This window comes from Larimichthys crocea, chromosome X, assembly GCF_000972845.2.
Source record: "Larimichthys crocea isolate SSNF chromosome X, L_crocea_2.0, whole genome shotgun sequence".
NCBI lineage: Eukaryota > Metazoa > Chordata > Actinopteri > Sciaenidae > Larimichthys > Larimichthys crocea.
The window spans coordinates 17,995,406-18,057,309 of NC_040020.1; the positions used below are offsets into that span (position 1 = coordinate 17,995,406).

The 61,904-nt window shown below is 41.8% G+C and overlaps 3 protein-coding genes and 1 long non-coding RNA gene across 13 annotated transcripts in view; 3 read left to right on the forward strand and 1 right to left on the reverse strand.

The window, feature by feature from the left end:
• LOC104938572 (xenotropic and polytropic retrovirus receptor 1 homolog) overlaps nucleotides 1-9,081 on the forward strand; it is a 35,848-nt gene extending 26,767 nt beyond the window's left edge. The window contains exons 3-16 of the mRNA XM_019266751.2: nucleotides 293-394; nucleotides 517-740; nucleotides 1,050-1,199; nucleotides 1,335-1,418; nucleotides 2,431-2,512; nucleotides 2,885-2,974; nucleotides 3,170-3,267; nucleotides 3,466-3,645; nucleotides 4,568-4,733; nucleotides 4,843-5,037; nucleotides 5,315-5,481; nucleotides 5,581-5,720; nucleotides 6,077-6,298; nucleotides 7,446-9,081. Coding sequence (XP_019122296.1) covers nucleotides 293-394; nucleotides 517-740; nucleotides 1,050-1,199; nucleotides 1,335-1,418; nucleotides 2,431-2,512; nucleotides 2,885-2,974; nucleotides 3,170-3,267; nucleotides 3,466-3,645; nucleotides 4,568-4,733; nucleotides 4,843-5,037; nucleotides 5,315-5,481; nucleotides 5,581-5,720; nucleotides 6,077-6,298; nucleotides 7,446-7,500 — 1,955 coding nt within the window. The 3' untranslated portion in view covers nucleotides 7,501-9,081. The remainder of the gene's footprint in view (nucleotides 1-292; nucleotides 395-516; nucleotides 741-1,049; nucleotides 1,200-1,334; nucleotides 1,419-2,430; nucleotides 2,513-2,884; nucleotides 2,975-3,169; nucleotides 3,268-3,465; nucleotides 3,646-4,567; nucleotides 4,734-4,842; nucleotides 5,038-5,314; nucleotides 5,482-5,580; nucleotides 5,721-6,076; nucleotides 6,299-7,445) is intronic.
• Nucleotides 9,082-13,065: 3,984 nt separating this feature from the next.
• On the reverse strand, nucleotides 13,066-15,985 carry LOC109140290 (uncharacterized). Its single transcript, XR_002042438.2, has 2 exons — nucleotides 14,879-15,985; nucleotides 13,066-14,779 (listed from the first exon to the last, which is right to left on the reverse strand). It is a non-coding gene; the product is annotated as an uncharacterized LOC109140290 (long non-coding RNA).
• A 2,336-nt stretch (nucleotides 15,986-18,321) lies between these two features.
• On the forward strand, nucleotides 18,322-24,790 carry ttpa (tocopherol (alpha) transfer protein). Its single transcript, XM_027283690.1, has 5 exons — nucleotides 18,322-18,657; nucleotides 20,751-20,904; nucleotides 22,341-22,534; nucleotides 22,916-23,026; nucleotides 23,152-24,790. Exons 1-5 carry the CDS (start codon nucleotides 18,478-18,480, stop codon nucleotides 23,353-23,355), a joined length of 843 nt encoding a protein of 280 aa, XP_027139491.1. The 5' UTR covers nucleotides 18,322-18,477; the 3' UTR covers nucleotides 23,356-24,790.
• Nucleotides 24,791-31,566: 6,776 nt separating this feature from the next.
• Nucleotides 31,567-60,243, forward strand: asph (aspartate beta-hydroxylase). Of its 10 annotated transcripts, none has more exons than XM_027282587.1 (15): nucleotides 31,567-31,745; nucleotides 40,465-40,626; nucleotides 41,285-41,329; nucleotides 42,342-42,410; nucleotides 47,918-47,962; nucleotides 48,651-48,749; nucleotides 49,394-49,435; nucleotides 51,638-51,730; nucleotides 53,335-53,418; nucleotides 53,836-53,918; nucleotides 54,114-54,200; nucleotides 54,941-55,859; nucleotides 56,850-56,891; nucleotides 57,012-57,062; nucleotides 57,700-60,243. In XM_027282587.1, the coding sequence occupies exons 1-15, from the start codon at nucleotides 31,706-31,708 to the stop codon at nucleotides 57,705-57,707; spliced, it is 1,869 nt and encodes a 622-aa protein (XP_027138388.1). In that variant the 5' UTR covers nucleotides 31,567-31,705; the 3' UTR covers nucleotides 57,708-60,243. The 10 variants fall into 10 exon arrangements, with proteins under 10 accessions (XP_027138388.1, XP_027138390.1, XP_027138387.1 ...); XM_027282589.1 differs by lacking the exon at nucleotides 31,567-31,745 and adding an exon at nucleotides 35,151-35,307; XM_027282586.1 differs by lacking the exon at nucleotides 31,567-31,745 and adding an exon at nucleotides 38,814-39,080.
• The last annotated feature ends 1,661 nt before the right edge of the window (nucleotides 60,244-61,904 follow it).

The window sequence follows — 61,904 nt, forward strand, 5'->3', positions numbered from 1 at the left end:
TTGGTACAAAACAACAGAACTCTGTTTTGGAAGCTGTTGCCCTGCTGCTCCCCCTGCTGGTCAGAGCAGGACATTACAGGGCTCTGCTGCAGAAATTGGGAGATTGTACTTTCACATCCTCATTTCTTCATCCCCGCTCGTCCTTGTTCTCTCTTCACCTTCCCTTTCTGCCTTTCTGTCCATCCTCCTTCTACATTCAGGCCTATTCATGTGGTTTAATCAGTGCTATTAGACAAATGGTCTCCACTGTGTTATTGTGAGTTAACTAATCTATCAATCATTTTTCTTGCAGTCACAGATGAAGATACAGTTAAGAGGTACTATGCCAAGTTTGAGGAGAAATTCTTCCAGACTTGTGAAAAAGAACTGGCCAAGATCAACACCTTCTACTCTGGTATGACGACAGCTAATACCACTGCTACATGCACACGCAGTCATATAAATGAGAGAATCAGTCATCTAGAAGTAGCCAGGCTTTCCATCTTTAAAATCATCTTCATGTCCCCCCCCCCCCAGAAAAGCTGGCTGAGGCTCAGCGGCGATTCGCCACGCTGCAGAACGAGCTGCAGTCATCTTTGGACGCCCAGAGGGAGAGCTGGGCTAACGGGCGGGGCCTGAGGAGGAGGAAGACGGTGTTCGCCCTGTCGCAGCAGGAGCGATGCAAGCACAGAAACATAAAGGACCTGCAGCTGGCCTTCTCAGAGTTCTACCTCAGCCTCATACTGCTGCAGAACTATCAGGTGCACACTCACAAACTTCATCTCAACTTTAGACGTGCAAACAAGCACATTGATTGATTGATTGATTGATTGATTGATTGATTGATTGATTGATTCAGTTTACCAGTTATACAGTTATACTGTCATCTTAGCATTTAAGTTCCAGAAGTATAATATTCCTCAGCTGCAGCAGGATGTGGAACCCAGCTGTACCACATGCAGAGCCTTTGGTCCTGTTTCACATCATCAGCTCAGTTTGATCAGCTGCTTTTGACACGTTTGATTGTTCTCTCATGAAATGCCTTCCCCTCTCCCTCTCTGTGTCTGTAGAACCTGAACTTCACAGGCTTCAGGAAGATCCTGAAGAAGCATGACAAGATTTTGGAGACGTCCAGAGGGGCCGACTGGAGGGTGGCCCATGTTGAAGTGGCTCCATTTTACACATGCAAGAAAATAACACAGCTCATCTCTGAGACTGAGGTGCACACACCTATAGATATTCATGACAACATGCTTCATATATGTTTTATAAGCATTGCCCTTATTAAACTCTGATCAGACATCAGTATTATCAGCTAGAAGGAAAGCATATCTCAAACCTCTCTCTTCTTTCAGGCGTTGGTCACAACAGAGTTGGAGGGTGGTGACAGGCAGAGGGCCATGAAGAGGCTCAGGGTGCCTCCACTGGGAGCTGCACAGGTCAGACACACACACACACACACACACACACACACACACACACACACATAGATTGTGTCTTTGCCTCTAATTTACAGCTACAGAAGCATGTGCATCAGTTTATTAGGTTACAATAAGATAATAGTGAAGCAACAATTTTACCTTTTTTTTACTTTTTTATTTTTATTTAGTTTTATTTCCTAACTCTTGGTTCTGAAAAACACAGAGGGATACTTTTTTTTTTTTTTTTTTTGGTATTATCTACATGAACTGTGTGGGGAGACCGAAGCACTTGGAGAAAACCCACACAGACATGGAGAGGGACATTCTAGATGGATGGAGAAGTCCACTCTGATGTTACAGGGTGTCCGCGGGGTATTAAAAAGTATTAAAAGGCAGTAAATGTCTGAGTGCAAGGTATTTTTAATTTTTTTTAAGGAATAGCACGTGATTTGTTGTAAATTTGTTCGGTAAAAGTTCAGCAGAATTTCTTACATAGACTGTACAGTAGAACGGTTTTCCATAGCACACAGCAGTAGCAGGAGTAGAATTTTCAGGCGTTTCAACTCCATGTCTCTCTCAGACACCTGTTATTTCAACAAATTGGTGTCATGCTCTGTTTTCTGATGCTCATATATCAGATGATCCTGCTCCGATTTCTTGCTGGCTCTGTCCTTTTCCATCCTCTCAAGTTTTTCCTTAAGGGTGACAATCCTTTGTTTTTCTGTGTTGATATCCATGTCATACTTTTCCTTCATCTACTTGGCGGAGAAGCTGTTTCTTGAGTTCTTTCTCTCGACCAAGTTTCTTGTTTAAACGCTCAACCTGTCCACAGAGTCCTGTTATTAGCGCTCTCTGATTCCAATTTTTGAGCGAGGTCATTGTCCCATAGCTCCTGTTTAGAGATGTCATCTTTTGTCTTTTGGAGTTCGGTTTTCAAGTCTTTAATCCTGTTGGCACAGATCTTTTTTACCATCCCAAGTTTTTTCTCAAGATTGGCAGTCATTTCTTGTTTTGCTCTGTCTGTCTGCAGCCTGCTCCTGCGTGGACCACCTTTAGAGTCGGCCTTTACTGTGGAGTGTTCCTCGTCTTAATAGTCACTGTGGTCATTACAGGTAACACGTGCACACACACATACGATCTCATGTAAGATATTAAGGTCTTTAACTAATCATTCAGTGGCTCATTTTTTGCTTTCCTGGAATATGACGGGTCAGTGTGTCCAGGACACAAATCTAAATTTGACTCTGTGCTGTTGTTTAGTTTCAGGAAGATTTTTCACAGTGTGTGTCATGTCTTTAACATGGTATCACTAAAGTATTACTACACTAGTGTCTTTCCTGTAATGTTTGCAAAAGCATAATGCATGTCCTGGTGTAAAATGCACTCATAGAAAACAAGTGGTTTTCGCTGAATCATCTGGGGTTAGTGTTTGTTCTGTCCATACATCATGTACTGTTTTTCCACCTCTCTTTCTCTCTCTCTAGGAGCTGTGGTGATCCGCAGTGATAATGTTTGGCCTATGGTCAGGATCTACAGAGGAGGCTTCCTGTTAATAGAATTCCTCTTCCTGTTAGGTACAGACACACACACACACGCACACACACACATGCACATGCTACAATGCTATGTTTGGAGGCAGGCTTTCATTCATTCACTCCAGGATAAGGAAGATAAGAAAACAAGCTTAGCTGTACCCCAATAATTGTAAAAATGATCCACTGCGATGTAACTGTCTGTCTGTCTGTCAACTTGTTATTTTTATCTTCCAGGCATCAACACCTACGGCTGGAGACAAGCAGGAGTTAACCATGTGCTCATATTTGAACTCAACCCCAGAAACAACCTGTCCCACCAGCATCTGTTTGAGGTCTGAGAGTGTACACACACACACACACACACACACACACACACACACACACACATACACACACATACACACACACACACAAACACATAACCCTCAGGTGGAAATGTGACTTTGCAGTTTCTGTCAGTTACCTTTTTTCTAGCTACTAAATATTCTGGATATTCATGGGTGTGTGTGTCTGTGTTTGTGTGTGTGCAGATTGCAGGTCTGTTGGGGGTGCTGTGGTGTGTCAGCCTGCTGTCCTGCCTCTTCAGTCACAGCATCCTGGTGCCGATGCAGGCCAACCCTCTGGCTCTCTACGGCCTCTTCCTCCTCTTCCTCATCAACCCGTTCAAGACCTGCTACTACAAGTCACGCTTCTGGCTGCTCAAACTCTTGGTATCATGACTCAGTCTTAACATTTGTTTTTCTAAAAAGTTTCTGTCATTACTGTACAGTATCTTTGTTGCAATTTATTATGGTTTTTGTATTTCACTGGAAAGAAAAAGTTCACAAGAGTATTTTGGCTGAGCAGCAAGCAGTCCAACCAGAAGAATGAGTACTAAACATGCATGGCGCAGCTAAGTTAAAGGTCCAGTGTGTCAGATTTAGACAACTCTATTTACAAAATATCATATGCAGAAATAAAATAAGAAGTTTTTGTTACTATAGAATGAACTTTTAATATCTCAGGACACAGCGGGTCCATGGAGTCCGCCATGCTGAACCGTCATGTTTCTACATAACATATACATAATCATAATAGATGAGGGAAAATCTCTGAATTATAGCATTTAGATATGTGTGTGTGTCATGTTCAACTACAGGTGCAGTGAAGCTGCTGCTCTGCACTGTGCCTTACTCAAAGACATTCATTTTCTAACCTGGTCCTCCATCCTCTCTGAGTTTTTACTCAAGCCTTGTTAGTGAAACAGAGATGCACATACTGAAGTTTTTGTTCAGTCATATATTCACATGCTACGAATGCTGGGATGCCATTGAATGAGGAATGATGTTGAGACCAGTGTATTTGTTGTCAGCTTCATTTCTTAGAACTGTAGGCTCTGGAACTCTTGGCGCATTTGGTGTGACAGCTCGGTTAAAGCATTCAGGCACAATCATTGCAGAACTGAAAAGTGTGATTTGAAATGTGTTGAGTCCGTCAAAGCACCCAAAGTAAACACCAAGTAATAATGGACTCTTAGAAATGAATGATTGAATGGAAAACAGTGATGTAATCCATCTGAACATGTGAATTAAAGCTTCTAAAGAGAAGCTGCTACTGACTCTGACATCATCCTCTCTGTCTCATCTTTCACAGTTTCGAGTGGTGACGGCTCCGTTTCATCACGTTGGCTTCGCAGACTTCTGGCTGGCCGACCAGTTGAACTCTTTGGTTGTGGTTCTCATGGATCTGGAGTACATGATCTGCTTCTACAGTTTTGAACTGGACTGGAAAAAACACGATGGACTTATCAGCAGCTCAGGTGAGAATCAAACAGCTAAATGCGTCTTTAGATAACCACCACTGATCCAACGATGATAGACACACCGCACCTTATCGTGACCGCACTCTGCACTCATCATCCTCTGCAGGTACAGACGTGTGTAATTCCTACTCGTATGGTGTTCGTGCGGTGATCCAGTGTCTTCCTGCTTGGTTCCGATTCGTCCAGTGTCTGCGACGTTACCGTGACACCAAACGGGCCTTCCCTCACCTGGTTAACGCTGGGAAATACTCCACTTCCTTCTTTGTTGTTACCTTTTCAGCCCTATACAACACACACAAAGGTACGTAGACTTTTATTGGTATATTGATAACAGAGTGTCGCAGGCCTTTATTAGAGACAGGCCTTTATATTTGTCTATACAGTAATTTAGTAAGATGTCTCCCTGTCTTTAAATCATTTTGGGATGGTCTGGCATATAATCTGATTCTCTACACAGGTGACAGAGTTATGAGAAAACAAATAGGCAAACATGTCGACGTCAACGTTTAAAGATATCACTCTGATGCTATATCAGCTGTGTAACCTCACACTCGACTCTCTGTCTTCTTCCTCTTCAGTCGAATCCCACGCTGATGCCCAGATCTTCTTCTACTTGTACATTAGCTGTTTAATAGTCAGCTCGTGTTACACACTGGTCTGGGATCTGAAGATGGACTGGGGCCTGTTTGATCGCAACGCAGGAGAGAATACCTTCCTGAGAGAGGAGATAGTCTACCCACACAAGGTATTTGTTCATGCAGGGAGTAACCTTCGTGTGATGAAGCAGAATAACCAATGACCATGAGATGACGGTGTGTTCTTCCTGTTCGGTCTCTCCCTTCAGGCTTATTACTACAGTGCCATAGTGGAGGATGTGCTGTTGCGTTTTGCGTGGACTTTAACTGTGTCCCTCACCACTGTCTCTGGGATTTCTAACATCTCCGACATACTGTCGACTATACTGGCCCCAATGGAGGTCTTTAGGTACACGTAACCTTTTGTCTCTTTTATCATCAGTTTATCATCACAGTGTTAATTATCAGATACGAATGTTGAAATTTAGTTAGCTGCTAAACACAGCTGTAGGCCTGGATCAGGTAGGGACAAAATTAAAAATCAAATAAATAAAAGAAAAATGTGAATCTGCTCAAATCTTCTACTTCCTGTTTTCTCATGACCTCAGCACGCAGAGCAGGTGCAGCACTAGAAAAATAAACGTAAAATAAGAACATACCAGGATTTTGTCTGTCAATAATTCTTCCACTGATGGAAGTGTGAAAACGTGAAGTACAGTGTGTAAGTCAAACTGGCCGCTGACAGTCAGCCTTTGTCCTTCCCAGACGCTTCGTGTGGAACTTCTTCCGACTGGAGAACGAACACCTGAATAACTGTGGTGAGTTCAGGGCCGTCAGAGATATAAGCGTGGCTCCGCTCAATGCCGACGACCAGACGCTGCTGGAGCAGATGATGGACCAGGAGGACGGAGTCAGGAACCGACAGGGAAAGAAGAGCTGGAAGAGGAGCTACAGCATGAGTCTACGCAGGCCACGACTGGCTTCACAGTGAGTTTTAACAATGACAGATGTGACATGATGTGTGAACAGATGAAGAGGGTGTGTTACCCCAAACTGGGCAAATCTACCAGGCAGGGACGGTCTAACAAAAGTAGGGTTGGGTAATAAAACCTAATGCCATGCCAAGTAGGGATGCACCGATCCGCTAAATTCACCTCAGATACCGATACTGATATCTGAGGTTTAATATTGGCCAATACGGATCCGATACCGAATGCGAAAACAGCGCTGAATTACGGTAACAAACAGTACGTCTCATTGTGTGGGATCATTTTTTTGTGCAAGGCAACATCAGACTTGATGTAAACATTATTCCTTTTTTTCAAAAAACAAATAAACAGATATAAATGTACTGAATTACTTATTTATTTAATAACTGTGCACCAGTACAACAATCTTAAAAAAAAAAACAATAGCTTTACAAGATTAATAGACAATCAAAATAAACAGTCAGTTCTTTGTAAAAATGATTTTAACATCCAACACAAAAAATTTTCACCTCTTCCCTTCACCTCCTTCAAAGTTAGCTGCATAATGCAGCCTTTGTTTTGTTTACTTGGTTCAATGAACTCTGCGTGCTCTCTGCTGTGACATTTCTGTAGGTGTTTGTGATTAGGTTGGTTGTGTTATAACTTGAAGTTTTACCACCGCCCCTCGGAACATTTACTGTGCAGGTATTGCAAGTAGCTGTCAAGTTTGTTGGCTGAGGTAGTGTGAAAAGTTCCAAATAGCCGATTCTTTCGCTCGCTCCATTTTGAAAACAATGTGGGCTTCCGCATGGTGTGTTGCTTGCGTATGACGTCACTCACAGTGCACCGCATAGAATTAGACTGAATAGATTGGCAGATATGGATCGGCCCATTGTCACCGATACCCAATCTAGAATTTTCTTCAATATCGGGACCAATACTGATACCAATATCGGATTGGTGCATCTCTAATGCCAAGCCATAGTAGGTGGTTGAGTCTGAGACACACGCCCCCGCACACACACACACACACACACACACACACACACACACTGTGGTTTTAATAATGATAATGATTCCCAAACCATCAACATACTGACCTGTGCTTGAGTTCCACACAGTGTGAGTCAACACTGTAAACACTTTGTTCCTTTTCCCCACTTCAGGTCTAAGACCCGTGACACCAAGGTTTTGATAGAGGACACCGATGATGACTCCTGACATCAGGCCACGCCCCTCGCCTGGGTCCAGAATCTATTCAAAGGAGGTAACTCCACCTCCTAACCGAGGAATTACCCAGCGAGTCGGGCGTTGAACTCTCTGAGGACCACTTTGAAATGCCTACGTAATCTTTTATCTGACGCATGAGCCTCTGCAAGGGTTCAGAACTTCTTTCAAGGGAGGAACTTTCACCTCTTGAACAAACAACCCAGCAACATGGCCATCGAACTCCTACTCCTACCTTCAATAATAAGCAGGGTGGGCTTATCACCTGAACTCTACCTTACCCAAGCAGTGGGTGAAAAAGCTTTCCTGTCATCCACAGCCACCCACAGGTGGACTCTTTAACTACACCCACTCGTCAGTCATTGCTTGGGCTCTCCTCAAAGCCTCAGCCTAGCATGAACAACGCAGCTAAATGGAACGCAAGCCGATCACCCTGACAGGAAGTGTCCTCACTCCCTCTCGGTGCCACACAGCTCCCGCACAGGGAGAGGCTGACAACTCCAAGCCTACTGCTGTTGAGGACGAAAGGGTTTTCTCCCTGCCTTTAGCTGTTAGTCTCCACCAACACTCCCAACATGCAGGAAATGCTTAGAGGATAAATTATGTACCATTCACACCTCAAGACATCACAAGTCAACCTGTAATTTGGACCTCAGAATGAACCTAAAGCCCCTTTTTGTCCAATAAGAGAATAAAAGGGTTGAAATGTGTCCTCCTCCTCCCCCCCTTTGGCAACTTTTCAGGCCTCGTAACCATCTCTCTGACTCTTGGCGTTTACACCGGCCAACAGACTATGGTGACGAAGAACATTTGGTAACGCCATTCAGTCACTGGCTTGACTCCCTTGCTATTAAGCTTGCCCCTTCAAATCATCACAGAGCTGCCTACCTGCACCTTACACGCTTTAGAAACACACACACACAGAAACACACACTTTGTAGGAAGGAAGAGTGAATTGGAGTGGAATGCCTGTTGTGTGTACACACACACACACACACACACTGATTTAATATGTTTTATTGTTCATGGATGTGCAACACTTGACCATTAATCTTTTTGAGACCCTGGGAAGAAAACACGCATACATAGACTAGCGTTTATTTGTAACTGTGGTTGTAAATATGAGACGGACCAAAGTAGGATGTGGTATGAACATATTTAGAAAATATCAAATTCTCCTTTTAAAAAAAAAAAAAAAAAGTGCAGAGTTCGGACTGTGTGGAACAGCAGCTGGAATGACTGTTCAGCCATGGAGCTGAGAAGGAAATGTAACTTTTGTTTCCAGAAGAAGATGAAGATCATCTTAATCATCCTGCCCTAATTCCCGGTCACCCCACGTGGGAAAAACTATCTATCCTCCATTTGGAAATGGGTTTGCTGAATGTATGCAGCTTATTTATGTATGTATGAGTGGGAGAGATGCCTAAATATCACCTGCTAACCCAGATTCTTGGAAACTTTAAGTCCCAGGAAATGTTTTTATTTTGTTGGCTGAAATCTTGATAGAAAAAATGAAGACTGTCACTTTTGTCTGTTAAACTGGTTGATGATGATGATGATGATGATGATGATGATGATGATAATGATAAAAAGGGGGGAGGTCACCTGTCTGTCACATAGTGGTCCAAACTGTCACAGTCGATGAGAGGGTGTGGGTTAACTTAAATCTGAATGAAGTGGCTCTTCCAGCTGGTTTGGTGTTGAAGGATCCATGTGGGAGACAGTCTGATGCTGTGTTTACACTCATGAGATGCATGCTGGTGTAACTCAGGTTCCATAAACACTCCAGTTTAATACTCTTCAGTTTTAATATATTTTTATGTTCAGTATGTGGTTGTGCTGTTAAACACATTTTGCGAGTCAACCGTGAATTGTCAAAAAGCACCTTGGGACGTTATTACCTCATTGGCAGAGAGGTCAGGACTTCATTCATTTCATTTCCCCTTCTTCCTGCTTAATGTAGGAAGGTATGATATTTAGGACATTAACACATTTATTTTACAAGCTCGGGTGACACAACAGTGAACACATCTGGTTGGTACTGATGTCATTCAGTACCACTATAGTTCCGATAAGCTACGTTATTGACAACACGCTGCAGAGTCAAATTTATTCTGTGGAAATGTACATGAACATATAAGCTTATTTTAACTGGCCTTTAGGTGTTTATTCTGTCCACACCTCTGTCATTATTTGCTTTTTATGAGAGTTCACAGTAAACTTCAGTAAACTGTCAATTTTAGGAACACAGTCAGTTACAGGTTACACACGATCACCACCACATCATCTGCATAAAGAGAGAGACACCGTGTCCATCTGTGCTACCAAATCATTAGACTACAACATGAATCCACCTTCTGTTGGATGGTGCAGACAGGTAGTTGTGATTACACTGGAAAAAAAAAAAGTATGTTCCTAATAGAGTGGAAATATTACTTTTGTTGCTTTTTTCACATTCCCAAAGTGGTCGACACACAGTGTGTCTTTGGTCAGACATCAGCTCATGTTGTGATCTTAAATGAACTGTTGTGGTTGAGGAGGTCCTGTTTAGGTTTTACTTCTTTCTACTCACTGCTTTCATTAATCAGCTCGTTAACACAAACCATGCTGCTTTCAGTGTAATCAGTCTGTAATGAGTGTTAGAGTGACTGATTTAACTGAAGTCAGTTACCAGTGAGCAATAAGTCTCTCAAGGATTATGTGCACTTTAAAGGCAAATTTTATTTATTTTTTATTTCTGTCATTGTAAAAGCAGTTTGCGTGGCTCAGACTTGAAGAGGGTACAAAACGTTCTAGTTTTCACCAATCGCTTTTAGAGGTTTTTTCTCTGGAGCTTGTAGTACAACAGCTATTTGAGGACTAAGATGTGTAGTATTTCAATTTGTGGGGCCTGTTTGCTATTCAGCTGTTTGTCAACAACATGCCAGTCGAAAGAACAAATAATTTGTTGAAGATATTTAATCGTACACACTTTTGTTTGAACTGGATCTCTGTGAGCTGAATAAATTGAACTCTCAGTTTCAGTTAATTTAAGAATTCTACCATGTCCACTATTGTCTCTTACTGCACGCGAACATTCCAATATACGTTTTTCTTATTGATAGTTGTGTTGGATTTTTGCTGTTTAGTAACAGCAGAGACAGATAAATATGTTCCATCACGATGTAGAACGTTGCAGGACATTAGTAATAATACACGTCTCAAGAATAAGAAGAAGCAATATTTGATTGGAAATGCAAGCATGTCTCCCACTGCTTGCTTTTTTACTGTGGTACTGTAGAAGAAATCATTTTGTTTGGCGATTACAGGCCAGTTCCACTGCTGTGCAAGTATATTATACAACATTAAACATGTTGAAGTCTTACATCTTAGATCATCTGTGCTGGATGCAGATGTCTCCAAACATTCAAACACAGCAGTCACTGAGTTTTGCACAACGTTGAGACTTTGTTACTATAATTCTTTTGGCACTTTGATATCTTCATAATCTTTATTAATCATTCCTGAAAGCCTCTGGTATCCATGTAGTTGCCTACAGTTTAGCCCGTTTGGTCTCTCTCTCCCCTCTGCACACATCATCGGTATCCCAGTTCAACCCAGCAGCTTTAAGACTTGGTCCCAGTATTCAAAACATTTTATTAGAATAGAATTAACCTGGTTAGAGAATTAGCCTGTGGGGTTGAAATATTAAAACATTTTTCTTATTAAGTTCCACTTTGGTGAACAAACCTTTTCAACAGTTCTGACCTTTGAGGGGACAGAGAGTCCAAAATGGGGGAAGCTATTGTAGTTTATTCTCTCTTGAACCAAATATTTTGCAGCTAATTTCACTGTGCCACTCTCTAGTGTCACGGTGGAGTTGGCTAATATATATTGAAGACAATCAGACTTTAGGCTGTGCAGGAAGTAGCTCAAAGTTTATAAAAACTTTTGTGGCCATCCATGATGAAGCTCTAAATGGAAATAAACTTGACTTAGAAAATGTTTGTCTTAAACAATATTGAAAAACCTGAAAACATCCAACAAGACCTTTTTAGTTTTTAGTTAGTTGAAGTGTTGATGAAACGGACTGTGTGCAACATTCCAAGAACTTTCCTGACTTGTGTTATTAAGGAGTTTAAATTTGGTTGAGTGAGTATGATTTTAGAGGTGTACTGGTGAGTGGCTCTCTCGGTTTTGACAGTAAATTGAGGCACTTCTGAGTTTTCTACTTTGCCTTTTGTTGCCCGGCTGGAGCTCAGTGTTCGTCTCACACACTCAGCTGGAAATAGGGTTGCCCTTTTGTCGGTGTGTACAGTATGTCTCTTAATCAAAAAACATTTCTACACAAGCTTTGAATTGAGGGTGTTGCTTTCACCACTCTGTCCGTGCAGCAGACACAATCATTCCATCCAAAGAGAACAGTTTAGTTTTCAGAGTTTAAATGCAGTGCATTTGTTAAGGACTTATTTTTAATTCCTCAGGTTTCATGTTGAGACGCACTCTAGTTACGTTACTTTAGAAGAAATTTGATTATTATGAAGCCATTCCTGTGGTTCTAAACAGCATATTCCATCTTGACAGGAGAGTTAGAGGTGTGATCTGATAGGATTTGTACTCAGGACATTGCGAGCACATTTGCACCTAATCCGTGAGCAGCACAGATGGAAGCTTCCCAACTTCCTGATACCCCCCGTTATTTTTGAGTTGACAGCCCTTATTTTATGAATGTACCATTTGAAACCTCGCTCCATGAATGTACTTTTCTTACATGGATACACCAGAGATCTGCCAAGCTTTGCAAAGGAACCTCTAGAAAGTGAGAACATTTCAGTTATTGTTTAATTTTTATAATGTTGATCTGTTGAAAGCCAAATAGGATGATGCTCCCTCAAACTTTGTGTTCCTTCAACACCTCAGCCAAGCCGAATGTTGTTGCATGCTTAATTTGTTACGATTCTGAATTCAACATCTTAATGTTTCAGCTGCAAGCAGGCTGACCGGGCTCTGATTAATTTGGACCATGTTGTTTTAGGGTTTGAAGTAGCACGTTGTTTTTTCTTTCTACATTCCAGACAGCTCCCAGTACACATCATCAGTACACACTGCTTTTAATGTGAGAATGTTTGACTGTGACAGGCCGGTGAACCCCCAGAAGTCAATCAAAGGAAATGCATCTTAAGTGGGTAGGGCTGGGTATAGATCATCTCTTGGTACCACTAGAAATGTATCAAAAGTTAACATAAAATATGTTTTTTGATCTTAAAAATGTCTATAAAATGTCAAACTTGATTTCTTTGTCAAATTTAAAAGTTATAGTTGTATAGAAAGCAGAGTACCTAACCTCTGGTATGGGATCAGGACTATTTAGACATTTCAAATGATACCCAGCCCTAGTTGAGATCAATGGGATATTCTGGACCAAACAGAAATTCTTTCAAAATGTTTCAACATGACTGTGTTCATCAAACTGATCTTCCAACATTTCACATTGTAACAGTTGGTTTTGACTAAGATCTCATCAGTTGCTTCACGACAAAGCTTCTCGCTGGGCCTCATGCAAGAGCCTTTTCCATATTCTTTTTCTGTTTCAAATCAGAGAACAGACTGGAGTGGAAGAGAAAATTGTTCAGCAGATCGGTCTGAGGATGTTCACACTGAAGTTAGTGTGCAGAAATAATGCAATAAATTGTTCTGCCGTGATGATATGGCGAACGAAATCTAACATAATTTGCTTGATATTGGTATCTTAGTCCACCTCTCCACAGAGAGCAGTTAAATGTCTGGTGATGACTGGTACGACAGGTCTGTACCGCTCTCTTAAATCCCTCATATGTGCCTCTTAGGAATGATTCTGTTCAGACAGGTGGTTCTTGCATAAGGTCCAGTGTCTCTTAAGATATCCAGAGGAGACCATTATACCCAGTTTTGGAAGACATGGTTCTGTACTGGAGCAGTTCCCAATAGTTTCATCAGAATCGAGTGATATTATTGGATATGAAGTCCTCATGTTCAAATGAGTCAGTTAACGCTTTGAAGAATCTGAGAATCTTGTTCTGCTCTACAGAGGAAGCAACACAACAGGAAGATTTCTGTCCTCAGATCTGTCCACATCGATAGGAAAACGGCTGTTGCTGAAGCTCCGCCTCAGTTTCTCGTGGCAGCACTGTTCACTCTTTAGGTCCAGGATGTCCCAGTTGCTGGTCTTGTTGCAAACTTCTTGAAGGCTTTTTCTCAAGAAAAAGGTTGTTTGAGTTTGACCTTTTAAATTATTTGGTGTTTGGTGATCCCCGCCCTGAGGATACTATGTGTTCTCTAATCTGTTTGGAACACCTGATGGCCACCAGTTCTGTTGTGCACACACCTGTCATCCTCCTTCAGTACCCACTGAAACTCTGGGCCTTGGAGCATAGAGCCTGTCAGAGGACAATAATCCAGCTATATGATGTGTTTTAGACACAAAGCCATGCTTTCAATCCACTTTTATTGTCTTTTTTAAATATAATTTGTTCTATTCTACTCAGCTGTGATACGTGATGAACTGACTTCATGCTCACTGGCCCAAACCTTTCTGTGTGGAACCTAAAGAAGGTTTTGAGAAACAAACACAACTCAACCTGGATCAAAATTCTCTGACCTCCACGTAGTTGGAATTTGAACTTAAAATGGAGCCAAAGACCAAAATCAGACAAACATTTTCTGTTTTGTCTCCATGTAATGGAAGCAGTGGATATGTAGGACTGAAAACGCAGAGAACATTTTGATCCATGTTCTGACCTCACCATGGTGTGACCCAGAGCTGTTGATTATACAATACATTATATATTGATGAACATATTGATTAGAAGCATTGTATAATCTGTGACTGTGCTGTGGGTGTTGTCTTGTATGTACAGTAGCAGCGTGATGCTACAGAGGTGTCTGGTTCACCAACCCCTGTTACAGTTTTTCAGTAAAAACAGCTAATGCTCACAATCTGTTTGCCACTGGCTGTCTTATTTCTGTTCTTGAACTAACACTGATGTTTCTGTTTACCACACACACCAACTTTGCCATTCGGGCTAAAGGTTCTTGTTTAAAGCCAGCGATACAACAGATTAAAATGAGGGTTAGAATTTAGAAAAACACTTATTTTGAAATTTGACTTGACTGTTATTGGCAAAGTCAAAGGTACCAAAGGTTAACTGGCACTCCTCCAAATGAACTGGTCCATGTTGGACTGGAACTGACCACGCGCCTGTCCCCAAGCCAAGTTCCTATTGGCTGAGCAGCTGGCACCGAAGGCAGTTTCCATCTACAACCATTCACAAACCACAAGGTCACAAATCAAATGGTCACAAACATCCAATCAAAACTCTTCATTCTTCACACCAAGGTTGTATCTAATCCTTACCAAACAGGTTTGTGTCCCAAACGAGCCCCCATTTTGTCACAGGTGTCACGTTTTGCCCGGGTGTTGCCACGTCCACCTTCAGCATCTGCAAAGACAGCAGCCCCACAATCCAAGGACACGCTGACAGGACAGCGAGGTTCATTACAGCAGACTTGGTCTCCCTTTATACTGCATTTGTCCATCGCCTCCTGTTTCATACACAGGCGTGTACTTTTCAAATCACACGCAGACTTCCATCAGCAAATAAGCAGGGAGCACTGGGTGCAGGCGACATGCTCATTTGCATACACTACCCACACTTTAATCTAGTGATGGGGAGTCCGGTTCTTTTTGGGGAGTCAGATCATTTGACTCAGCTCACCAAAAAGAGTCGGCTCTTTTGGCTCTTCATTTTTACCACTTATGCCTTTCATAATTCAGATTTAGCACTGATTTGACTTATGATTTGTATGTGTACACATATATCACGTATATATTCAATACATCCTTTGTACTGAAGCATTCAAGCATAAAAATTACATTTTCTAATATCAATAAATGCTGTAGCCAGTTGTTTTCATTGCGTTTACAGATCGTTGTAACTCTGAAACCGCCCACTGAATGCACTAATTTACTTGTAGAACCACTCAGCTACACAGAGCAGATAGAAACACCTATAAAAAGCATAAAAATGCTGCTTCTTTTTTTACTCCCACTCAACTGCTCACATACCGGAGCCGGCTCCCATCGTTCACTTAAAAGAGCCGGCTCTTTGAACCGGCTTGTTCACAACGACACATCACTACTGTAATCATACAAAACTAGTTGAAAACGTCCAACAAGACCTTTTTATAGGCAAAGTTTCCCCAACTTCCCTGACTTCCATTAGAGAATCCCTGTTCAGGGTAAAAAAACGAACTTTGACCAGCTACATGCAGTTTCCCATGAAAGTTGCATCGATTTTACTTATGTTTGTCTTAAACTGTATAAAACATTGCGTGTAATATGATAAAAATATGATAAAAATGTTCATGATTATAATACTCAAATAACACAGTGTGGAATTGTCTGGAAGAATTGTAAAACCTCTTTACCCTTTGATATACATTAATTTAATAAAACTCTATAACACAAGCCAACAGACTCAGTGCAGACCTGGCTCAATACTTTATGACATATGTCAAGTTTCACAAAGTCAGGGTTTATTGAAAGGACTGCATTACAATGTGCAGGTGTTCATAGGTGATACACATACACTTTTTGTCGATTATAGATAATAACCACTGCAGGGGCAGAGGCCATGTATTTGCAGTAGCTGCTGGTGACCAGCAGTGGGAGGTGTTGGCGTATTTAGAAATTTAGAAGATTTAGAAAAGTCATTAAATAAACAAATCAAATTGTTTTCTGACAACTCCACCTGATTCTTGTTCTACATGTTCCCAGCTACTTCTGGGGTGATTTTCTAATAAAGTGATGCTGAAATCATACACAATGTATGGTGACATATGCAGATTTAGAAAATTCATTTAGAAAACAAATGAAATTGTTTTCTGACAACTCCAGTACATTCATTTGGGCCTTTGTCTCTCACTCTCCTTCTTTCCTTTTTTAGAATGGGGTTTCATTTTTACCATTTTTGAACAAGAATCAGGTGGAGTTGTCAGAAAACAATTTCATTTGTTTTTTTAATCAATTTTCTAATCTGACTATGTCGCCATATATTGTGTATGATTTCAGCATGAGACTACTCGAAAATGGTACAGTAAAAGAACTTAAAATTCACCCCAGAAGTAGCTGGGGACATTTAATGACTTTTTTAAATCTGCATATGTATCTTAGAAAAGAGATTATTATTTGATTTCTGAATTTCCGAGGTGCACTTGAAGGCACCATGAAAACGCTTTACCGTACAAACCGATGTTGTGAAGTTATTGATTAATATTCCTAATAAAAAATTTAAGAGATTATAAAAAGTTCTAGTAAACACTAATGTTGTTGGAGTGGCTCCGAGGATGGCTCGTTGTAGCTCGTTGTGATGAACATTAGGTTGTAGCTCGTTGTGATGAACATTAAGTTGTAGCTCGTTGTCTGTCTTACTACGGTTGACAATCTCGTAATTACGAGATAAGGTGTCTGTTTTTTGTGAATGTAATACGCTTCCGTATAGATGAGACAACAAACTCTGCAGAGGATGGCTAACCTTCCACAGGTGAACGATGAAAGCAAAGCAGTCGATTCAGTCTCCATCAGTGTTTTTATTCAGTCAAGTGTCTCCTTTGGCTAAGAGGGTTTAAATCCAGTTTGAATGGAAGATAAAAGTTGACCTTAATGCATAAATACATTTAAAGTTTGAAACTTTTTGACTTTTACTCAGTTGCACCCCCACAGATTGCAGAGTCGTCAACAACTGATTTAATCTGGGGTTTTTTGTTTGTTTTTTGGCTGCTGTAGATGTGATGCTGACAACAAAACTCACACACAGTGGATCCAAAAGTGGATTAACCAACAAGAATGACTAACTGTACTTCCTCTCAGCTGGACAGGGCTGTTTAGCCTCTTTTAGCTAATTGTTTTGGACTGCCTGCAGCTGTTTTACCTTACTCTCACTGCTCTACTACAAAAAAGCTCTGCTAAAATCACTGTACACAACATTAAAGACAAAGCTGTTTGCAGCCAGAACAAATCAATTAAAACACCTTTAAGTTCTAGAAGTATAATATTCCTCAGCTGCAGCAGGATGTGGAACCCAGCTGTACCACATGCAGAGCCTTTGGTCCTGTTTCACATCATCAGCTCAGTTTGATCAGCTGCTTTTGACACGTTTGATTGTTCTCTCATGAAATGCCTTCCCCTCTCCCTCTCTGTGTCTGTAGAACCTGAACGTCACAGGCTTCAGGAAGATCCTGAAGAAGCATGACAAGATTTTGGAGACGTCCAGAGGGGCCGACTGGAGGGTGGCCCATGTCGAAGTGGCTCCATTTTACACATGCAAGAAAATAACACCACTCATCTCTGAGTATCTGAGAATCTCGGTTATTTAATTTCAAATCCACTGTGGAGGTGTGCAGTGCCATAATTATGAAAATGTTTCTCACTGTCCAAATATTTTGGACCTCACTGCTAATAATACACTGCACTTCTAACCATTACATCACATATCAGGCTGCGGCGCTCTGTGCTCTCAAGTTAGTGAATATTATCATTGTGTAAACACACACACACTTTTTTGGCAAATATAGACGATAATAACCACTGCAGGGGCAGAGGCCACGCGTTCGCAGTAGCTGCTGGTGACCAGCAGGGGGAGATGTTGGCGCATTTTTGTGGAAGTTGCTTCAGTACAACAGAAGAACGCTGAATACTGAATGTTATTATATGTTGAGTAAATGTTAGGAGGTCAGTGACACAAAATAATATATAATATTTGTATTTGTGGACGCATTATGCAGATTCCTTCAGTGACTGAACAGGTTCACACTTCTGCTCTCTCTCTCTCTCTCTCTCTCTCTTTCTCTCTCTTTCTCTCTCTCTCTTTCTTTCTTTCTCTCTCTCTCTCTCCCCCTCCACTCCCTCCAGCAGCAGCCCGCTGTTAGTAATATCTGAGCGGACTTAGGTGCGACATGAACGGGCCTCAGCTCAGTGACCTCCCGGACGAGTCGGAGTTACTCGGGCCGTATGTGAGCAGCCTGAGGCGGAGAGCGCTGCAGGCCGGCGAGCTGTCCGCTGTCAGGACGTTCTCCGACGGCTTTCTCATGAAGTTTCTTCGGGCCAGAGACTTTGACGTGGAGCTCTCTCTGAAGGTAAACGGCTGGAAGAATAAATCACTGCAACAGACAGCAGAGAGGACAACAGAGGAACTCTGACTTTATGAAAGTTTAGACACACGTAGATTCATCTTTATGTTCCTGCAGGCTCTCTATCAAATGCATGTTATTATTGTTATTGTTCTTCGTCTTCTTCTTCTTCAAGCCGCTTACATTGTACTACAACTCAGGTAATATTGCCGTCTACTTTTAACACTACACTCATTTAACAGCTATAGTTACTGCTTATGTAATGAAAAAAGATTTCACATCCAAACATATGGTGAAAAGTGTACATAGTTGGTGGTGTGTGATTTGATGTTACATTGTGTGAGAACAGACAGTATGACTTATCCTGAATAATTGCATGTCTTATGTAAGCAGACATTATTCCACACACAGCTTTAAAAGTCCAAACACTTCAAAGCCCCTGCATACTCCCACAGAGAGAGTCTGCTAGATCTGATGCATCAGATCATCAATGAACTGAAACATTCGTGAAGTGCATTGTGTTTATGAACAATGGTGACAGTGTATTGAGATACTACATGCTTTGAATCAATAGGCCTTCTTCATGGAAACCATGTTGACATGTCATGTGTAAATCAGAAAAGAAAACATGGCTGAGTTCCCTTTAGCTGCTTCACTTCGATGCTGGCTCACTGTTCTTCAAAAAGTCTGCTTGGGTAACTATGGGCCCCTAAGGGGCCCCTAAGGAGACATGGAAGAGTTGATGCGGTAACGCTATCTACACTAAAATCTAGTGCCCGAATACATCGGTTTGTACGGTAAAGCGTGTGAGCGGCTACCACAGTGTTTACGGGCAAGCACTGATTTAATGTCTTTATATTTGAGGCCAATCTCAAAATCAAACTCTATGAGCCATCCATTGTTGTGTTTGTTTAGTACATCAACTTCAATTCAACTTTTTTTTTTTCTTCCATGTCCCTTTAGGGGCTCCGTAGGTAACTGTATAGTACTGACTGTTTTATTAACAAATATCAAAGTTTGATACATTAACGGATCTCATCTATATTTGTTGGTTTGCTGCCTCCTCGCACTCATTTGTTTTCAGCCTGCAAGCAGAGTTCAGAGCAGCAGTGCAGCACTTTGTCCTGGTTGGCAAGTAGTTGGTCGAGTTGCCTTTTGTTTAACCCTTAAAGGGGCTTTAAAAATGGTGCCCAACATCCATCAGTGAAGGAGCAGAATCACATTACTTTCTCCAGCCAGTCAGCCAGTATCCGGTAGATGTGAACAGCATGAGACGTCTAGTTGAGCTGTAGTCGAAGGTCACATGACAAATTACTGAGACACAGAATTTTTGTTGTTGTGGTATACACACAACTGTTGTCATTTTTTTTGTTTCAGTAAGTAGTTTGAGATGAAGACGTACCATTGCACGCTTCTAATTAAATTAGGTCCTACTTTCACTGAAGCATGAACTTTTTACATTTTCTATAAATTTCACCCAAAAGTCAAATAACCTGAACCTTTTGTGAGTAGTGAATGTCTGATTGTTTATTTGGAAATAAATCTTTATTGGATTTTTTTTTTTTTTCCTGAACCTGCAGGTTGAGATGGATGTTACTAAAGCAGCTGGAGCTCAGCCAAGTGTGTCTGAGCTCAGTGACTTGAATTACTGATTTACACAAACACAATAGAAACTGACTTGAACTACTCCCATAGTTCTTTGAATTTGCTTTTATTCCAACACAACAGCCTGAGTTTGTATTTCTATGTATTGGTCCATCTCACAACAGAGATAACAGAGCAGATTAAAGGTCCAGTGTGGAGGGTTTAGTGCCATCTAGTGGTGTAGTTCCACTTCTCCTTCATGTTATGAAGGAGAAACTACAGTGGCTGCAAATAACATGCACAAGAAGCCACTGTGTCATTCTGATCTAACAAAAACATAACCATTCTCATTTTCAAGTGATTAACCACTAATGAAAACAAAACATAGTTATGAATGTTATGTTCCATTTCTGACATATTCTGTAAATATCCTCTTTAATGCACTGATGTTTCAGCTATCCTATAACTTCTATGAGTTCCCTGATGTCCCTGAATGTTGCATGTGTCCTGTGTAGCTCTTGTTGAACTACCAGCGGTGGCGGAGAGAAAGTCCAGAGATCAGCACCTGTCTGTCGCCCTCCTCGGTGCTCGGCCTCCTCAACACGTCGTACCATACCACCCTCCCACAGCGAGACCACACTGGCAGCAGGGTGCTCATCTACAGGATTGGTCAGTATATGTGTGTGTGTCACTGAAAACATGAAAACTTCTGAAACTGCAGCCGGAAACCACAAAAAAAAACTAAAGAGTTATGGTTTATAATGCAGCTGTAACCTCACAGAGTCATAGACAAACAACACATTAATGTAGACACACCATAAGACCAGACACAATCACTTAAAGTCACTTAAATCCTTCAGTCATGGTGGATTTAGCAACTGTGGTTTCTGTTGTAACAGCGGCTGAGGGTTAAAGAATGAGTTGGCATCTTTTCAAGTCGGTCTTAAGACAGTAGTCAGTGCCCACATGAACAACTGGATTACATGCATGCATTGTTTCCTGTGATACTCTCATTCTTTGGGAAGCAGTGGCAATAAAAACTACTGTACAGAGGTCAGTGTAAATACATGTAATGGCTATTGCTGCAAAGATAATGGCGTCAAAATGGGGTTTGATTTCGAGAAGAAGAAGAAATACTTTATTAATTTCACGAACAGGGAAATCCTTTTTACACTCTTTTTTATTTACATGCATTTTAACCCAGATACACACACACACATGCAGTACAAGGCATAGACATGCAATTCTGGAGAGAGATGGTGGAGTGATGGGCAGCCCCCCTGAGAAGCGCCCAGCGGGCAGTTGGGGAGGAGGTGGCCTTGCTCAAGGGCACCTCGGCAGTGCCCAGGAGGTGAACTGGCACCTCTCCAGCTACCAGTCCACCTTCCATATTTGGTCCATGCGGACTTGAGCCAGCCACCCTCCGGTTCCCAATGGACTGAGCTACTGCCGCCCCTTCATAAAACATTTAAGTTCAACATACTAGTCTTTACAATTACAATATATAATTTCAAATGATCTGAAGGTCTGAAGGCACTCTACTAAACTTCATTCATTCATAGTATAGTATATCCAAGAAGCTGCACTGATCATTTTTAATATAAAAAAAAAAGTTGGTAAATAGAATTATCATTGTACTGGTTAAGGCCTATTTTAGCTCATTGTTATGGTCTTACAATCAACAGGTTTCATCAACCTGATTTCTAGCAACAGCAGGAAACATTGAAAAAGATAATAACTCTGATAAGCCAACCTGCCTAACACCAGAATTCAGACAAAGTCAATGACTAGCTGGTGAACATGGTGGAGCATTTATCAGCTAAAGAGGCAGATGTTTCTTTATGAGTTGGTGGATACCAAACCAGGGCTAAAAGGAAAGTGAATGTAAGACTTACAATCATCAAGTAGACAACTCCAAATGAGTTATCATTTTGCTCAATCAAGAACTGGATACTGGATGGCAAAATGGTGCCCATTCATTTGAATGAAAAAAGAGATTTTTCCTGTTTATACCTTTGTAGAGCTATAATCTTATCAAAACAGTCAAAACAGTCTCTTGAAAGTCCATGAAAGTACAGTGACATGTCCCTGATGTCTGTCTGCAGCGCAGTGGAATCCAAAAGACTGGTCGGCCTTCCAGGTGTTCAGGGTCAGCCTGATGACGTCAGAGATCATCTCCATGGAGACAGAGACACAGAGGCGGGGTCTGAAGGCCATATTTGACCTGCAGGGGTGGACTCTAGGCCACGCCCTGCAGATTACCCCTTCCCTTGCCAGAAAGATATCCTCTGTACTTTCGGTAAGCCTGCGATCACCTTCCTGATCATGTCGGCTTTACTGTAAATACATCTCTTACTATGTGCTATCTTCACATGCTATGTTGCTATGCTTCATCCACAGTAACATTTTTATTGTTATGCAAATGATACCCAACACTTTAGAACAGGTTCTAGCAGAAATGGAAGAATTTGAGGTCTTCCCATTATGACAGCGTGTTGTGCCACAGTCAGGATACATGGAGTGTGATGTTGCAGTTAGCTGCTTGTTCCATTGCACGACCCTTTTTTTTTTTTAAACTCCGATGTTGTGGAGGGTTTAATGTTTTGTTTTGTTTTATAGACCTGATTGGTTGAGCAAAATTGTCAGCTTGTTTGTTGTCTTTGTATGTGCGTGTGTTTAGGACTCTTTTCCACTGAAAGTCAGAGGAATACATCTGGTCAATGAGCCGATGTTCTTCCGGCCGGTCTTCTCCATGATCCGTCCCTTCCTGCCAGATAAGATTAAACAGAGGGTCTGCATCATGTTCATCACACACACTGATGATACCCATCTCAGTTGTTATACTCACATAGAAATAAAAAATAGAAATGCTTTGAAACATACTTTTATAATCATGTTTCCTCTTCCCCACTGCAGATCCACATGCACGGTGCAGATTTCCAGGAAACTTTGAGTGACTTCTTCTCACCGCACGTCTTGCCTCCAGAATATGGAGGCGAGGGGCCAGAAATAGAACAGGTGTGCCAGGACTGGACCAAACAGCTGCTTCAATCAGAGAATCTCCTGCAGCAGATTGCCGACCACCCAACAGGTGACATCGCTGTCACTGATGGCCTCTAGATCATGGAGCAAGTGGAGGTCGAACAATTGCCAGAGGGATGATGAATGGAATGTGGCCCCTTGGATCATGCACACCAACAGATGTTTTTTATACTCTGGATCAAACGCCTCAATAAGCTATCTGGTGGCCATTTCTGAAATCTTTAACTCTTGAGGATTGATTGTGCAAGTCTGTATCAAGAAAGCTGTCTGTGCTGCAGCACTTTGTGGACTTTGTGTTTACATGATGTTTGCCTGCTAACTATTTTCCTTGTTACATTGTCTTTGAAATCTGTCATTAATCATTGTCTGGGTGCTGGATGTTAGTCTATCTTAGTATAAAGGCTAGGTGGAAACCACTAGCTTGGCTCTTTAAATGAAGAAGAAAAACTAATCCCTGAAGGCTTGTTAACATGTTGTATGAGTACACAAAAAGAAATGTAAAAACAATCATTTCGTGAATCAATGTAGTGAAAGTTGTGAGTCAAGCTGCAGAGAGGTTCTGCAGCGTGTAATGCTTGTTCTGTTCATGTATAGGTTAAACAAAGAAGATACATAAATTATAAACCTTTAGAGGCGTTCGGGGATGTTTTATTGACTTTGGAGAGAGAACCCGGCTATTTGTTTCCCTCCAGTTTTTTTGCTAGGCTAGCATAAAACTACATCCAGCTTCGTAAGCAGTCGTGAAATATCCTCATCTTAAAAAGAAAGACAACTTTCCACATCGTTTGACTATTTGAATGTAATTTAATAGATTTTTAATTGATTTATTCAATCTATTTTAATTTTGCTAGTATATGCTTACTGTTTGTACAAGTTACGTTTACAAGTGTATGAGCCAAATCTTCTGATGCTGCTAAGTGTTTTTGGGTTGAGACTGGATCTAGACATGGGACAGTTTACTGTGTCACCTCTTTTCTACAGTTCTATAGATTTTCTTTAGTTAGACATTGATAACTAACAGCCAGTTCTTCAGGAGACCTCAGGGATGCCAGGAGAAGATTTGAAGAACGGCTGAAGAACAATAACCCTCAACCAGAGTGTCCGTCCATGTGCCACACTCGGATATACCAGGTCGGACGTTTGCCCTGCTTGAAACAATCGACCATCTTACTGTGATCCTGTGAACTCAAAGAGTCACAGTGAGAGTTGTAAAAACACCAGCAGTGTGTTTTCATGTCCCTGTGGACAGATGAGCCTTCCCTTAACGTATCACTCCACCCAGACATTCATCTTATCAACCAGCCAGTAAACACAGTTTTCTGTGTTCATGTTTGATTATTTGAACTTTGCACTTTGTTTTAACAGTTTTTTTTCTACAATTTTCTGTCATTTAAGCCTTTAACTATGCTTGTGAAGCTGTTGTTCACACAAGTTTAGAATTATTTTGATTAATTATGATGATGAAAGACTTGAAATGTTGTTAATAAAGTATGTGTAGGAACACGTACACGTGCACAGGCTCTGATTCTGCATGTTTAATCATCGTACATGGAGCATAATGTTTGAGAATCAGACTGCACAGCAGCTTGAGAATATCATTCAGTAACGAATCTGTCTTTCTTCTACTTAAGCAGATAATTCATGACCTTTCTTTTAGTCTTTAGTCTGTCCTCCCTCCTGTCTGTGTTTCTCTCTTCTTGCCCTATCACTGTACAGACCTTTGGTCAGTAAATATGTCTCATCCTCAGCCCCGCTCAGTCTGGTAAACACTATTGAACCTACAACTGTCCAAACGGGTTCAATCCACAGTGTAAATACACCCATAGTTCACTTTTGATACGAATTACACAATATATAGACAGATACACATCCCCCTTTTTTTTCTCCACTGATTGCTCCTCACCCAGTGTTAGAGATCTCAGATCAGAAGCTGGCCATGTCTTGGCTTTGTACAGACTGCTGGCTGTGTTCTTGAAATGTTGTTGGTTGTCATGACCTCCCCGCTATGGCTGTGGTCAGGTCAGTTTTTGCAGATGGTAGTTTATGGGGCTCTGTTTAAACCCAGCTATGACTGGAGCAACAGAAAATGAAACTCACTGTATTTTCCAAACATGAGTACATCTGAAGATTGTATTCTGTGTGCAGTATGAGGCACACCATGGCCGTTTGTAGCAGTTTGGGGGCCCCTATTTAGTCAGATTCTGAAGGAGAGCTTCCTAACCTTTTCAGATGATCTGTGGCGATGCAACAGTCTGTTACATTTTAAGAGGAACACAAGTAGAGTGCATGTAAGAGTGCAATGTCAACTTTGAAAACAAGGTGACATGAAAACTCTCCACCAACCAGAACAGTAAAAAATAAATAAATAAATACAATGCACCAGCATTCATATTAATGTATGGTCTTATGTTTCCATTATCCTCCTCTTAAAAAAAAACTACTCAAAAAATATTAATTATCAATATATTGTGCTTCACACAACAAATGAGTTGGTTTTCCTGGCTCCAAACAAAGAGAGTACTTTTATTTCTCCCAAAATATATTGAGGTTGAATTTGCAGGTTGGAGGCCCCCTGCTGGCTGCAGGGCTCTATGAATCTGCATAGCAAAAAACGGCAATGAGGCACACTGTGCAATAAGGGTGTCAGCTATGGTGCAACTGGTGATGTGTCCATCCTCACCAAAGACTTGGGCACGTTTAAAGTACAGACTTTAAAAAGCATCAAAGACTGAACATCTTGTGTCATTTGTCAACTTCCATCATCTCTCCAACCACTAACTTCCCCTAAAGGCAATGTTATGTTGATATTACACCACCTAACAACACACACACACACACACACACACACACACACACAACCTGAAATAGGTCCAATGCAACCTTTCTGTGTTTGAACAGCACAGTGACAAAGAGCACACCCAAACAGTTAACCATTAATGAAAAGTAGTGTGAGCACAGAAACCTTTCAAATATTTCATGTGTGAAACAAAAGACATCACATATGAAAACTTACTTCACATGTGAAATATGAATTATACAGGCGTGATGATTGATGATTGATGATTGGTGATGAGTGTTTTTTGTACAAACATGAACTTCACACATGACATGTTTTTTCCAAATCCTTCATAGAGCTTTCAGACAGGAAGTGATGTGATTTGTCAGAATTGTCTGCTGATGTGATGCAAATTGTCTTGATGAAATCTGGTTAATCAACAGTTTCCTGTTGTGTGTTTACCACGGTTCCTCTTAAAGACACGCAACAGCTCACTGAGCTTCATATTATATTTGAATGTGTGTATCAGTTATTGTCATGAAGCTGCAGTTGTTCATCATATATCAGTATAGCTCATTAACAAATATTACACACAGGAAATGCTTTTGATTTGAAATCAAAAACTTCACAGAAATATATATATATATATATGTTTTCATGTGGCTTAGTTAAAGGTCCACTGTAAAGGTTTTAGTGGCATCTAGTGGTCTAGTGGCTAATTGCAAAGTACTCACCTTGCCCTCACGTTCCAAGAGTGAAGAAGAAATTACAGTGGCGTGATACGTGAAAAACACTAAAGGCCCTATTGAGAGCCAGTGTGTAGTTTATCTGCTGTAGAAACATGGAGGTTTAACAGAAGAGGAGCTGCTGCGTCTGTGGATATAAAGTCTGTTAATGAAAACAGAGTTATGGATATTATATTCTGGACCTTTAAATACATTAGAAAATAAAATAGTCGCCATAGGAATTTTTTTCATTGACAATGAACATTTTCATTATAGTAACAAACAAGGAAGCGTGGTATTGTCATTCATTATTTAAAGAGAAGGGGTAGGAGTTCATAAGTTATTTTTATTCTCACTCCTTTTCGAATATGTAGTTTTATGTTTAAATGTTATCGAAATAAACTTCAATCAATCGATCCAAAAAAGATGTTGTGTGGTGATGACATTCAAATTGTCAACACTCAGTGGTCACATCAGGTCAAATTTTGAAAGAATCCACTTAACGCAGAAGCTTAACTAATTTCATGTTTATACTATTTGATGTAAAAACATATGAATTTCACATGTGCAGAATTACATGTGAAACATGTGGAACACATGTAATGGAGTGTAATTCAAAGGCACAGAAACACACCACCCCTTTAATTCTTAAACTTGTTCTCCATTTCGACTTTGTTTTATTATGTATGAATTTTTCACATATTAAACACACCTTCCACATGGGAAACGTAGTTTTGGAACATTTTCGTGGTACAGTGTGTGAAGTCTATGTCAAATCGTGTGCCATTATTTCCACTGAGCTCCACATGTTGGACCATGTGGTGACTGCTTTGTGATCTTCAAGTGAAATTGAAATTCAAGTTTTTTCTGTAAGGGGTGCTCCCTCTGTGAGAAACCGGTGACCCTGCAAGCAAAAGGAATTATCAGATTGTGTTGTATCCAGCGACTTCACTGTATTGTTTTCAGGCCAGTGTTATAATATGCCCCTTATACAAAACTGTTCCTTCTGCTGTCAGGCTAATAAACAGACATTTCAGACATCAGTCGTTTTAAATAAATGTTATATTCCTATTATGCCCCATATATGTTGATCTTTGCTTTTTAGAGTTGTGAATCTGAATCTGAATGTAATTCACAGTGCCATTTTGACTTGAATTGTGGGATATTTTTCTGTGTCGTGGCTCATTATACAAAACCCTAACTAGTCCTTTACATGTGCACTTTAACACCTGCCAAGGATTCAGAGCTCAGTAGAAAATTCACTGAATTTATCTCTTTGTCCCTAAAAATATTTATCTTTTGTATCACTTACTTTGTTTTAAATATTTGACAGAAAACTAACAGGTAACAGCACAGTACATCAAACGGTGTTGCTGTGCAGAAATATTGATCTTCACATTCAGGATTACCATTAGAGAAGCATTACACATCTAGAATGAAACAGTGTGTACAGTATACAGTGGGGGAAAGGCACATAACAACATTTACACAGTGGACAAACAAGAAAGAAACACACCACCCCTTCAATTCTTAAACTGACAAATATCAATGATAACATGACATTATATTATATCTCCATTTTGTTTTATTATGTATACATTTTTATTCAGTCTCAGTGAGAAAGTCTTTCCATGTCAGTGATCTCCTTAATGATTTGAATCCAGTCCATCGATCTGTAATCCTTTACATGTGATTGCCTATTTTGCTGCTACAGTCATTTTCAGAAAATATTTGACATTCTGGGATCTGGGATCAGGTCCAGCTGCCTGTGACCCTGATAAGGGTCATAAGGGATGGATTGATCTGATTTCTCTCTGGTTGGTCATCCTGATGGAGTATTAAACGTTCAAAGGGAATCTGTGTCCCAAGAATGTGCTGCATGATTTTCCATAGTGGGTTAGAGAAATCCAGGCCATCAGTGGATGTCTCAGGTGCTCTGTCAGCAGAGGGCGCAAGAGAGCTGCTGAAGCAGAGAGAGAAGCCCAGCTGCTCAGTCACCAGGGTACAACAGAGGTTCTCAACCTGGAGGTCAGGACCCCAAAGAGGGTCACAAGATAATATGCAGGGGTCGTCAAATATTTGTGAAAGATGAAATAAAATAACATATTGTGACAAGCAGAGTGGAATGAGAGACAGGAAGCAGCTCTCAGTGATGTCATCTCTTTGTTATTTCAGTCATATGCGAATGTTAGGCCTGAAGCTGACAGGCTGAGTATGAAGATGCTGTTAAAGGGATAGTTCAGATTGTTTGAAGTGTGCTTGTATGATAAACTTCCTCACAGTCAGTGTGTTACCTAAGGTAGACACAGATGGAGAAGCAGACAGAAATCCCAGCACTGACATAGAGCAAAGTACTGGTGTGGACAGAGTCAGCAGAAAAACATGTGTTAGACACAAAATGCTCACCACATTACCTTGCAGACAGACCTTTCCCCTGGGGGAACTCTAACCCTATTATTGATATACTCCTACTCCTAAGCCCAACTGTATGACAAGTTAAAGTTATTTTGGGGGGTCTAAAACATAGTTTTCTGCTGACCCTGTCCACTGTCTGCAGTACTTTGCTTTACTTCAGTGGACTTCTGTCTGCTTCTCCAAACTAGGAGCGAGTTGACCATCATCTACTGTAGGTAACACACTGACTATGGATCAGTACCTCGTAGAAAAAAAACAGAACTATTCCTTTAATGTAATACATCTAAATCTAATCAGTTGTTGTTCTGTCTGTGGACAATGCCATCGTCGAGAACCACTAGAGACCAAACCCTAAACCTTTGGAGCAGCAGCTGGTAGAGAACAGGAGATACATGACAGAAATGGAAAAGTTGGAAAAATATAATTCTGTCATTAAAACAACCTCCTCAAAATATTTTGTAATTAATTTACAGAGAAAGCATGCACACCAGACCCTCTTTGTGTTATAAAGAGTGTTAGAGTTCATGTGTTCCACACAGTTTGTGTACTTGTCTTCCTTTTATATTCCTGTGTCAGGAAGGAAACTTGCATGTCCTGTCAAATCCATACAAAGATAAAAACATGGACTTTCATTTGAGAATAGTCTGGAGGACCCTCATCTGCTACAATAAAGGCTGACACAGCACTGTGATTGAGATGGGGGTGGGGGCAGTCAGGGGACATTCCACTCAACTAGGTCCCTGAAGGTGTCGGCCTCATTACAAATGAGAGCATTTAATTGTCTTCATGGCACTACGCTTTTCCACCACCCCAGACACATTTTCCAGCTACAGCTCCTCCTCCATTTCACTGTAGAAAATTCTCACTGTCTTTTGCCCTTCACACACTGTACCCAACCCCAGCCCCTATCCACCGACAAGCAGATAGTGAGTCTACAAGGTGTGCTGCTGCCGCCTGTCTGATCTACAAGCTCACAGTGTAGCAGATGGCTTACATGTCTGTTCTGTGTGTTACATCACAGTTCACAGCCCCTAAACTATTTAAAGACCAAAAAATAGCTGATTAATGAGAAAATTCTCAATAATGAAAATGATCATTTGTTGCAAAAATCAATGATGAATTAAAGCATGAGCTGGAATACAAATCCTGGTCAAGAACTTGTTTGCTTTGGGCTCCTTCCAACAGGTGATGTAAGAACATCATGCTTTGGAAGCATGTTGCCATTTAATTTCCTCCAAATCTATAATGCAGATGAAATCATTTGAAACCACAGCAGACATGACAACTCTGCCCAAACACACACACACACACACACACACACACACACACACACACACACACACACACACACACACACACACCATGTAAATTACATTCCATTCAGGTGATTAGATCACTCCTCAGATCTGCTGCACACAATGATCAAGTCAATTCAAACACGTTGTTGAACAACTGTCTTCTCACAGCACACGCCCTCCCATCACCTCAGGCTTTGTTGTCTGACTGCGGGAACAAAATGTGAGATTAGTGCTGTGAGATAACCAAATGGTGAGAGCTCTGCATGAAGCACGTGTGTGTGTGTGTGTGTGTGTTGTAAAAGTGCAAATAAATTTACAATGTAACAATGTTTGTCTAGGCAAAACCAAGACAATATGTTGGCAGTTTGTCCACAAGAAGTCATCTGCATATTGTAAAAGCACAGAGGTCAATGATACAATTAAGTATTTTTAGAAGCTCTGGTTTCACATGGACCCCTGAATACAACACAACCATTGTTAATGTTATCAGTAAAACCTGTGAATATTAATTGAACATGCTGAAATGCGTGTGTGGCACAAAGGCCTACAGGGTACATTTTGAAACTTGAGTGCACATAGCTGTAGGCCTTTGATGGTAGCCCCAGTACATGATTTAAAGGAAATAACAAAGCAATTCTCACTGACCATATGTTCTTTTTTTGTGTGTTGACTGAAACTGTAAAAACATAAATTTAAGCCCAATTTAAATATACAGTAAGCTAAGTCTACTGTAAATAGCCTACCATGCTTGATATTTGAATTCTTTTGACTGTATGATATGAAGGGCAGACATCTGTATCCTGCTGCTGTGACATGTTCTATGTTGATATTTTAAGATTAAAATGTATAAAAATGGTGCGCAGAGAAAAAAAGAGCACACTGTGATGCCAGGATCTACCATCTTGCCACGTTCCAGAGGAGCGCGCATGGGGCGGGGCAAAGATAAGACTGTCCACACGGTTGAATAAGCTCAACGCCTCTTGAATCCCATTGGTCCAAATATTCTCCCGCCACACCCATTTTTGCGCAGCGGGCCTGTCATTGCTCGAGGGGGCCTGTCAGTCTTAAAGTGGACGGGGTTTCTATGGTGCTGAGTTTTATGAGGCAGGAGAAGAAATTGTGATTTTCTTTTTACAGCTAGAAGTTCAGCCTGCGGCCGCTCCAGCCCCGCTTCACTGTTCAGTCAGAGGTCTACAAACCCCAAGAGACTCGCCATGGCGTCAAAGAAGAGCGCGAAAATGCACGTTAAAAAAGGTGCGTGGCAGCTTTTCTCTCTCTCTCTATCATGCGCAGCAGTGGTGCGGTGATGCGGTGCTGCGTTCACTGTCAGGCCTTTAAAGTTAATCTGTTATTTCATTCAGGGCCGTAGCCCCGGACAGCTACCTTCATCTAGCTTATGGTGTCGACGTGTTATCTGCTCCGCGTTTAAGCTGCTTTACAGAGCATGTAAACACTTTTTTAATATAAGCCATACAGGCAAACCTTCACGCACAACGTCACCATGAATAGCTGACGGTAGCTGTGCCGTTAGCTCGTCGGTTTAATTCTGCATTAGCGGGACAAAGACGCCTGTGACACTACGTAGCGTTTTAACAGCATTGGCGTATTAAGGTTGCCGTTTGTGGACACACCAGCTGTTTGTCCAGTGTCCACAGGCCGGTGGACCACGGCGACTCCCTCTCGTGGGATTACAGTGGAACACCGGGTCGGCACGCGAGAGATAACCGTCTCTCCCGCGGGTTTATAGCTCTATTACAGGCCACGTAGCCCAGCCGTGAACTGCACCCGTTAAGACTTAAGTCGTCGTCACCGAGAAGACACCGAGCCGTGTCGGCAGTAGTGAGTGTATGTGTACCCCGGGGCTCCGAGCACCCCGCCCCCAGCTCGGCCGAGTCACTCTTCCAAATGCTCACGTGTCATTTTCTGGTACCCGTGGGTGGGGTTATACGTGGCTTGTGTGGGGGTCTCGGTCTGAACCCGTACAGGACTTCATACCCTCTGTTGTTGTATAAGCTCCATTGTTGACCGCGTCCATTCAAATATATATAACTTAATGTTTAAGTACATGGCACGCGCCCAATGTGCGACGTTACTATTAAAGTAATAAAACAAAGTCAGTGCTTCTGTGTATTAATATGTAATATACACACAATATACGGCGTTATGCTGCTGTGAGAGCTCCAGTGGTGGTCATTTAATGAAGCACGCTGCAGACTCCAGGATATTCCAGATAAATGGCTGTAATATATGTAATCTATATGTACACGTGGCTGTGTGTCGGTGATGAGAGCGAGCCCACGTTGTGTTTATTGATGCAAACTATAAGAGGAAAAGTGTGGTCCAACTCCGGGTACACTCTGTCCTCTGCAGACCGCACAGGACTACAAGTCCCAGCACAGTAAAAAAAAAAAAAAACTAAAAACTACAGCAGAACTACACAGGGCTGTGGATTCCCCTAACAATAATAAAAATAGATTTAAAAGCTGAATTAAACGCGGTGTGTTTATACTTTTTATCAGTTTTGTTGATCGTGAAGTGCAGCACGCTTCAGGTTCCACATGACTGAACACGGAGCTCGAAGCGAGGCACACGGATGTAATGCATGTGTTTCTTACAGTCTGGTGGCTGTAGTTTGATCGTGGTGGCCCATGTTGCAGCGGTTCAAAGAGCATTGTAACGTTAGAAAACCCCGGGAACAAAATGTTCAGTTTTTCGTCTTTTTCCTAACCCCGCCCCCGCAGGCCTCGTGCATGCATGTACAGCACGCATGGTTCAAGCACTGGTGAGGCAAGTTCAGCTCATGTGAACTATGAAGGACAGCTGGTCTTTGAATGAAGACATCCTCCAGCAGGGGATGATATTTATTGAATTAAAGGTTTTTGTTTATTATTTGATTATAAATCCACGTGACTGCACGACTGTGTGCATTATTGTGTGAACCCTGTCATACGTGGATCCTCAACTCAAGCCAGAGCTGCAACAGCCACAGAGAGATGTGCTTTAAAACACAAAGCGGTCAGGAGAGTTGGTATTTTGTTCCATCTGCACAGATAAACAGCCTACAAAGTAGGCTTTTTGCAGCTTAACTAACCCACAGACGAGAGAGCGCGAGCCCTGTGCAGTTAGTCTGTATTTATTTAAGTTACATCATGCAAACACACACACTCAAAGTGGCTTATCAAATATTGATTTTGGCCTCGCAGTCAAACCTGAAAGACGGTGTAAACGGTGAATTGTTTTTATTTTCAACAGTTAAGAGACATATCTGCTGATCATACAGCAGATATGTCTTATTAATATTCAGTTGATTTATCTGCACTAAACTAGATTCTAAGCTTCATATTTGACCCATTCACTGTTTTTCTTTCTTTGTCTGTCACATGTTGTTTTACGTCTCTACATTATGTGTCATTGGAATCCCTCAGGCCTCCTCCCCCCTCAGCAAAGGGCTGAAGCACACAGAGCTGAATGGGTAACAGCTTGGTCTGTTCCTCTGGGGTCTGCTGTGTGATGCTGTGTGCATTTACAGAGTGTGTTTCCCATGTAACACTTGCATGACAGTGTAACACTGTGTGTATTTGTGACCAGCTTACGGCTCAATGCTGCATCATGCTGTCTAAAGTTCAGATGTGTGGACAGTTGTTGTTGCAGGAGTTGAATGTTTTGAGGGACTCCTCCTTGATATTGCAAATACCTTTTATAACTGTGGACAGGATATTAGATTCCTCAGGGACGCTTTAACTGAACCCTGCTGAAAACAGTTGATTGTGTGTGGGAGGAGTACTGCGTTTAATAGCTAGAAACTGGGATAGATGCTAGAATCACATTGCTGTTTTCCTCTAAATTCATGTACATCAGACATGTTGACTTTTTAGTTTCAACACCAGTGCATGTTTAAGTTTTAACATCATGTAAAGCATCTTTGCTGTTGCCACAGTTACTAGTCTGCAGTGGGGATTGTTTTAGAGGAGCCGGAGCTGTGTCTGAGATGTCCCTATAAAGGCCAGCAAATCAGAGGGCAGTCTCTTCTGTTGCCATGTTACTCTATAATCATATCAAATGGCAGACGATCACCGTAAATGTAGTAGTTTACCACTGTGTGTTTTTATAAAGTAGATTACGTTTGAAAAAGTTTGAGACGTGCTGTGTGTGTGTGTGTGTGTGTGTGTGTGTGTGTGTGTGTGTGCGCGCAGCTGCTTTGCATTGTGTTGCATGCAGCTTCTTCTAATTAGCCTGACACTAGCTCCACAAACAACAGCCCCAGTTAATGCGAGTGACTTTCTGGGGATTTCTAACAACAAAGCCAGGCATGGCTGCCCTTTTTGTGTCGCAGCCTCCATCACTGGAATGTACTGCACACCATCACAGATTCTGCTGCCATGAAATCAGCTAGGATCTCTGGTCCATCACCATCATGACCCTAAAGCTCTCCACAGCAACTGTTTTTTTAAAGTTGGTTAAAGGTCAGCAGTGTCAGAGTTTAGAGAATGTAAGTGAGTGGAATGTCTTCAGAGGCATACAAACCTGCATCTGTGTGTGTGTCTGTGCGTGTGCAGCATTGTGTGTGCATGCGCCTTAAAAGCCAGAGGGAAAAGAAGTAAGGTTGAAGGCGTGCACAGCAGCTCTTATGTAAGACTTAAGAGGAGCTGCTCAGGCTGAACAATGTGTACTGAGTTGCAGAGAAGAGACTGAGCAGAGAGAGTTTTCCATTTGTTTGGCAAAGAAGGCCGCCTGCCTGTGTGTGTGTGTGTGGATGCATATGTGTGAATTAGCTGCTGTGGTCGTATAAGAATGGAGTGTAAAGAAGAACAGAGCGGTACGTTGCTGCATGTTTTTTTTTCTGTTTCTGCACAGCTGTCTCCTCATGCTGTGTTTTCTGTTGGCTTGTTGTGTCCATATTAGGTTAGAGGAGGTACTCAGCAGTGGTTTGCATTAGTGATGAGCCCTAACAGTTCATTTGGGTTAATTTAGCTTTCTGTATGTGTGTGCATCTTAAATGTGCTGGGAGGAGGAGGCGAGCTCAGCTTCATTCTTATTCACCTTTAGTGCTGCGAGTTCCAGCAACAATGGGCTGAATGTATGAACCTGAATTTCTTGCTGTGTCAAATATGTCACCACACAAGTACTGTCATGAGTAACAGTATCAGCCCTGTGGTTTCTGCTGCAGCTAGAGTAACACTCCTACAGCATATGGCAGGCGAGCGCTCATCGCAAAGGATTACAACGTAAACAGTTTTATTGGTGACGACTCAGCAGTTTGGAGCTCCTCTTTAGTCTTTGTTTGTTCAAGTTAAAAGAGTTTGATCATGTCTGTCATTGGTATTCTGCTGTAGGGTCACAACTATATGAAATGTTCACAATATGATAACATGTCAGGCAATCTCACGGTATCTGCTACTAGGGGTGGGCGATATAGCCTAAAATTTATATCACGGTATAATTTGAACCATAGACGGTAGACGGTATATATCACGGTATACTTTGGTATGTTACAGTACTAACTGTTAACAGTATTAACAGCTTCTTAATAGGCACCAGAGCCCATGGTAAAAGCATTCAAGCAGGAAGCTGTTTTTTAAACTATTAAATAACATAAGTCAAGAATATGCCAAGAAAATTTATTGTGCAAAACTGTAATTGTACAAAACATAAAACAAGTAACTTCACTTTCAAGTTTCTTAACATGGAATATAAACATGCATGATATTTAAATAATAAAAAATAGTACAACAAGGTAAAATGGGTAACTTTGAAATTGAAAATGACTTGAATGTGCAAAACAACAATCAACTTTAGAGGTAAACTCAAGCCTGTAAACAAACATACCCAAACATATATAGGAAACACAAAATTGAAAATGACTTGAATGTGCAAAACAATCAACTTTAAAGGTAAACTCAAGCCTGTAAACAAACAAATGACTCGAGCGCTTCCCTGAGTCCCTGGGCAATCAACTCCCCTGTGTGGTCGTCAGGGAAATACGATGTTTGCAGACTTTGCCGCACAACTTCCAGTCGTCGTTAATGAGGGATTGTCAGGCTGATATACGGGTCCATAGTGCGACTCGACCACAGTCCGTGGTGGTTGCTAGTGTTTTATGTCGAGAAGCTCTTTTAACACTTCATTGCGAACCTGTCATGCAGTGGCCACTTCCACCTGGCTAAAATATTTGCGGCTTGGTACCACGTAACGTTGATCAAGCGTCTTCACCATGCCTAAAAAGCCGCTTCTCTCTACGGTTTGGAAAGGCACCATGTCTTTGCACAAAAATATTGCGATGGACTTCGTTATGTCAGTCCACCGCTGGCTTTTTTTATCACACGCTACGCCTTTTGAAAATGCCTGGGTGATAGACTGCTGTTGTGTAGTGCCAACTTTTTTCCTTCCACTTAAGACTGGCTTGGCTTTTGCGCGTCACCACGCATACGTGGCTTTCTTCATATTCCAGAACGTGTTTGGCTTTTAATAATGATAAAACAGGTTACTCGTGTTTCCATGTTTAGCGATCACTGTCGCCCGGCATATCCTGCAGAATATGTTCTCCTGAGCACTATCTGACACCTTGTAGCCAAACCATGTCATATCACAGACGTTGAGCCGGTCTTTTTACGAGCTCCTCCTCCTCCATGCGCTCACTGCTCGCAGCCATTTTTCTTTCCTTCCTTGTTGTGTGTGGACGCAATAAACTATCGCGATAGGAGGTATAACCCAAAAATCTCTACCGTTGGTCAAATTTATACCGCATACCGTTTATACTTTTATACCGCCCACCCTATCTGCTACTACACTCCCTTACAATGAGCCTCAGAGGAATAAAAGCAGAACTCTGATTAGAATTTCATACTATCATGTCCTTACAGATAAGCAAATGTCCACCATGTGTAACTGTCAGTTTTCATACCATGGGACCATGTTTGCTGACATTTCAGTAAATCCTCTATCCCAAATTGGTCACCCTCATGTCAAATAGGATTTAGTTTTATGTACAGCCATGTTCACATATTTCTCCATCTCTGCTGCCCACAGATGTGTATGTGTATGTGACTTTCATCCTCCAATAGGCCTGAGGTTTGAGAAAGGGCTCAGCACTAAACTTAAGCTTGTGTGATTTTTTTTTTTATTATTATTATTATTATTATTATTATTTTACTTGGTGTGAAATTTGAAGCCCATGTCAGTGTTTAGTTTGTGTGTGTGTGTATGCGAGTATCACCTGTAGAGCAAGAAACACTCACACCCTGTACCTCCTGTGCTATGTAAAGAACTATGTGAGTGCCCCCAGGCCACAGAAACAACCTAATAACTCAGCTGACTGACAAGCTGTGAGACTGAAGATGTTTTGGCTCACTAAAGGCAACATTTATGTAGCCTTCTAATGTATGTATATATTACTTATAGATACTTGTCCATAATTTGGCAAATAAATGGAAAAACATGAAAAATCCTCTAGATGAGCCAACAGTCAGTTTCCCACGTCTGCTCAGTTCTTCTGTTTACAGCTTAAATGATCGATCAAAGTATAATCAATCATTTTGATAAATGATTAATTCTTTGTGTCATTTTTAAGCTGAACTGTCACATTTGATGGTCCCTGGTTCTGAAATGTGAGATTTTCCTCTCTTGCAGTGTAGTCACCTCGTGCACAGTAAAGGGTGTCTTTGCCTGTTTCCTGATTTGATTTGTCATAGACCAAAAGATTAAGTAATAAATCAAGAGAAGAATTTGGAAATTCATTGATAATGTATGTAACGTGATAAAAATAAAGTTGTAGTCCTGTTCTCATGGTTTCAAATGTATCCCGATCAAGGGAACCCCCTGCTCTACTCAGATGTTAACATTCTTTTCGGGTGTTGATTCGTTTTCCTGCAGACTTTGGTTTAAATAAGTGAGTCTGTTAAAGTTCAACCACCACCAGTTCCATTAATGTCGAATATGCTTCAGTGACACTAAAATTAGTCTTTTTATTGACACAAATAGTTTTTAGGGTGATAGACCATATTTGCTTCTGTTCTCCATGGCAACAGGAGATGTAGTGACCAGTAAGATGTTTGTTTTATACCTGTGTGCACATTAATTTCATAAAAGATTGAAGGCCTCTCAGAATGAATCTTTGTGCGTCATAACTGCTTCAAACAAAATTGAAAGAAAGTATAAAACCTTCCAGAACAGGCAGAGGAGGGAAGAGGGTGGGGGGCGTTCCTTTTAAAGCTGGCAGTGCCCGGTTGGCCTTTTCTTCCCTCTCTCTGTGTCACGGCCAGCTGGTCTAACAGCACTATAAATAGCTGCCTTTGACCTCCAGAGCCATATCAGGCTCAGAGAAAAAAGTGATAGAGTACAAGGATTACTGACAGATGAGCAAGAGAAAGAGGGGAGGGACACAAAGAGGGCCAGAGAGGAGGACAGAGCAGGAGGCAGATTTCCTGTGGCGGGGACTGCATGCTGTCTTTGTGGCCAGTTAGACCCTTATTCGGTTAGCCGGCAAGCCAGGCCGTCAGTCAGCAGGGATGGGTGATCCAGTGACACTGGTCGAGTCTGCCACCCCTCCCGTTGTCACGGCGATCCCCACAGTGATAGCTGGGGAAATGCAAGGTGAGGAAAACCTCCATTCAAGGACTTACTGAGCATAGAGCTGAGAAGGACAAAGGAGTGTGGAGGTCATTGTGTGGGCCAGGATGTTTGGTTGCAGGGTGAAGGACTGAAGGTCTGAGAGCAGGTCTAGCCCCTGGTCCACCAGAGCTTTTTGTTCTGGAGCCAAGATGTCAACTTACTGCTTGTTTATTAGTTTTCTGTCGTGTTAGCTTAGTGAGTGTTCTGTCAGTAGTGCATAAACATGTCTTACATATATTTTGATGGAAACATGTAACCAGACAGCATTACTTACAGCTCCAGCTGCTTTAGAATAGCTTGGATCCATATTTCTGTCCACCTTTTAGATGAATCCAGAACAGGGTTAATGCGACGTACCACAGTTCTTTTGGGTATTTGTGCTAAGCTAGGCTAATCACCAAACAGACGGATGTCTGTATTAGAAGTGCAGAAACAACAATGCTCGTATTCATATTCTCTGCTGATTCTGGGTAAGATATCAAACAAGAGGATTCCCCAACATGTTTGTGCTTAGTTTCATGTTGTTGTTGATCAGTTGACTCTTTACACACTTTGATCTCTGTATTTGGTTTATTAAGAGAGGGTATCAATGAGTTTTAATGGTAATGCTTGTGTTCAGGATGACTCGATCTGTGCATATTGAGTGTTCCTAAGCTAATCAAAGCTCCAGTCTGTCAGTACTTTGAACTGTGTTCTGAGCTATGTGTCTGAGTTTGACCTAGAACCGTGTAGCGGACTTCAACACCTGTCCGTTCTCCCTAACACCATTTTCTCCCATCATGCATTATGGGATGTCATCGGCAACCCCGGAATAGCTCCTTGAATGTGGTTTGTTTTTTTGTTGTCTATCGCCTCCACTGCCTATCCCCCAGAGCCAATCCGAGGGAGCAGAGCACATACAGCAGATGACAACAGATATGCCCAGATCCAAGTGTAAATATATAACATCTCAGAGTATCTTCATTTTCCTGTGTAGTTTGAGTCAGGTCTGCTCACCTGACACATGGCTGCTTCTTTTCTTAGTCGTGTTTGGCAGGCAAGAAAATGAAGAATAGTGAGAAAAGGTGACGTGTCAGCACATTTGTGTTACTTCTGGGAGCTCACTGAACTACTAAAAGACAACTGTTGTTTATGTAATAAACACATAACTTTAAAACATCCTAATAGTTGCCTATATTAAAAACCAAAAACTGGACAAATGACTCCTGCTTCACTAACACACAGTGTGTAATGTGTTTGTGTAACTGATGCACTGAGTGAAATGGTTGCACAGTGTGAATTGAGTGATTGATTTGAGTGTAAAAAAGAGCGTTTCCACCAGAATCCACTAGTGAGGCTGACACCATGTACTGTCTTTGTGTTGCAGATGGTGCTAAAACCCAATCAGCCAACAAGAATGGGAAGAAGGCGGACTCTGGGTCCAGCAGCGGCAGCTTCTTCACCTGGTTCATTGTCCTGGCCCTGCTGGGTGTCTGGACGTCTGTAGCTGTGGTCTACTTCGACCTGGTCGACTATCAGGGTGTCCTTGGTGAGTGCACACTACAACACATGCGTGAATGTTTCGTTCTTTCTCTAGTCTTTCCCACCTCGTGCACCTTACTGGAAAGGTATGGCAGAAACTAGTTTGGCTTCTGTCCTCATGTACTTTTATATCATCTGTCCACAAACACACACACACACACATCTGCCATCTGGAAATGTCTAACCATGATCTTTACCATCAGTATCAACACTCTAATGTCAGATCAGTCATTACCAACCTAACATGACTACACTTCAGTCATCCATCCTCCATATTCCACTCATTCCATTATCTGACCAACACTAAATGATAAATCAGACTGACTGCTGTGTCATCAGACTTTAGATAAACCTGAGCATAGAATAACCTGAGTTTATACAACAGCACCTTTTTTGTCAACAGTATGATTACACACAGTGTCCTTGTACCTTCAGTGTCATTTCATGTCCAACATATATTTGACTCATGCTGTCTCACTGCTCTGTGGCATGTGGACCGTTCATCTGCTTCATGCTGTCAGCTGCACGTCTGTGATCACAGAACACTGTCTGTCACTAACCTTTACCACGAATGATTAATGTTGAACACTCCTGTCTGACTGTATGAATTATGAACCTGTTCTGTTTTTGTTGTTCCAATATGTATGTTTTGTGTTTGCATGCAGACAAGGCTAAGGGCTTACAAATTAACCTGTCTGAGGCCTTGCAAGGTAAAAAAAATCACAAGGCATATATTTCTCTTGTATTATTAATATTAATGGTTGTTGTCTTTTGTCGTTATTGTGCTTTCTCTCACTCCCTTACACACTCTGATCAGGGCCTTGAATCTAAAAATATCACAGCAATAAATTCTCCAGATGTGTGAGGCTGACTGCTGCCATGAATTGGTTTGGTAGTAAAATCTGAGCACAGAGGCCTTATTCTCTGGTCCTTCAGTTGTGTTGAAGAAGCCTCATTGTGTTCATGAACTAAGCCCATCACAAAAGTACGAGTGGAACTGGACAAAAGATGTTTGAACCTGCTCATCAAGGATGGCCTTTTCCTCTGAAGACTCACGTCTTTGTGTATTCCTTAGTTCAGCAAATCACAGCAGGAAAAACTAGGATTTGATATAACTGAGCACAAGTCATATTGATGTCATCATTAAATTCATAAAGTCAGCTGGAACACATGAAGAATTTGAACAAAGCTTTCCTCAGCTGGTTTTAGATCCAGGGCTTCTGTCTAACCTCACATCCGTCCTGTCCTCTGTGGTCCAGTTAGTCTGTAGCTACCTAAGACAAAGCCAGCAGCTTTGATACTAACCTTTCCTGAACATAGAACACATGTTAATGTCACTACAGCAAATCTCCCACAGTGTCCTGTTGTTTTGTTTAGTAATGGACGTTCTTGTTGAAATTTCCCCAGTTGTTGTCATTTCCTGTTTTGTGTTCCATATCCTGTTACATTTAAAGGAACGCACCAAGCTGTTAGCCGGCTGTAGCCTTGACCAACCTTTCCAGTTCAATATATACAAATATAGTTTTAGAACTGATCCTTTGGCTCATGCTGTTGAACACACCTGATGATGAGAGACCACATGTTAAGTGGTCAGTCTCCTGAAAGCTTGGTGCATTTCTTTAAGTGTGTGTCTTCACTGAATGATGCATGTGAATGTATAGTGATCAATGTTTCATTGTACTTCCTGTGAGAACAAATAACGTGTGTCTGTTGCTGCTCTAGGTAAACTGGTGGCATACGACACAGATGGCGATGGTGATTTTGATGTCGAGGATGCAAAAGTTCTGCTAGGCAAGTTGATTTATCTGTAATTTACAGCCAATGTTAGCGCTCACACCAGTGTCCTGCAGAGAGTAAAACAAACCATCAAACATTATCAGTCACAGGGAACATGGTTTCCCAGAGCCATGATGCTCAGAACTGATTTATCCGGAGTTTGAAACTTTACTGCAGGACACTGACTGTGTTTTGTGTCTGTTAATTACATTCAATGGCAATTTGGGTTTCTTTTGCATGACTGACAATCTCATCCATGAAAACAGCAGAAAGGCTCCACAAACACTTACAACCTCAGTACGAACGTTTAAAACTGTCCTCACATTAAAAACATATTAAAGTGGTAAAGACCTCAAAGCTCCCTAAAGCTTAGGTCTAACTTAAGAAGGTAGTCTGACTTTTATTAGGGTTGGGTATTGTTTAGTACCAGTACCGAATGTTTTCTTTTTGGTTGGTACTTTAAGCTCTCTGTAGTCACAGAAAAGTTCCAAACTTCTCTCACAGCTGCAGTACGTTGCATGTTATAATACTTTCCCATAAATAGTTGGTTTCAAACTCTGCTTTTGAACATAAAACACAGTCTGTGTGTCTACATCCTAATGAATGTCCTAAATAGCATCTTGGTAAATAATGTTTTGGCTAACACTAATCGAACGCTAAGCTGGCATCAACCAAGACAGTAAAAAAGTTGTTCTCTCCAACAATTCAACTAGCTACTTTATTACGTGAAGATGTCAATGCCTCACTTTAAGTGTCTTCGTTCATGAAGAGTTCGACCTCTTCAGGACAAACATGGCACACTCGTTTGGTATAGTTTCTGTTTGGCCAGGTGTTCCCTCAGGTTAGACGTGTTGCCCTGGTCAGCTTTGTTTTATTTGCGAAACTTGTGAGCGCTGTCTGCTCACTTGAACAAGCTGCAGGGGTGACATAGTCTCGCCGTCTCTCTTTCTTCTTCTCCTCTCTTATACTATGTTACTCTCTCAGCCAGATGCGCTTTCTGATACCGTCTGTAGTACTATGGTCATTTTGATCAGTACCCTACGCAAGCTATAACAAACTACTGAGGTTTCTGAAGCAGTTTGTTAATTACAGGGTGGATTTCATGATGTTCATCGGGAGAAGGAGTTGGTCTGATTTATCCTGTAACTAAAGGTAAATGAAGGCAACTTTAGCCTGATTGGGAGGTGTCCTCTGACACACACAACTCATGTTGATTTCTGATGGACATGCTGTTTTTTCTGTTCAGTATTGTTAGGATGATACCCATAATATATGTTACAGCTGTGCAGGTTTTTTTTTTTTTACCTTTTCCTCGGTGTGAAGTATTCAGACAGCTGGGCGCTTGATAAGAAATGTTGCCGTTCCTAGTCTTCAGTGCTTTTATTCCCCATGTGGTTTTATACAAGATCAGCTTTTTATTTACGTAACTCCCAAACTTCCTAATGGTGTCAACAAGTTCTGACATGTTGGACCACAGGTGTGAGTTCTCGTCAGGAGAATCACAAGTTGCAGTTTGTCTTCAGTCACAATTCTACATCGAGGCTAGTGAGCATCAAAAGCAGTGCTCTGTCATTTTGAAGCTCTTGGCAGTCTGATCTGTCACCACAGTTCATCCTTCATTTTGCCCAGCTTACCTTCAACCTCGCAATCCACGTCTCTGTAACCATACTCACTCAGATTAGCTTCAGCACTTTGTTAGTAGAACTTGAAGCCTCCTCAAGTTATAGTGCATGCTTCCACACAGTTTGCTTTCTCATATGTATTGTGGTTTGAGCTGTTTGAGCCGGTCTCTCTTGGTAATTTTAAGTTGCTTATATAGAGCCACTGTAAGACCTATTTGTCACTTTCATGGCTGAACATTTAGCTGCTCAGTGCAAAATAATGTACCATTTTTATCATTTTCCACAGCAGAAAGCTCTTTCTAAATCTGAACATTGGCTTTATTTGTCTTCTCCCCCACTGTAATAAATGTGTATTTACCAGCATGTTGCTGTGTCCACCTACAGTTCAGGTGTTGTAGTAGGGCATCCTCCATGTTCACTGTCCATTCTGTAATAATGACTAAAAAAATTATTAGATAAATATTGTCCCATCTTTACCTGCATGCTTGGCCTGCTGTATGATTGATACTGTAGTTCCTTTTTATATTTAGTCATTCTGTCTGTTCACTGACATTATGAGCTTATAAATATCAGAAAAACCTGTTATTATAGTATTATTAACTTATTATTTTGATAGAGTAGGTACTGTAATGCATGCATTTCAATAACAAGTGGTAACTCAGCCACATAGGAGACTTACACAACAGTAATATTTGTTGGCTGAACATATTAGCATTACAATGCAAAACAAGTGTAACTGTGTGCATAGCATTGTGTTGTCAGTCTTTAAAAGGCAAACCCAGCACCACTTTTCCTTTTTTCACTTTAACTCTTGTTGATGATTCTGAGGCTGTCTCCACATGATAAGCAGTGAGCTGAACTCTCAGTCAGTGCACAGAGCTCAGCTCGCTGCTGATATGTTATCACGTCTGTAGAAATAACGACTATAAATAAATGGCAATGCCTTGAAGCTGGCACAATTATTTGTTGATGATCTTGTGTAGACAGCCCAACTCCAGCTGCTTCTGATGAAGCCTGAGTAGTTCCCTCGCTGCCTAACCTACGCCTAAAACTTCTCTTACCTTCTCCTCTTGTTTGTTTCCCCTCCTTCTCTTTCCTCCTCTGCTCTTAACCCCTTTCATTCTTTCATTGCATCTTTTTTTCTCCATTTGATCTCACCTTTATTTCTTCCTGTCCTTTTGAGTTTTTTTTCCTGTTTCATCTCCCTCACCTCCACACGTGCTCCCTTCCATCCACCCATGCGTCCACTCCCACCACCCTCCCCCTCTTGTTTGCGTAGGCCTGACCAGTGAGGGCGATGGTCAGGGTGAATCCGAGGTTCTGGATTGGTTAGAAGAAGTGGAGGAGGGCGGCTCTGATTGGTTAAACGGTTTCTTCACTTTCCTGTACGGTCTGATAAACCCCCTGGAGTCCCTGGAAGAGGAGGAGCACAGCATCTCCCGAGGAGTCATGGAGGCACAGGAGGAGGACGAAGAAGATGAGGATGAAGGGGGGGTCAGAAGAAGAGGAGCGAAAGATGATGGAAATCAGGGGCAGAAGATCGTCATAGTTGGCCTCCATAACCAATAGCGTCAGGCCAACTGCGGCAACCCACTCATCTTCTAATGCAGTTGCTTTCAGCGTCCAACAGCACAAGCTACAATGTTGGAAGGAAAAACTGTTCCTACAGTATTTTCTCTGCTTACTTCGGCAGGTTTTGGTGACTTAGCTCAGCTAGGAGCTTTGGATGTTATTATCTTCAGTTTGATGTGTGGTGGGTTCCACTGTCCCAGGTTTCACCCACTGGAATCCTTAAATACTCTCAAAGCTGACAAACAAGCTTCATTCTTGTGTCAGCAGAATCTTAAGAGTGAAATTCTTTTGAAAGTGTTTTCAATGATGTCAATCTCTGTGCTGGGATATATATACATGATACTCAGGAACACTTTTAGATGTCCTTGCTCTGCTTTTTTAAAATCTATTAAACATTATTTTCGGCACAAACCTGTTGGCAACAGTCAGCAATACTAAACGACACAAGATGCAAAGGTGATTTGCACTTGGACAGCTGCTCGGCTGTCCCTTTCTTTGACCTTTTGTCTTTTCCTATTGCTGCATGCCATAAAACATATTTACTCTGGACTCATGGGCTTTAAGCATGGATTTGTACTTTTTTAATCCTCTGTCAAGTTTAAGGCTCTCGGTTTTGTCTTGAAATGAACCTGGTATTAACATGTGATCTGGATAAGACAAACACAAATGCAAACAATGCAGGCATTGCAATCTGAGCGACTAGACTCCACCTGGACGCCACAGATTCAGGGTATATCTGGGCCTGCGACATTAGCCTAGTTAATAGGGATCCACCGATGTGTTGTGTTGATGCAGCTTGCTGTCCATGCTGTTGGACAAAGCGATGCAATCTGTGCCAATTCAGGAAAATGAAGGTGATTATTTCTCCGATATCCAAGAGGAAAATAACCAACAACAACATTTAGCCAGTGTAAAATTGCAACACAACAGAAACATCTTCCACTGACGTCCGTTAATGCCATTTATTTGTTGATTGGCCGAAGGTCGATCAACAAGGCCAATGAACTGGTGCAACCCAGCTAATTTGCAAGGCTCTTGAAAAGTAGTCTCCAGATGCCTTCAGCTGCCTGTGATGTGGCCCTCGCCTTGTATACCTTTTTATCCCACACTGCTTTCATGGTTGACAAGTTGCCCTTCCTAATTTGCATTACGAGATCAGATCAAATTGCACAAAGACTCGGGTGAAGGCAACACCTCTTTTCCAGATGTCCAGAGATGTCAGATGTCAGTATCCAGGTAATGTGTCTGGATACAGATTGCATGTTAGTACCAGGTGGAAATGAGGTCTTGTAGGATTGCCCTTTTTTAAATTCATGAGTATATATTGAGCTAAGTTGGTGCTTCCCATCCTTCAGGTTCTTGTGTATTTTGCAGCAATCAAGATTCATCCTATTGTTGTTTGTTGATCGTCTTGTCATCCATCTGCTCAGCAACAGTGTATATCACTGTATGCATCTGCTCCAAACATAATACAAATGTCTTACACCCACAGTCAGCCATTAAGCCTAAAACAGGTTTATTTAATCCAAGGTTCAGGTTTGTGACTATGCACAGGTAGAATCCACTCATGTCCAACCAGTTGTCATTCCAGTTTGCTTGTGTTGTGGATGCACTGCAGTAAGAAGGTGCATTACCTGTCTCAGAGGAGCTGAGACAAGTGATGCAGAGATGAGGCGTGTTTGATTTGTTGCACTTGAATCAACTAATTGCTGCTATTAGCCCAGACAGCTGAAACCAACTGCGGGTGTGTTTTCTTATGACCAGGGTGTGTTTCTGTGCAGTGAACTTAATGGCTGTTCTGAATGCTTGGATGGCACCTGATTTTAGAAAACAGACTCCTTCTGCTCTGGGGGAGTGTTTAAAGACTAAATCTACATAATGCTGTCTAAGCACAAAACTTACACTGAAATGTACAGAACATGCATAACTTCATAGCTCATTTAGTGGAAGTAGATTCTAGTAGAGTCTAATACAGTTTGACTTTATTCTGCTAATTAAAGATCTATCATGTATTCTCCTTTTCCACACTGGCACTGGAAATCAGAGTCACACCTTTTGGCCTCTGACTCACTGTAGAACCGGTTTGTTTGTTTACTGTTTATAACATGGCATCCAATATAGCCACAAAGTTAATCAGCAAACCATTCGTTCCCTGTGGTGTTGGAAACTGTCTGAGCTGTTACATATTAGACCGTACGGTATTATTGCCTTGGCTTGCATGTGGTATTGGATGAACATTTCCTTTTTACTAAGCTCATATTGTGTGGTTATGTTTCTCCTGTCACCCCGTGTGTTTGTTTTGTGTGTTTCTGTTCATATAAACATCAGCTGAGCAGACTGGAGTACATGAAGAGAGGAAAAGGAGATCCAAAGGTACTGCATATCTGTCTGATGACAGTGTGCTGAGCTCACTGCCTCACAGCTTACTGGGTTACTGGAACAGAGCTGCAATTTCCAGCCACTTCACAGACTTGGTGTCCTCGTTTTCTCTCATAGTCAGCTTAAAAAAAAAACAGCTCACTAGTCATTTCTGAGCTTTTTAAAAATGTTTTATCTCCTGTGGTGTTCTACTTAAGCTCCACCCCTCATTGCTCTGTGCTCCAATCACAGCTGAGCAAAACATGCTGCAGGTAAACTTTCTTCTTTTCTATACTTGGATATGCTACATGCTAGCTTGCCAATGTTGAAAAGACCACTGCATTTTTAAGATGCTAACATCAGCTATTGTTCAGTGTAGATGATGCTAACATTAGCATGCTAACTTAAGATATGACTATGTTCATGTCTTTTTAAATTGTGGAAGGCTTTTTAACAGGACAAGCTAGTACAGGAAAGTTGATCTGTCATTGGAGGACAGAGAGAAAAGGGGCTGGACTTATTGAGTTATATTTTTTCTCAGCTGCAGTTTTAGTGGTATAAATTGTTGTTGGGAGGGTCTCTAACAGCACTTCTTAGATATGCTGCTTGTCTACATTTTGATCAAATTAATATATTTACTCTGACTAATCATTATCAGCGGTAATGTTTTTGCATATTATTACTGTGTTTCCCATCCAACCAGAACTCCCAGTGCCTAGATTCAGGAGGAGAGAGAGGGAGAAAGCAGGAACCAGAGGAACTAAGATTCTGGCAGGAATGAGAGCAGCGTCTCTAGGATTAGGTGGGCTGCTGGCTTTTACTAGTCAGTATGAGCCATGTTTGCTTCGTACACAGTGATGTGGTGGTGAATTCAACAACTATGACTTCTAGTTTGTTGTCATCATCAGGAAAAAAACATTTAACAATTTCTTTAAATAATTTATCATTTAGTAAAACTTCATTTGAAAGACCTGAGAATGTTCTCCACTACATTCATGAGTGTTCATGTGTGGATGGTTTGTGTGTGACAGTGGAGACTGCAAAGTTCAAGTGTCTGCACTGCTAACTTAAGAGGCTGCATTCTATTTAGGTGAGCTAGTTCCAGGGTTCTGGTACTGTACATGCTGGCTCACTGTTGTTGCCTTCTGGGACACATGATGGAACTGCCCCAGAAACAATTTTTTTCCTGTGCTTTGGCTGCTTTGACGAGAGTATTCCACACCAGGCTAGAGTCTTGTTTGTCGATGACGTGTAGCACAGCAGTGTGTGTCTGTGCGGTTTGCTTCAGCTTGAGGCTGATGTTTGCTTCATGCAGCGATTCTAGTGGACCTGACTGTTTGGAGCTGTGCAACGGACAACTTGTGCAAAAAGTGATGGCTTCATGGTGTGTACGACAAAGGTATTACAGTCCAATGTAACTTTTGTCTTGTTTGTTTGCGACCTCAGATGAAACTCCTGGAGATGCAGCCAAGAGGGGAGCTAAGAAAGGTATTGTCATGCAGCCGGTTGCATGAAGCGGTGCTGTGTTAGAGTGTGGGATGGACAAATAGATGTTTCAACTACTCACAACTCATTAGTCTAAGATCAACGCAGTGTGTGTTTATTTGATACACCAACAAAAACTCCAGGTTTTCTTCATGAATGAGTCATTAATCTGTTTTGAAAGGGTTGGTTTGCAGTGATTTAAAGGTTTTTGGCCTAATCCCATGCCTGTGCTTGATGACTGAAACCTGAGAAGAGTTATCTTCATTTTGGGCAGATATTTTAGAAACTGGTGTAATTCTTCCAGTTTAAACAGAGCATAACTTATTAGTGTGGTCAACAAACTCTGCTTGAATCAGAAAGTAAGAGGAGTATGGCACAAAACCAATCTTGCTAGGTATGGGTATGGTTGTGGTTTATTCAGACATGCACGTGCCTGCCTGATGTGTGGTGACATCCAACAACCAAGTGAAATTGAGCATGGTATTTGTCCTATAACAACTCATATTATGAGTGGTGAACAACAAACAGTGTTGTTGCTCATCCATCCTAGAAACTCCAATCAAGGATGTGGGCTCGAAGCTTCGGGAGGCTTTAAAGCAGCAGCTGGCCATCATCCATGAACGCGTGGAGGCCAAGAAGCTCGCCAAGCTGGCTCTGGCTGAGGTCAGAGAGATCCTGGCTAAAGAGGAGGAGGCGAAGGAGCTTGAGCTGGGGAGGAAGGAAATATCAGCTAGAGTGAAGGAAAGAGTAGCCACCAGGCTGAAGGAAGAGGAGGAGAAGATAGAAAAAGAAGAGATGGAGAAGGCTCTGGAGAAACTAAGGAAGGAAAAGGCAAAACCACTGGATGAGAAAGAGGAAGAGGGCAAAGATGAGAAGGAAGGGGAGAAGAAATCAAAGAAAGGAGGAGAGAAAGATGACAAGTCAGAGAAAAAGATGGAGGGGGAGGGAAAGAAGGCACAGGAAGAAGACAAGGGGAGAGGGAAAGAGTCTGCCAAAGAAAAACGAAAGAAATCTGACAAAGGAGGCAAGAATTGAGGTCAGATAATCAAGTTTTAGACAGATTTTCATCCTATAGGAAACCACTGTTAGCCATCTTTAATGTTTGGGCAGGTTGGGCGGTACTGACCAAAACGTGTCTGTTGCACCAAGTATCAAAACCCGTTCAAAGTTCTTGTCCTGCTGCCCATGTGATGTCAAATTCTACCCAGACCAGTCAGTGTAGATGAAGCAATTACCACCTGGTCCACATTCTCCTCAGGCGTTGTCATGACTGAACATTATTTCACAAATGAAAGCTTAAATAACGTGCAGCTGAGGTTTTAACCAAACAACACGTGTCATAGCAACAACAGGGTAATGAAACAGTTGCTCTGCTGAAAAGGTTAAAAGTCGTTTCCCAGCTAGGCTGGTTTGTTTTGTTTGATTGAAATTTAATATATTTTGTGTCGTTCATACCTTTTGGTCATTTTCTGGAGCTAGCGAGCTAGCTACATTCACGCTACTATCAAAAAAATAAATAAAAATCTCAAGGGACTGTGATCATTTAAAAAGTGAGTAAACATCAGCACAGCTGATCATGCTTTAGATTTGACTAGATTGCAAATATTAGGCTTGGTTTCTCCATAAAATGTTTTTCTCAATCTAGGGAACTTTATATTCCACTATCATAAATGTGTTCTCTTGTTTTGTCAATAAAGTTTTTGGTTCCATGTCAATTGCCTTTTTCTTAGCATGTGAAAGCCAATTTTGTGTGTGCGTGTGCGTGCGTGCGTGTGTCAGGAAGGTGTTGAAACTGTGATTGTACTATGGATTTTTATGAACTCTGGACCAACATCCAGACCTACACAAAGAAGTTCCTCTCCTTTTTTTAATCACATAATAATAGTAATAATCTGCAAATGTGACATTATTGTTTGAGAAATGTCAGTCAGCAAAAGAAAACCCACAACTTCTTTCATTTGAACTGCTGAGTCATGTTGTCAATACACAGTGACACGGCAGTCATGCACTGTGTATCTCATTCACGCCTCACTTTCCAGCAATATCAGCTAGATATCTTTATGTATTCTATCTTCATACATTTGCATGGATGACATCCATAAACCTGACATGTATTTAAAATCATTAAACATGAGCTGATAACACTGTACACACACACACACCCCAAATGTTTCCTGCCAACAACATGTGCATCATGTCATGTAGGACTGAAAGAGAAAGCTGTCGTCGCCTCCCGTCGTGAAGAAGCCGCTGCCCCAGTGGAGACTCCTGAAGCTGAAGTTGAATCCACACCAGAAGGTACCGCACGTGTTCATTATACACACATTATCACACACACCGGCGTCACCGGGTTCATCAGTCTGTGTATTTGTTATCAGTAAACGGCATGGAGGCTCACACTTCACTCTAAAGGCTTGTGTGGAGTGTAAACACATGTCAATGGGTGGGATACAACTCATGTGACTAATGTGTTATATTATTGGTGATTTACAATCACGTACACAGTAACCTCTGGCATAGTTTTGCACATCTGTAGATCAACATGTGCCTTGTACAGAACAAAAGGCCCTCGCTTCATTGGAGATAGCATTTCATAAATTGTATGAAACAGACTCGCGCTCCAACACCACTAATGCATCTATAAACACTTTGAACAGAGTTGAACAGCGTTATGAAGATGAGGATGAAACTGTTCATGCTTTAAAGAATGTGACTGTAAAAGAACTGTTTGATGATAAAGACATGCTGATGAACGCAGGTGACATGATTTCTGTCCAGGATGTAGATAAATATAAAATTCTCTCTCAGCTGTGTGACATAAACTTTATCAAGCTGAACAGTGACTAACTCTACTTCCTCTGGTCAATGTGAGGTGTGTGTCTGTTTAGCAGGTATCGTCAGCACTCTGTCCGCCCTGTATTGTGTACATTGTCTGTACAAATCACTGTCTGATCTTCAGGCTGTCCCACAATACTTCAGAGTAATTACACTAAAGTATTTGCTCCTCTGAGTTTCTTTATGAAGCTTGATGAACACACCCTGTCAGCTCAAACTACAGATTCCACTCAGTTCACTTCTATCTCAGAACCGGGCTGAGAATAACAGCTGTATCAATGTAAAATTAACTATCTTAACTCTAATGCAGAGTATGTGTTTATTTTTTAACCCTGAGAGAGAGGTGTCAGGAAATGCAAACGGTCCTCACTATTAAATTTATCAGTAATCTGAAAATTACAGTGGATTATTGTGAGGACAAGGTTCACTTTCTAGGGTGGGTCATTAAAAACCTAGGCACATTATCCATTCCTTTATACTTTAGACTAAAAACAGTGTGCCATACCATGAAAGGTTCTATGGATAAAGCTGAAGAGGTGAAACACATCAGCCCCTATTCTCCTCACCCACATGTCATAAAATCTGTTTTTAGAACGCATATTTTAAAATTAAACCCTGAACCAGGCCTCAATTTAAAAGATTTGTCCCCCATTTTCACGTCACAAACCTTCCGCAACAAATGCTGCTAAACCCTAGACCACCACTGTGGCAGCTGCACACAGTGCAACAACACAAGCAAGTCTTTTCCATAAAGAGTGCCTGAACTAGTTGTGAATACGGCAAGGACGTATGTAGCTGAAGAAAGATATGAACCTGAAAGAGCTACATGTAGGAGTGAGTGAGATGAACCTGTAGCTGAATAGAGAAAACCATTTGTACCTGGAACACATAATAATGATGTTAGCAGTTAGACACGTGAATAAAGGAGTGTATAGGAGTGTGTAATAATTCTGCTCAGTGGATCGTATGTCTGTAACACGCAGTGAGCCCTCACATTTGAATCATGTGCTTGTCTAGAGAACAAAGTAAAGAATGTAGTACTGATCATCATCTCTCGCTCTCCTCAGCTATTATTGAGCCTGAACCTGTGCCTGTGGAAGATGTGATTGAAGCTGCTGTAGCAGAGGACATTTCTGCTCCACCACCACCAGGTGTGTGTGTGTGTGTGTGTGTGTGTGTGTGTGTGTGTGTGTGTGTGTGTGTATTGTTAACTGTGTGTTGTCTAACTGTGCTGCATATTAATTATTTCATGATAGTGTAGGTACTGAATCTAGTCTAGTCCTGTTGAGTCTTCTTTGAGAACACCGGACGCACTCCACTGACTCCGATGTTCAAAGAGCCCACGTGTGTTAGTTAGGAGGAGGCGATTTCAAACTCTGAAGTTAAAGATACTGAACACACAATACTGTGAGGACTTCTCAGACTGACCCCACCATGACTCTCCCCAGCGCAGAGCTGCCTCCTGCAGGATGAACTCTGCAAAACACCCTGTCACACTGACAAGCTGTGTGTGTGTGTGTGTTTGTGTGTAAAGGACAATGTGTACAATTATGTATTTCTGTCTCCAGAGCCTGAACCTGAGGTAGCAGCTGAGCCTGAGCCTGAATCAGAACCTGAACCTGAACCAGAGCCAGAGCCAGAGATTCCTGAGGTTGGTACAGACCATCAGTGAAACTGTGTCCAGTTGCAGACATTCATGTTCTGGATGTTCTTTCAGTTTTCAGAAAACGTCCTGCTGAAACTCAAATCAAAGTACACAGGAGGCTCAGTCAGTTGAGTCTGTTAGTGAAACATGCACAAACACAATGTACCTGTACCTGTATTTAGGTGGTGCATTCCTTTTCAGGTGATTGAGGAAGAGCCAGAGGTGCTGGAGGAGGAGGAGGCTCCTGCTGTGGAAGAAGATGCCCCTGTGGAGGAGGCAGTGGAGGAGGTGTGTAGTTTGTTATTGTGTGTTGCATCATAATTGCATATAAATCACTTCTATTCCCTTCAGGATTAAAACGGATTAACGAGCACACAGAGTCAACAGTCTGCTTCAGAAGCTTGTTTAGGTCTTACAGTTGTGTTTTGAGTGAAGCCTCTTCATGAACTGTTCTTCACTTCTCTGTCAGCCATGAGAAAGCATAGTAACAGCATCAGGAATAGACCTGCACACACTGCTGTGTGTACATTCTACTTCCTCCCACACACTGGCTTGTTTACTGTCGGCATGTTTGTTCATTTACAACATTTCAGTCTGTCCAGCCTTCATTCACTCCACAAGATTTGCTAAAAGCACAAAGGAAAATATTAGTTTAAAACAAATGCCCAACAAACAGTGAACCGTGTAACTACCTGTGTGTGTGTGTGTGTGTGTGTGTGTGTGTGTCACAACAGTGAAGGGTCAATTTATGTTACTCCCACTTTCCCCAAATCAGCAGACTACAAACACCATGCTTATACGAGCCGTTCTGCTGTGTGACCCGGTTTCTCTGTTCATGCTAGAATTGTCTGAAATCGGTCAGCTGTAACTCGACTGTCCTCCAGTCTGCCTGCCAATCAGAGCAGGCGCTCATTAACAGGGAAGCTGCCTGAACGAGAAAGGGCCCGTTCAGTCAAAGTGAACAGTTGGAATAAATAAAAATTATACCAAGGTCTTTTTTAACCTTTCATAATGTTGCTTGATTTCAGGCTGCTCCTGTGGAGGAGGAGCCAGCAGAGGAGATGATGGCCGACGAGCAACAGCCTGCAGAGGAGGCAGCACCTGAAGAGCCTGCAGAGGAGGCTGTAGAGGAGGAACAGGAGGCTGCTGCTGAGGAGGAGCCCACTGCAGAAGAGGAGGCTGAGGAGGTGGCAGCAGAAGTAGAGAGCACTCCTGCTGAAGAAGCTGTTGAGGCTGCTTCTGCTGAAGAAGCTGTGGAAGAGGCTGCTGAAGAAGAGGAGGCTGCAGAAGAGGAGGCTGCCCCTGCTGAAGAGGAGGCTGCCCCTGCTGAAGAGGAGGCTGCTCCTGCTGAAGAGGCGGTAGAGGAGCCCGCTGAAGAGGAGGCTGCTCCTGCTGAAGAGGAGGCTGCTCCTGCTGAAGAGGAGGCTGCTCCTGCAGAAGAAGCTGTTGAGGAGCTCGATGAAGAGGAGGCTGCTCCTGCAGAAGAGGAAGCTGCTCCTGCAGAAGAGGAGGCTGCTCCTGCTGAAGAGGCGGTAGAGGAGCCCGCTGAAGAAGAAGCTGCCCCTGCAGAAGAAGCTGTTGAGGAGGCAGCTCCTGCAGACGAACCTGCTGAGGAGCCAGCTGTAGAAGAGGAGGCAGCTCCAGCCGAGGAACCTGCTCAAGAGGAGGTAGAACTTGCAGAAGAAGCTGTTGAAGAGGCAGCAGAAGAGGAGGAGGCTGCTGAGGAGACTGCTGAAGAGGAGGCAGTTCCAACAGAAGAAGCTGTTGAAGAGGCAGCAGAAGAAGAGGAGGCTGCTGAGGAGGCAGCTCCAACAGAAGAAGCTGTTGAGGAGGTAGCAGCAGAAGAGGAGGAGGAGGCAGCTCCTTCGGACGAACCTGCTGAGGAGCCAGCTGTAGAAGAGGAGGCAGCAGCAGAAGAAGAAGTAGCAGAGGAACAAATAGCAGCAGGTAAAGAGGGAGGGATGGAAACAAAAGACCTAGCTGTGGTCAGAATGTTCAGGTTACTCCAGACATTAAAGGAATAGTTCAACATTTTGCTGTATGAAAATTGAGTGTGCAGCTAGAAAGACATGAGCTGACCAGACCTCTGTAGCTGCTCCTCATCTCTGCATAACACAGCCAGATGTTTACAAGTAGGAAGAGCACATGAAGGACAAACAGATTATATCTGTGCTTCTGCTGCTCTTCAGCTGTCCATTACACATCTCCAGACACTGTTAGGAGTACTATTTTCAATATTGGAGCTGAAGACCAAAAACTAGTGGAAACAGCTAGTCCTCCTACCTCCACCTCTGAAGCAGAAAGCAGACTGAATAACATATTTATCTGTGTTTAAATAGTTTACAGGAGTTCTGCTGCCTGGCAACTGCTCAGACCACAAACTGGTGTGGCAACATGACGCTACCTTAAGATGCCAAATTGTCCAGATTAAACAAACAAGATATTGATGAAGGACTTTAGAGGTGTCAGAACCACCTGTCTTCATGCCGGCTGTAGTCTGATATTTACAAAGATATGAGAGAATGATATGGATCTTCTCATCTAACACTTTGCCACAAAGTCAATAAGTACATTTCCTGAGCTGTCAGGCAAACTCCTTCCTGACACCAGGTTGAAGCAGTTCCAGGTGGCCTGGGATCCAGTTTCAGCTCTTTGACTTGTCTTTAGTTCACTTCAGTGTGACAGTACCTGCAAATGAAATCCATTTCCAGCACTCATTTCCTCCTGCCTGACACAGAGCTTATCAGCACTGATAACTGAACCATCAGGACAGATTAAAGTTCATAAGACACCTTTTATGATGTTCTATATTGTGCTTTAGTAACAATATTCAGAGAAATGAGATTGAATGTTCCCCCACTCGCTTGAGATGGATAGTTGGTCTGTGTCAGAGCTGAAGTGATGTTTGAACTGTGTGTTTTTGTTTCACATTCACAGAGACAGAAGAAGTATACGAGGCAGAGGAGGCAGCAGAAGAAGGTGGGCACACACACACACACTCACACAGTACAGTTTCAGTATAAGCCGAGGCCTTGTGAAAGCATATGATTATGATATTTTTAAGATTTCGTGGTCTGACTTGTGTGTTTGTCTTTGCAGCAGCAGCAGAGGTTTCTGAGACAGAGGAACAGATTCAGGACGAGCCCACAGGTAACCTTCATGCTCATCACGGCTGGTTAACAACTGATTAAACAACTCTTTTTATTTTCAATTAACCTGCTGATTTTTTTCCTTTTTATTTGTTAAAAGAACTTTTAACAGATTCTCTGTTTACAATGTTAAACCTGAGAAAAGCAGCAAACCCTCAAGTTTGTGATAAATTGAAACAAGAGAGATTTTGGTATTTAGCTGGACAAATGATCAATTATTATTTGATCATCAGACCAGTTGTCCATTGGTTTTCTGTAGATGGAGTAATTGATGAAATAACTAAACGTGGACAGTCAGACGAGTCAGGTTGTACAGTATGTACATATGCTCCCACTCTTATCCTGGCTCAGAGATGGAGACTACCTTTGTATTACATAATGTTCATAAGTCCAGAGGTGCTGTCTGCAGGAGACGTCTGTTATCATAGCTCTGCTGTCAACGTGGAACTGATAATGTGTTCCTGTGTGAAAGCAGCCAAAGTGCAGCTGACTGTAACATGAAGCCTGTGTGAGGACACGTGTGGAACAGCAGAAGAAGCTTTTATTACATGGAGCGCACTGCATTTCCCTTCATCACACACACACACACACAGTGCAGATCATTGGACAAAGACTAAACCACCTGTTTGTTTCCACAGAAACGTAGAGGCTGCCGTCGCAGTCGTCGTGGTGACAGAGCAGGGACCCCACTGATGTTGCATCAGCACCACCTGAGCGCGCTCAGACCAACGATGCACCTCTCCACCTCCAGAGAAACGATTGAGTCGTTATGACAACACTCGCCTCTCCTCCCCTCTCCCCCTCCCCCTCCCTCCCTCCCTCCCTCCCTCCCTCCCTCATCTGTCTCCCCCTCCCTCCCTCTGCTTTCCTTTGAGTCTTTTGGTATAAATGTGTGAGATGATGGATGAATTGTTTACTAAATATGGTTCTCCTGTTTTTACCCTTCCTGTTTTCACCTGTGTTCATGGCCGTTTGGTTCTGTGTGACTGTGCTCTACCTGCAGACAGTCCATCTCCAAGAGCTGTCTGGAACTTTTATTTTGAAGTGTCTCAGTGATGCAGTTTGGCTTCCCGTAGCTAAATTCTGTTGCCAAGTAAACCGAAGCCAAAGTTCATAACTTGAGTCCTCAGCAGGGCCGTGGTCTACAGCGAGCTGATGAAGCTTCACACATTCAAAACGTCAACAAACAAAAAAGTGAACTCTGAACGCTGAGCTGACGTTTCCTGATCAGTCCTGCGATCAGCTCGACGGAGGAAAAGTCTTTCAGATCAAACTGTCTGCCATCTCTGTCGCTGCGTGCGTCTCGCTGTGTGTAGTTCTGGTCACACTGTAGATTCTATGCAAAGCTGTCGTGACGTCTGTGACCTGCCTCTCTCCACCCTCCCTCCCTCCCTCACCCCATCCCTCACCCTGTCAGTTTATTTACCACTCAGTATGCGTCGACTCCAGGATGAGCCATATGCTAGCACGTGAATTCAGAGAAAAAGCTTTTGAGAGTGTGTGAGTGTGCGAGTGTGTGTGGATGTATTCCTCATGTACCCCATGATGAGTGTGTTCTTGTGTGTTGACAAATCTTTTTGCTCATTAATCCTTCCTGTGAGCTGTGATGTAGTTTTTTTTTCTTCTCATTTGTTCTCTAAACACCTTTACCTCTGTGTGTGTGTGTTCTGTAGACTCTGTTTTTGTTTTGTTTGTTTCATATTTTCTGATCCGATCATGAGACCATCGAACGAGTTTGAACTGAAGACACGACTTTGCCTCTTCAGCTCTGTAAGTTTAAACTGTGATGTAAATTAGGACACCATGGTGTGGTGTCAAGATTCTGTTTGTCAAACGTACTAGCTGGACAAGATTCAGGCAGGATAGTTATCCTGACACATTTTAACCCTGTGTGACCCAGACCCAGAGTCCATCATCTCTGGCTCGCAGAGGGTTAAATAGATCAGGGGTCATATTCCTGTGGAAGTCGGCCACAACCTGCTGACTGAAACCCTTTAAATGAAACCTTTGCTTTCTCAGCATCAGCAGAGAAACTTCACTGCCTCATTCTCTCTGCGAACATTTAGCTTTTCTTTCTTTCTGACATCAGGATAGATCGCTGTGTTTTAATCGTGATCCACAGTAGAACAAAACATGACAGAACTCAAATTGTAGAATTAAAAAAAGCCAAATGAGTTTTTGTATCTTATTTTGAAGGTGATGGTCAGACGTGCAGGCACACATGCTCTGTGCTCCTCATGTTGTATTACACCAGTGATAACTGTGACACTAAGATAGTTTTGGGGGGACGATGGGCGCAGCACCGTGGAGAACACATTTCTGTTGTGATACTGACAATAAACAATATGTAGATCTGATGTCGCAGGCTCAGTTACAGCACACTACACACTACTCTGAGATGAGGAAGAGAAAAGTCAGACATTCCTCTGTTTTTCATTTGCTGTCCCACTCTGTGTCTCTAGTCCTCACATACTGTAACTACCAGATTGTTTTTTTTAGGGATGCAACACATTCCAGTGGTGTGCAGTAGTCTTTTTGTAGGATGTCTCATGTGTGTTTTGGTTTTTTTTCTGTAACACTAGCTGGTGTTTTCTACTTCCTAACACTTTGTACGTCAATGTGAACTGTAAAACCTTTTTAACATTGAATACTACAATCTTTACCAAGAGAGAGCTTCTAGATTTTTAAAGAGGAACATTTTTAAAACGGACTTGGAGAAATAAAACCTAATTTTCTGAAAATGCTTTAAAAGCTTTTTTTTTTTTTTTTTTTAACAAAGCCATAAGCTGTTTGTGGCAGGCAGGTTTGAATGGGGCTGTCCCCCAGGACAAACTTCATTCATTGTCTAAGAATTCAAAAGGAAGAGCAATAACATAAAAACTGCAGAGGCAACCCACTGCAGCAGCCCGGTGAAACTGATTTTTCTGTTTTTCATTACTAATCTCTGATCAGAAGTCGTGCACATGCTGGAAAAAGGTTGATGACGTGGACAGCCTCTCTTTCAGACTAAGGGGGCAGCAGTCAAACTGCCCTTCTCTCTGCCTCAGTGTCGTCTGCAGATCCAACACTGTCCTGCAGACACTGACGATGGTCATTAAATTATTGTGAAGTAATGATGGATTGTGTAAAGTGTCAGTTTTCTGTAAATGATCTGTTGCTGCAATAAAAGGATTGGGACAACACAAAGACTCCGGTCTGTTTGTTTACTTCAGATGTTTCATGCTTGTGTTTAACTACAGACCAACATGTGACTCCTTAATGAGTGTCAAATCCTTGAGATACTCGCATGGATCGATTGAAGGCTTTAAAGGTTTTTGAAATAGGACATGGATCATTGAATGGTCATTGCTTGAATTTAGTGCATCAATAGAACTTTATATATATTTTTCACATAATGTTAACAAATAGGCTACTAGTCTGTCAGTGACTGTAATGAACCGTAATCTGTGTCTCAAACTATACTCTGTTGAGTCCTTGAATATGAGACAGCTTTTCCTGGAAATTCTTTGAAAAGTCCTTAAAGTAAAGTGTGGGCACCCTGATGGAAATATCAGAAGAGTCCTGAAAGCTAAAGCTGTGACAGTTTGCTCACCTGCTTCTGTTTAATTATAGTAGATTCATTAATTATAGTAAACTATTCAGCAATTCACTATTAATAGTTCTATGTTAGGTAAGTTACTCCATATTATATATGTGTATGTACATTATGTGTGTATGCCTGTAGTTCTGAAAATAAACCAGATCTTACAATGAGTATATTTGAATGTGAATGAGGTGTTCTAAATGCATTCACAGTATTGGTGATGGAAGAAGTCCTCAGGTTAAAGTTAAAGTATTAGTACCACAATCAAAATACTGTACGTGTGTGTGTGTGTGTATACAGACATAAAATACTAAAAGCATCTAAAATGTGTCTTGTCTTGTTGTCTAGTTACCTGAGTAGATGGATTTGGTTATGTTCCACCACTTAAAGGATTTAGTTATATCCAGTGTGATTGCTGCATTGCATTCTCCTCACATCACCCTCAACTTCCTAGTGTTCAAAACAAAACAAAACAAATAATTGAAAGGCCGGTAAACAGTATTTAGTATGTCTGTTCTGGGCTACTGTAGAAACACGGTGTTTCAACATGGAAGAGGACTTGCTCCCACTGTAGATATAAAAGTAACAAAAACAAAAAGATTTTTATTTTCCAGGTGATTATACATGCATGAAAACATAGTTATCAATATTCTATTTAATTTCTGCCTTATTCTGAAAATAGAGGCCCCAAATCTTACACACTGCACCTTTAACAGCACGTAACATGAGGCTTGATGTGTTGTACCACATTTGGCCACAAGGTGTCACTATATCTCTATTTACATCAACATACTGACTGAAAATATAATAAGAATTAATTTCAGTCTTTTCTATGACTTGTGTATAAATAATACATTGCAGGCTGCAGATAATAAAGTGATAACGTTTTTTTCTCCTCTTAATTCATCCGAATCAGAATAGTCAGATCATGTCTACAGTTCTCTCCTCGCTGATACTGTAGCTCATAAACTCACTCTGTAGCTGTTCCCACCGGCGGTCTGCAGTGAAGTGAAACCGTACAGCTGCGATCACAGCGGGAAGTCCTTCAGTGATCCGTCTGCATGCTGACAACACAAACACATCCACACCACAGAGAAGTTTCGACAAATGTGAGAGTACTTGATTTCTGCTGCTTCTTTTAGAAAACCTTTGTTTCTGCAAGAGCATTCACTGCATGGATGCAGCCACACAGGAGAGAAACCACACAACTGTGACCGCTGTGGAGACATGAGATGAGCACACTGCTGCTAAACGTTGTCA

Bases quoted from the DNA above. Each gene is read 5' to 3' on its own strand.
- ttpa (XM_027283690.1), top strand. From the start codon at position 18,478: ATGAACGGGCCTCAGCTCAGTGACCTCCCGGACGAGTCGGAGTTACTC. The intron at 20,905-22,340 runs GTCAGTATATGT...GTCTGTCTGCAG, and splicing joins GGTGCTCATCTACAGGATTG to CGCAGTGGAATCCAAAAGAC. The intron at 23,027-23,151 runs GTCTGCATCATG...TCCCCACTGCAG, and splicing joins CAGATAAGATTAAACAGAGG to ATCCACATGCACGGTGCAGA.
- asph (XM_027282586.1), top strand. From the start codon at position 38,996: ATGGGTGATCCAGTGACACTGGTCGAGTCTGCCACCCCTCCCGTTGTC. The intron at 39,081-40,464 runs GTGAGGAAAACC...TTTGTGTTGCAG, and splicing joins GATAGCTGGGGAAATGCAAG to ATGGTGCTAAAACCCAATCA. The intron at 54,201-54,940 runs GTGTGTAGTTTG...GCTTGATTTCAG, and splicing joins TGGAGGAGGCAGTGGAGGAG to GCTGCTCCTGTGGAGGAGGA.